The following is a 72089-nucleotide window of genomic DNA, read 5'->3' as shown; positions in this document are numbered from 1 at the left end:
ACAAGTTCCAGGAATTAGGATATGGACTTACCTTTTTGGAGACCACCATTCCACCCCACAGTCTGCGCACCTGTCCCCTCAAATTAACATCTGTCCCCCATGCAACAGACATTCACCTTAACCCCACATCACAAAAAGTCTCAACCCATTAAAATATGGACTCGAAGCCCAAAATCTTATGTAGACACCATCAGCTCAAAAGTCCCAGTTCTCATCATCTGCTCCGGTAAATCGGGAACGGGGGGAGGCTTTCAGTATAACCCGTGCCGGGCAAAATTCCCTCCATCTCTGCACGTGTCACACTAGAAAACAAGTCGTCTGCTTCCACGGTGCAAAGGTGGGGCAGCCCAGGATGGCAGTCAGACCGTCCTATCCCAAAAGAGACACTGGAAAGCAGGAGGAAGTCACCAGTCCCGGGGAACATCGAAATCCAGCAGGGAGAACTTCACTAGGCTTCACGGCCTGGGAATAACCAGTCTTCTGCTGCTTGATATCTATCTGTTCTCTTCACCCACAGCTCCATCACTGGTTCTCAGGGCCATCCGACCTTCTCTTGAAGAGAAGCACATGGTTGCCCCCAGGTAGCCCACCAGTAGAATCCCAGAAGTCTAACTGCCTTCCTTCATTTTGTCCCCCTCTGTCCCCTTCAACCTAAGCCGTCAGTGTTTCTGCTGATGTGACAGCATCAGGCACCTGGTGGGTCCCCATGTATGTCCCCATGTACATCACGGGGGCTCCACCCCATGGGACAAGAGTGTCTTCCATAGAGATTTCCTGAATGATGCAATCTCCATTCCTGGCTCTGCCGAGATGATCGAGTGGACCCGTGAGACGCGTCATCTCTTCCAGGAAAGGCTGTCCAGCTGGCTCCCTGGGACGTGTCTCCGCCGCGCGCTTTGTGAGCAGCGACCCTCCTCAGAGGAGCGGCTCCTGCGAGTTTCTCTTACCATCTGCTTTCTACCCCCTTCGGCCCACTGGTTCTCTGTTCAACGGATGCTTTTCCCCTTGCGTTCCCTTATAATCCGCGAAGAAAACCCAGACCACTCTGTCCATTGCCCGATTCCAAAATCAAGTCCACATTTTCAGATAGTTGTTACGGAAGCACGATGCTTCCTGATACAAAAAAAAATTTTTTTTCCTTAGATTCCCGTGGCTTCTGTAACAAATTACCGCACACTAGGCAGCTTCAAACAACAACACTTCATTCTCTTGCGGTTCTGGAGGCCAAATTATTATTATTATTATTATTTTTTATTCTTATGTTAATCCCCATACATTACATCATTAGTTTTAGATGTAGTGTTCCATGATTGTTTGTGCATAACACCCAGTGCTCCCTGCAGAATGTGCCCTCCTCAATACCCACCACCAGGCTGACCCATCCTCCCACCCCCCTCCCCTCTAGAACCCTCAGTTTGTTTTTCAGAGTCCATCGTCTCTCATGGGTCGTCTACCCCTCCGATTTCCCCCCCTTCATTCTTCCCCTCCTGCTACCTTCTTCTTTTTTTTTTCTTAACATATATTGCATTATATGTTTCAGAGGTACAGATCTGAGATTCAACAGTCTTGCACAATTCACAGCGCTTACCAGAGCACATACCCTCCCCAGTGTCTATCACCCAGTCACCCCATCCCTCCCACCCCACCCCCCACTCCAGCAACCCTCAGTTTGTTTCCTGCGATTAAGAATTCCTCATATCAGTGAGGTCATATGATACATGTCTTTCTCTGTTTGACTTATTTCGCTCAACATAATACCTGGAGGCCAAATTATTAAGTGAAGGAGTCATCAAGTCCATGTTGCTTCCAGAGATTCTGGGGGAGATGCGCTTCCTTGCCTTTTCCGGCATCTGTCGGTCCCCAGCTTCCGTGACCTGTGGCTACACCACAACTTCTACCCCTGGTTTTGCGTGGCCTTCAGCTCTGTTTCTGTGGCTCCCCTACCTCTGTTTCTTACAAGGACATTTGTCATTGGATTTAAGGCCTGCCCAATAATCTAGGATGATCTCTTCATCTCAGTATCCTCAATTTAATTCTCTTTTCAAAGACCTTTTCACAAATAAGGGACTAGGGTCCTGGGTTCCAGGGACTAGGATGTAGATTGGGAGGGGGTCATCATTCAGCCCCCTGTACCCAGACATTCTCTCACGTAGCTCATTCGGCAGGTGGACAGAGGCACTCTGGAATTCACTGTGTGGTGAGTGTGCTGACTGAGAGCTGCGTTCTGTCCACAGAACAGCCGGGAATGTTCCATGAAGTGCTTGCTCAAGTCCATTACGGAGCAGGGATGGTGGAGAGGCCTCGAAGTCCCATGCCACCCGTGGATTATTTTTCAGAAGCAACCTCATTCACACGCTCAGGGGGCCAAGTGTTGGCAAATGCTTACATTTTACAAACAGTATCAAAAACTTCCTCAATTACTTGAAACTCACAAAAAATCCCTAAATACTCATTTGCTTCTATTTTATTTTAGGATAGAAGAATTTTTAAAATAGACAAAGTTTATCATTACTTTAAGAAAAAAAAGAAAGAAAGAAAACAACAAGAGTATAGATAATCCCTGTGTAGTGAAGTAATTCCAGATCACAAAAATATTGAAAACTCAAATTTATTTTGTGGAGTTAGTCATAATCTTAATACCAAAAGCTCTAGATGATAATCTTGGTAAGTAGACACCACCTTTGACTTTTGAATGCAGGTGCCAGAATTCTAAGTTAAAGACAAGAATACAGAATTCAATGCTATGTTAAAATGATAATTCTCCATAAACAGACAGGCTTTATCCTGGTAATGTAAGATTGGCTAGCGCCATTGGCGAATTCAGAATTCAGTAGTTTTAATAAATAATGGATAGAATAAACAATCACAAGTGTTCAAGTTGTGAAGGGTAGTGCGACAACCCACAATGCACTCCCGTTGGTCAGTTCGGGAACAGATGATGGCCGTCACATTTGTGGGGTCCCCCAAGCACCCCTCTGACCCCACCCCATCTCAGACACATCTCTTCTCACTTCCCTTTCCTTCAGAGCTAACCACTATCCTGATTTTTTTTTTTTTTGCTTTTCACTTCCTTTTCTTTAAATGTTACTATGTACATGTGTATCCCTAAAAAAATCATACTGTCTGGTTTTGAATATTTTTGAATTTTATATAAATGCGATCCTACAGCAGGCATTTATGACTTACCTTCATACTCAATATTGTCTTTGTGGGAATCAACTGTGGTGTGGCTTTAACTAGACTTCACTTTCACTGCTGTGTAGAATCCCACAGCAAGCAGGTGAGCAGAAAAGTGAGCCCTGTCAGTTTCCTATGTGTCTTTTTAGACACTTTATTTGTTTTATTTATTTATTTATTATTCTTATGTTAATCCCCATACATTACATCATTAGTTTTAGATGAAGTGTTCCATGATTCATTGTTTGTGCATAACACCCAGTGCTCCATGCAGAATGTGCCCTCCTCAATACCCACCACCAGGCTAACCCATCCTCCCACCCCCCTCCCCTCAGTTTGTTTTTCAGAGTCCATCGTCTCTCATGCTTCGTCCACCCCTCCGATTTCCCCCACTTCATTCTTCCCCTCCCGCTACCTTCTTCTTCTTTTTTTTTTCTTAACATATATTGCATTATTTGTTTCAGAGGCACAGATCTGAGATTCAACAGTCTTGCACAATTCACAGCGCTTACCAGAGCACATACCCTCCCCAGTGTCTATCACCCAGTCACCCCATCCCTCCCACCCCACCCCCCACTCCAGCTACCCTCAGTTTGTTTCCTGAGATTAAGAATTCCTCATATCAGTGAGATCATATGATACATGTCTTTTTAGACATTTTAATACACATGAAAACAGAAGTTGCTCTATTATTTTATTTCTCATGCTTCCCTCCCTATTGTGGACATACTATATGAATGATCCCCAACCTTGCTCTTTTTTCACCTAACTATATATTTTGAAGCTTTACCCATTTTAACACATAACTTTAACAAAATTTTTATAATCATATTGTTCAGTCATTCCTTATTCTGTGTGTACACTAATTCATCTGATAAAGCCCCTTTAGACGGGTGTCTAGGTTGTTTAAAATTTCTGCCACTGTTAAAAAAGCTCAAGTAAAAAAATTTTGTACAAATAATGGAGGACTAAAATCCCAGAAATAGCAATGCTATGAGAGTTTTAGAGATGCAGCGAAATTCACTTTCTAACATGATTTGGCCAGACCGATTTATTTTCCTACCAGTCGTGAAAGCAGAGGCCCATTTCCTCCCAATCTTGCCATCTTGGTGAGATGTGAAATTTAGGATTTTTGCCAATCTAACAGGTGTAATTTTAATTTGCATTCTTTCATTATGAAATTATAATGTATTTTGAATGATCTAAGTTTTTTAGTTTAATGCAGAAACTTCAAATCTTTCCCTTTATGGGCTTGTGATATTTGAGTCTAGTTAAAAAAGCTCTCCCATACCCAGAATGATAAAGACAACTTTATTATTATTATTATTATTATTATTATTATTTTAAGACTTTATTTATTTATTTGAGAGAGAGAGAATGAGAGAGAGAGAACACATGAGAGGGGATAGGGTCAGAGGACGAAGCAGACTCCCTGCTGAGCAGGGAGCCCGATGTGGGACTCGATCCAGGGACTCCAGGATCATGACCTGAGCCGAAGGCAGTCGCTTAACCAACTGAGCCACCCAGGCGCCCTTATTATTATTATTATTATTTTTGAAGACAACTTCTTATATCATCATCTAATGGTTTATCATTTTGCCTTGTATAATTGTTTATAATAGTTCTATAATTTTGCCTTGCTTTTGTTTTTTTTATTAAGATCAATTAGCCAACATACAGTACCTCATCAATTTTTGATGTAGTGTTCAATGATTCATTAGTTGCCTATAACACCCAGTGCTCATCATGCCTTGCTTTTAAATTGACTATTGAGGTTTCTCTCAATGTCCTCAAATCTTTGAACAAGTGTTCTTGCTGAAACACTAATAGTCCTAGTAGGTTCATGTTTTCCGGACATATTTCTTCAACTGCTGCAAAGAAAACCAAAAAAACAAAACAAAACCCTGTAATTAAGTGAACATCAGAAAATGGCTTTTCTTGCTGAGTCAAATGAGCCACTTTGAAATTTAGATGGGTGGTAGCCATATCTCCATCTGTCTATCTGTCCAGCTGTCTATCGACGAGAGAGAGAGGATAATTTTTTTGAAAAATTCTGCGGACAGGTATTCCATTCTAAATGCTCTAGCTTTTCCGTGGTGGTTGGGAATATGGTGAGGAGGGCCTCATCTGGTAATGTTGGTGTGGAATGTCCGGTATGGTACTGCCGTAATGTGATCGACTCACAGATCATCCGCACGCCCCCGTGCCTGGAAGGCGTGGCATTTGGTGTCCACGTCTCCCCCCGCCCCTGGGCTGACATGCTGAAGCGCACTGACGTTAAATTAGCAAAACGTGGCAGTGTGGAGGGACAGGTGGCCCCGGGAAGGCCTCGGAGGTACAAGGGCATGGCTGCGATTGGACGTGGGCAACCGTGCGCGGCCAGGAGAGCCCACGGCTGGTGCAGAGCTGCTGGTGTAGTCCAGCTGTGAGCAGCCACAGACCGCACACGCCGGGGAGGGGGCAGAGCATGGCTGTCTGCAGCCAACTTGGTTTACGGACACAGAAATTTGAACATCGCAGAATTTTCACATGTTATGAAACGTTCAAATTTCGATTTTTAAAAACCCATTTGGAAATGTAAAGGCCATTCTTGGCTGGCGGGAATGCAAAGGCGGGCAGTGGGCTGTAGGCTGCCAAGTCTGCTGTCGTGGGAAAACCTCTCCTTCCAGAAATCTGTAGCATTACACTCATCCTACTGAATTGAAACTCACCGATTCATCGGCAAAAATCTGGCGAGTGTCCGTCATGTGTCAGGAGATGGCTCAATGAGTATGGCAGACAAGATAGCCGCCTTCGTGGGGCTCTCCGGCCACTGCTCAGAGGCACTTATGAGAGAACTTCCCAGAAACAGATGATCTATCTTTGGACTTCCACTAAAATGGCGGTCAAGATAGACAAGTAAATGGTCAATGACAAAATGATGTTAAGAAGTGGGATAGAAGGGGCGCCTGGGTGGCTCAGTTGTTAAGCGTCTGCCTTCGGCTCAGGTCATGATCCCAGGGTCCTGAGATCGAGTCCTGCATCGGGCTTCCTGCTCCACAGGAAGCCTGCTTCTCCTTCTGCCCCTCCCCCTGCTTGTGTTCTTCTCTCCCTGTCTCTTTCTCTCTGTCAAATTAAAAACAAAGCAAAACAAAACATGCATTTAAAAAAAAAAAAAGAAGTGGGATAGAAGTAAGTAAAGGTAAGGTAACTAAAGGAGCACACAAAGGAACTCTAACTTGGGAACTCTAACTCTAACTTATGGGGTAATTGGGTCATGGGCATTAAGGAGGGCTCTTGTTGTGATGAGTCCTGGGTGTTGTATGGGTGTTGTATGTAACTGATGAATCACTAAATTCTACATCTGAAACCATTTTACCATATATGTTAACTAACTAGAATTTAAATAAAAACTTGAAATAAAAAATACATAAAAATAAAAAATGAAATAACAAACAAACAAAAATGTTCCTAGAAATAAATACTGAACTGCTTCTTCAAGTCTAAGAAATAGTTGTTAAAAAGTGGAGGGAGTCACATGGTGAGAGGTGACATTTGTAAAGGGACATAAACAAAACGGTCAACAACCTAAACCTGAATGCTGGGTTTCAGCGGTTTTGTGGGTTGTTCTTTATGATCAAACGCAATTCCAGCCAGAACCCCCATGTCTCATTAGGCTACTTTCGGGAGAAGACAGGCGGTCCTGAGTTTAAAGTAGAATAATTTTAACCCACACATTAGAATAAATTTCTGAGATTTGCTAGGAAGAAAACATGATAGAATGATGTGAGTCTGTTGTTCTGGGGGAGGTTCTGATGACCTCGAACACCATCTTGCCCCACTGGTGTAGTTTAGAGTCTCGACAAGCCACCGCCCGTGGACGGACGCTAACATGGCAGTGCAGTTTCCCGAGCAAGTGACAGGTGAGGGCATTGTTGACCACGAGAGCAGTCGTAGCTGCCTTTAACCCACTTCTAGAATCGGTTTTGAGTGACTATATTGACTATCTATGTTGTTGTTTTGTGTCTAGGTTCCTTCTCGTTGCAGGAAAATGTTGATAAAATAAGTCATTTGTGGGCTGCCTGGGTGGCTCAGTCGGTTAAGCGTCTGCCTTTAGCTCAGGTCATGATCCCAGGGTCGTGGGATTGAGCCCCGCATCAGGGTCCTTGGTCACTGGGGAGCCTGCTTCTCCCTTTCCCTCTGCTCGTCCCCCTAGCTCATTCTCTCTCTCCCTCTCTCAAATAAATAAATAAAATCTTTTTTAAAAAAGTCATTTGCAAAGGTAGGCTGCCATATAGTTTTAGCTAACTCGGGATGTCCAAGGAGGCTATGGGATTTTCTGAGGGTACATATTAACATCCCTGAGAACAGCGTGATCAAGCTTTTCCATGATGCAGTTTGAGGCTTCGTCCAGAATGAATCTGTATGTTTGCCATTAACCAGGGTTGAACTATAAAAAGGCAATGATTTCTTGGTTTAATTTCTCTGAGTAAAGAATTGATAAAATAGCGTGTCTTGAAGGATTTGGGGGAAATGCCCTCTACTTCCCCTTTCAGAATGGTTAAAATATTGATGAAGGCTAGTGAGCCCCAATATGTGAGGTCTACATTAGAAATTCAAATGTCGGACACATTGGACAATGTCTAAGAAGGCTGCCGATATTTCAAAAGAGGCTCATGTGAGGTCTGAGCTCCAAATCCAGAAATTCTCCTCACTTTTTTACATAATTCCTGTTCCAGGCTGCAGCTGATTGGATCCTCTCTTGTCTTGTTAGAAGGGCCATAAGCCAATAGGAGTGTAGCCAACGCAAATGATTTGCAGGTGTTGGGGGCTGTGCAAAGCTGTCCCTGCGCATTTGGAAATGTCCTCGTGTCCCGTGCACTGCACTGCTGGACGGCCTTCCTGCCCCCTGGGGCCCAGGCCGGGGCTGTCCTGGGTCAGACGGGTAGTGCACAGTGCCTTTGGCTCCCTGTGGCTGAGATAAGAGACCTCATAGCAGGGCTGGGTGATCTGACCCTCCCAGTTTTGTTTCCAGTATCTCAAACAGTTTCTGCATGTGCTGTGTTTATTAGCTCCAAGTTTATTTTGCTCAGACATTTTTCCCTTTTAATCTTCTCAATCCCTCTGTGTTTTATGAGCAATTAAATCCAAGAGTGGTTTTGGTTTGTTTCTCCTTGCATTTGTCAAAATGTGCTTTTTCTGTCTGAGCCGTGTTTGATGTCAGAGAGCGTCCTTGAGCCCCTTGGTAAGAGCAAGAGTTCACATTGTGATGAAGGTAGCCCAGGTCATAAGAAAGTGTCTTTGGTTCTGCTGCTTTTTATCCAGCACCTCTCTCCGCTCAACAGCCAGGCTGGCCCCACCTTGCTTTCCCAGCTGGGTCCCTGTCCTTCACATCTGTTCACCCACGTAGGTCACCCCAGCCCATGTGGAGTTGGGTGGCAGCATGACCCAGCAGAACCTGGCTGCAAGGTGTGTCCCTCTGGAGCCCTGGTCATCAGGATGGGATGCAATGGTTACCAGAGCACAAAGCCTTCCACCGTGTGTCCTGGGAAGAGAGAGGTAGCTAATTTCCAAGTGAATTAATTACACAGATTTTCCTTTGTGGTCTGCTATAATGAGAGGACTGCTTTTTGTCTTGGAAAAGAAAGGGGGCCTCACTGATCATTCCGATTTGGACCCATATTCTTTGAAACCAGAGGGCCGGGCATTACTCAGGTGGTACGGTCAGACAAGCAGTCAGCTGGCCCATGGGGTCCAAATGCACACAACACATTCCCATTTATGAAAGAGATGGCTGTTGACATCATCTGGAGCCATTTTGTAAATGTTCGGTCAACATTCATCTTGGGCTCACTGAGAGCCTGTGCATGGAGAAGCCCCTACAGTAACCCCACCTCTGTTCTGTGTTTGTGTTGAGCTGGCTCAGGTAGCATGGTGGATGGACTTCATACGCTCAGGGGTCTTCCATTTCCCATTTTGTAGAGTCCTGTCGCTGGGACAACAAGATGAAAGTTCTAGAAGTTGTTATTGTTCAACCCCCCTGGTTAATAGGTTAGGAAATGGGACCTAGACAGAGTCAGGTGTTTATCGAGAGATATGGTTTGTAGTGAAGCTGGGGGAGAACCAGGTCTCCTGGTTACTGTCCAGGGCCCCTTCCACTATAGGCACTGATGTTAGGGTCTACAACTACATTCTACACACACACACACACACACACACACACACTCATGAATACATTAAAAATGTCTTTAGAAAGAAGAAAGGGGAAATCTTGCTGAGTCCTAGCATCATCAGTGGGTTTCTTGGAAGGTTGTAAAAGCCCTTTCCCCAACATACCTGCTGCCCCCTCCCTCCACAGTCTTCTCCAAAGTCGTGTCTATGTGAGATCTTTGTAGATAAAACTGATGGTCTGTCTTGAAAGTTATCATGCCAACCACATTGGAGTAAAGTAGCAGAAGTCCTCCGTTCTCCAACCTGATGGGCAAGAGCATCTCTACCAGCAGACAGTGTGCATCTGGGCATGCTCTTCACTGTGTGAAAGATCTCTCCAGCTCAAGTGTGGACACTGGGTCAGAGGGAAAGGCAAATAAAGATGCAAAGCTCAAATGGTGACCCAGTTGATCCCCAGCAGCAGTGTTAAGAATCCAGAACCAGCCAGTTAGGAACTGTGATCAGCTTGAGCTAGCAGGTGTCTCCATCTGAGCAGATTCTTCTCCAGACAAAGGAATAATCTATGCATTGTGTTCGGTCTATTGGAATTCACCAGTGGAAGAAGCTGTGATTCAGCCACCATTCAGCCTTGAGATATGAAACTCTGCTCCTCAACCTCCATTACTGTCCCCAATGCCCCAAAGGGATGGTGGTCAGCCTTTGTCACTAAGAGCCACCAAGTGGTGGTCAGGCTGGCCTCATATCACTGAGAGCCGCCCAGAATCAAGCCTTTGTGCTTTCCTACGTGGATGGTCTGGGCCTCATTAAGGCAATTGCCTGCTATGGTTAAACATGATGTCTGAGGGTGTAGAAGGCCAATGGTTTCTTTTGAAAATTTTAATTTAACTTTTTATTTTGAAATTATTTTAAATTTACAAAGCTGTTGCAAAGATGGTCCTAGGAGTTCCCGATCCTTCACCAAGCTTCCCCTAAAGTCAAGGTCTCACAAAAGCATAGTGCGTCTATCCCGGGTACATGCGGAGACCCACAGCATCACACTATTAACTAAAGCGCAGGCTCTTTAGATTTCACCACATTTCCCACTAGACACCGTATTGAATTAGGCATCATTCTCTTTAAAATCTCCAATCCATGACAGTTCCTCAGTGTTCATCATGACCTTGACCTTTTTGAATAACACCAGCCAAGTATTTTGGAGGATTTCCCCCAAACTGGGCATGTCAGGTGCTTTCTCATGATTACGTGGAAGTGATGAATTTGGGGAGAATGCCATGGAAGTGATGTGTGTGCGTCATCTCATCCTTTCAAGGAGTGTGTGATGTCATTGCCACTTGTCACCTGGGATGTTTACCTTGATCACCTGGCTCAGGTGGTCCGCCGGGTCTCTCCATTGTAAAGTCACCACTTTTTTCTTCCTCAGAGGAGGACAACGCAGCTTCGCTTCCTGGGGGGAGGGATGCCGAAGAACTTGTGGATGGATGGTAAAGCTAACACAGGGTCTAGGAGCTTTTTTGGAGGGTAGGGGCTTTGAGGCTCTGTCGATATCCTGCTTTCCCTCAAAACTCCCATCGTGCCCGCAGCTGTTACCCCTGGGGTGTTCCCAGTGATTCCGTGCTCTCGGTCCTGCATCTCGACTGGAATTACTTGACCTGTCCCATTTCATTCCCGTGTGCAATCATTTCTTCATGTCAGGATGGACTCGCACCTGTTCGTGTCATCCTTTGGGGTAGACTCCAACACAATCTCGGTTTATCTTTGTGGCTGAAATTGTTCCAGCTGGCACTGCTGGTAGCCCTTTGGGTTGGTTCCTGTCGACCAGCTTCCATCCCTCCCCTACCCCAACCCCCAGTTTTTAAAAAATCACTTCCTTCCTTTTTAGTCACAAGATGCCCCAAGCTCATCTTATGCTTTCCCTGTCCCAGTCCTGGAATCAACCATTTCTCCAAGGTGCCTTGTTTCCTCTTATTGGAGAAAGGAGTCAGAGAGCACTTTCTAGGTGCTGCACGTACTTATTGCTGGGCCCTCTTAGCAGGCAGGAATAGAAAAAAATGTGTGTGCATATTAACCCGTGTATGCACACATATTTATTTCTGTGTCTACTCATTTGTGCACAGATTAAAATAAGCAGGAGGTCATGCTGACATCTCCGATTCTAATCCAAAAGAACAAGGTTCATTCTAGCATCCGGCCCCTTGCTTATCTGTAACTTCTTTCTCTATGGCGAGAAACCCAGGTCTCATTATCTACAATGCATTTACTGATTTTTTAACCCTGGTATAAGGTAAAGTAGTTGCTGAGTGGCCAACCACTCCTCCAAATTGACAAATTACCTCTAGAACACAGTTCTCCTGTATCCAGTGAGCTAAGTTCTTTTAAAAATGGTAAACCAGGGCGCCTGGGTGGCTCAGTTGGTTAAGCGACTTGCCTTCGGCTCAGGTCATTATCCTGGAGTCCCAGGATCGAGTCCCGCATCGGGCTCCCTGCTCAGCGGGGAGTCTGCTTCTCCCTCTGACCCTCCCCCCTCTCATGCTCTCTCTATCTCATTCTCTCTCAAATGAATAAATAAAATCTTAAAAAAACAAACAAACAAACAAAAATGGTAAACCAACCCTTAAGCCACGCCCCTCCCACCCTCTTAACCCCCCCGACTGTGCTCAGTTTTTTCCATTGCAAACCCCACACATATAAAATAAATTTTGTATATTTAGTAAATTGTGTGTGTCTCTCTGACTAGGTTGGAAGATCCTCAAAGAGTGGAGACTTGGAAGGTTTTATTCAATGTCGTAGCCCCGCGCCTAGCAGAGTAGGGGGCCCATGATGGTATCAACACATACGCATTACGTAAAGCGAGCACCAGTAACTGAGCTTAGACAGCCCTGTGAGTTCAGATGTCCTTTGAATAGAAGCGGACCCCCGAGAGAACCTCAGTACTTCCGCACGCCACCTGGAGAAGCAATCAGAATTTCTCTATTTGCCATATTTTCAGGACACCAGCTTCTTCAAGACGAGCAATGGGCACTCTGTTGGAGGCTCGTGGCAAGCTGGGACATCTACAACAGAGCATCAGACTCGCCTGAACTCCAGCTCGGTCCCAGCTGTGCAGTGGACCCAGCGTCTGGGATCTGCTTCTAGGAATACTGACCACCTTGGTCTGAGATTGGGCCTCAAGGGATTTTTAAAAACTGTGCTCTAATATGCATAACGTAAAATTTACCATTTTAATCATGTGTAAGTGTAACGTCCAAAGGCATTAAATACGATCACATTCTTGTGCCACCACCAACACCATCCATCAACCACAACTTTTTCATCTTGACGAACTGGAACTGCATCCCCATTGAACACCTCCTCATCCCCTGCCCCAGCCCCTGTGCTCACCATCTACGTTCTCTGCGACTCTGCTCTAGGGGCCTCATGTAAGTGGGATCCTACAGTATTTGACGTGTGTGTGTGTGTGTGTGTGTGTGTTTGGCTTATTTCACTCAGCATAATGTCTTAAAGGTTTACCCACGTTGTAGCAGGTGTCAGAATTTCTTGCCTCTTGAAGGCCAAATAGCATCCCATTGGGTGTACATGCCATATTTTGTTTCTCCATTCATCTGTCAGTGGATGGGCATACAAGCAACTGGAAGACTCCCTGCTTCGTTATTCTGGGTCTACTCAGAAGTGGGATTGTCTGCATATTGACATGGCCGTGAGGTTTTCCATTTCAGATGCGCAGCCAAGGTTGTAAACCCACGTGCCTTAGGCCTCCTCGTCACACACCCTGCTCTGAGGAGAGGCCAGCTGGAATGCCAGTGGTCAGAGGCACCCCGTTCATATTTGCTGAATGGATGAATTCATGATAAAGAGCACTTGGATACCACCCACACAAAAATGTATGTTTCCGGAAAGATGGCGCTGGAATGAAAGCTGGAGGCGTTTCAACAGTGGGAGTTTCCAGAAATAGACAGAGTATCAATGGGCCACTTGCAGCCCTAACAGCAAAGCTTCCTTCCAGCTTTATCTTCTACCCCAAAGCCTAAATCTGCTTGCTGCCAATTTGGTTAACACACACTCTGATGGGGATGAGGAAAGAGGAAATGCCATTTGGAAACTGTGAATCTAACTCATTCAGATCATTTCTTCTTTCAGTTCCTTAGTGTAAATCTATCACATTTTGGTGGGTACCTCCCCCCAACCCCCCACCAAAAATATTTCTCAGAAAGCCTTTCCAAAAAATAAAATGTATTGAGTAAGCGCTTTGTCCTCAGACGAGCAGCAGTGTAGGTCTGCTGAAGCCCCACTGGCCAAAAACAATAAAACAAAAAGAGAGCCACATAGAGAGAGAAAGGAATAGTGTTTTTCCGCATCTGCAGAGACATCCCATCTCTCCTAGGTTCTGGTGGCAACCATGAGGGGGTGACACAAAGCCTCTGCAGTGCTCCCTGACCCCGGAGAGATGGGGGGTGCTTCTTAGTAGGATCCCCACCTTACTTTCCAGTCCTAAACCATGGCTTGCCCTGAGGTCAGAGGGCGCGCTCCTAAGCCCAGAGGCTCTTGCCCAGCTGCTCGCTCTCATCATTTCATCTCATCCCCTGGGCAGGAACCCAGCATGAGAGCTGGCAGCCTCCAGGAGGCATGCCTCCCTCTTAGCATCTCAGGCTGGAAACTTCCAGTTTTGGGGAAGGAGGCCTGGGGAAGTAGACCATGGACCAGCGGGGCGTGAGCAGGGAATGCACGTCTTGTCCTGTTGCTCTGAGCAGACGGTTCCAGCAGGAGAGGGGAATGTGTTTGAGGTGAAAGGAGCAGAGATAGCAGAGAGGCGAGGCTGGATGAGTGCCATGCCTGCACGGCGAGAGAGGGGTGGACCGCCTGGTAAATCTATGTGGTGGCTGCTCCTGGGGGAGTCAAGGTCATTGTTCAGGGGAATGATGGCCACTGTGTCGCAGCAGCTGGGTCTCCATCCCCACATGCGCATGTCCCCACAGCAGCCCAGCTGCACGGCGCAGGTGCCTTGGCCCAGGCAGGGGGAGCTCACTCACGCTTGCCTTCCCTTCAAACACCAGGGTAGGTGCGGCCTGGCGGGGACCTGCCCCTGCCCCACACACATGCACACGCCTCCGTCTCTGCATCTCTCTGTCTCTCTCTCTCCATCTCTGAGTTACCTCCTGCCGCTCTCTGAGTTTGGGGTTCTTCGTCTTGGTCTACCAGACCTGCCTGGTAGAAAACCATGACAAGAAGGGCAAGCAAGAAGGGTACTCTGTTCTCTCTTTATCCACAAGCCGCCCGCCAGCACCCTGATCTGTCCCTCCAGACCCCAGAGCCCCCTGAGTCCCACTGGCTCTTGGGGGCAGCTGGGTGCTTGCGGAGTCCTGCTCCCACGCAACACCTGCCGGCCCATGATTCCCCAGGGAGTGGAGTGGCCGTACGGTCTGCTGAAATACTGATCCGCACCCTGTCCCTCTGCCTCAACTGTGGCGGCCCTTCAGATTGATACTGTAATATTGTCATTCATCATAAGAACGATATATTTGGTCCTTGTCCCTACTTCTGCCACAGAGCTCCTAAAACGCTGGGTTTTCCAGAGTGAGGAGAGCAACGAAGGTGCCTTTTGTGATGTTGATGAGGCAAATCTAGCCACAGCTGGAATCTGGCGAATTCAGCCACCTGGCGGATCAACAAATCAACCCTGTGATTGATTAGGGGGTTGGAACTTCCAGTCACACCCCTGACCTCCAGGAGAGGAGAGGAGAGGAGAGGGGCTGGAGGTTGGATCAATCACCAAAGGCCAGTGGTTTAATCAATCATGCCCTATGCAATGAAGCCTCCATAACCTCCTGAAGGACAGGGTTTGGAGTGCTTCTGGGTCGGTGAACATCTGGAGACTCCGGGAGAGTGGTGCGGCCCTGTGCGTCTCTTCATCGGCTGCTCGGGAGCTGTGTCCCTTAATAATAAACCAATGATCTGGTAAGTAAAACATTCCCCTGAGTTCTGTGAGCCCCACTAGCAAATTACTCAAATCCAAACCTCTGATCTGGAGCCCAAGAGCTCAGGTGACAGCCCGATCTTGGGGACCGGTGTCTGAAGGGCGTGGGGGCGGTCATGTGGGACTGAGCCCATAACCTGGGGAATCTGACACTACCCTTGGGGAGAGACAGGGTCACAACTGAGTTGCTTGGCGATGCGGGAAACCCCCATGCCCCTGCTACCCGAATCGTCACTGGGTACAGAATCCTTTTAGATAGCCAGATGGATACAGGGGGCCACCCTGTTTTCCTGAGGGACAGATGAGGGAGAAACGAGCAGAGTGACTAGTGTCTATTGATCACCTAATGCAATGTTTTCCTTTTGTTTTTTTGTCTACAATTCTAAGAAATAGATGACGCTTTGCAAACCACTTCATGTGTATGATAAATACAAATGAAACAAAGGTTTTGTGAAAAAGCTTACTCATACTACATACGATAAGGAACAAAATGCAACAGTTAATATCAAGAAGATTCAAGTTGGAAGCCCCAATAAAGCATTTAGAATCCACAACAACCCGAATCATTTAGAATCATGGCTTACTATGAATTGATTTTCTTTCCCCATACTGGGTGGCAACCCACATTTCCAAACCACTGGCACCATCACGTACCAGATGCTGGGCGCTGGGCACGGCTCATTTAACATCCACAAAACATACTTGAGGAAGATATTAATAGCTCCATTTTGCCGACGGAGAAACTCAAAGCCCAGTCAGCCTAAGTGACTTGGAGAAATCCTTTGCTTCCTAAAAGCCCTTTCTTGCTCCCCAACTTCAGTGTCCATGGCAGGAGTGGACACCAGCCCTGCTGGGTGGTAGGAGCTTTCCAGAGCCGGGTCGATGCAGGGTCTCCAAGGGCCGTAGCTGCTCTTCCAAGGTCTGGCCACAGGAACGCCGCTCGGCTGCTCAGGGCAGCCCCTCCATGTCGCTGCCGCCGGGAGCGTGGCTCACAGAAGCACCACTCGCCCGAGCGGGAGCTTCTCGCCCGAGCGGGAGCTTCTCCCCCAGCCGCTCTGCTTTGCATTTTGCTCTCTTTGCCTCTTAACTGGCATGGTGCATAGGGCTCATCCTGTCACTTCAAACGGAGCCCTCCCGAATTCAAGATTGGGCTGGCAGCAGCTCCGCATCTTTCTATGAAATTTGCTTCTCTGGGCGCCCGGCAGGAGTGGGCACAGGTCCCACCACCGGATCTTGCTGCTGAGCAGCATGTGAAATAAACCCATAGAGAGAGGCGTGCTCTTCCTTGGGTTTCGGCTTTTCAGTCTGAAACCAAGTTGAAGGAGGGAAGCTGAGATTATATCCCTGTCCTTTCTCCACTTCCTTGGCTCCCTCCAAAACCATCTGTTTGGATCACATGCATGTCCAGCAATGTGCTGGGCCTCAGAAAGAAGGGTGGGAAGGAGCAAAGACTGTCATCCTGGTCCTTACCTCGGTGATGAGCTGGTTCAGTGGTTCGCAAACCTTAGCTTGCCTGGGGGCTCGCTGCCACACGGACTGCGAGTTTCCCCAGCAGGTGTGGGGTGGGCCAGAATTCTCCTTTCTAACAACCTCGCAGGGGCCACCACTGCGGCTGGTCCCGGGACCCCACTATGAGAACACAGATCCAGTTGTAGAGTTCCCTGCATGCAACATCTCCAGACCGAGCTGAAGCCTTGCTGGGGCTCTCTGGGCTTCTGGGGGCAGAAGGGCCCTTGTGGTTAAGGTTGGCCCACATTGAAATGGGTTCGATGCCGCTATCCAATACCTCTGTCCTTTTCTAAAGGCTCGCTCCCTCCCAGAAGCTAGATGCCAGTGATTGGCAGGTCCCCGGAGTGCACCCCAAACGGGCCGATGCAACTCCATCTGTTAGAGCATATGCTCTGAAAACCAGAGGCCTCCCTCCAGGAGCTCATTATTTACCAATCACTAAGCCGGCAGCCGCGAGCATTTTCCCTTGGCTGCTGCTCTGTCTGCGGACAATGCGAGTCTGACAGGTGCTGCCGAGCCCCCACCGAGGTCCTTCCCCCCCAGCTCCGCCCCACTACCTGTGGACCCTCACAGAGATTTCTGTGCAGAAACGCTCTCCCGGTCTTCATAAACGCTTGGCAAAATTTGCACTACACCTCCCCCTGTTTTTATGGCAACTGTCAGTTACAGTGAGGACCATGGCCCATGCAAAGTCAGCTTTCTCTGCGACGGTTGAACGTGGAACAGAAGCATCTTCCAATCAAGCCAAATCCACAAGTGCCTTCCGAGTACATTTGGATGCCTGCAGATCCCCATGGGGTCTGGCACAAGAAGCCCAGGATTCCTGATTCGGGAGGCACCAGGCGCATCCCTGCAGAATGAACAGGGTGCTTGGAGACTGCTGTGTTCGAGGCACACCTCGGCTGCCTTTTCTCACCTTTGCTTTGATTGGTTTGCTGGAGTTAGGTCACATGAACACTGGTATTGTTAACCCATTATTATTTGAACAAGCAGGAAAAACATTGAAGGGCTATTTCTTTTTTTCTTTAAGATTTATTTATTTATTTGAAAGAGAGAGAGAGAGTGTGTGTGAATGGAGGGGCAGATGGAGAGTCTCATGGAGGCTCAGCGCTGAGCACGGAGCCCAACGTGGGGCTCGATCTCAACGACCCTGAGATCACGACCTGAGCCAAAACCAAGAGCCGACGCTTGATTGACTGCACCAGCCAAGCACCCGAGAACAAATATAGAACAGGAAGGGGCAGAGTTTCTTTTTCTGTGCAGTTTTCCAACAAGACTGTGGTGTTTTGTCTGATAGAAAGAGAGCGCACACCGTTGGTAAGCGAGCCTGCGTGTTCTGGCCCGCGTGCACACACATGAGACATCTCAGAGCGATTGAAAACCCCGATCCTTATACTAGCTCTTACTCTGAAGTTGCACGGGTCCAAGGCCTGACCAGAGCTTTCCTCTGACGGAGTGGACACCACAGGACAGGCTCCGCTCAGTCATCTTACGGTTGAAGACGGCAGGACATGGGAATCCCTGAAGCACTGCGTGGCCAGCGGCTTGTGGGGAAGTGAATCCAGTGCTGGCCCCCGAGCCTGGAGCTCCCGCAGGCCTGCGGCCCTGGGCCCTGACCGGCGTGGAGAAGGAGCTTCATGGCCACAGCTGCTGCAGACGGATGTCTGTCTTTAAGAGGCCCCTCGTGCTGAGCTGGACCCATTGCTGCATACTTGGCAGCCCAGGGGGTGGGGGGCGCAAGAAGTCAGGGGCTGCCTTTTGAGAGAACGCACTCCCCTTCCCCCAGAAATCGTGTCTGGTGTCTCCAAGAATTCTTCAGTGGGTGTACCTGTGTCCCAAGTGGAGGATCTCGCCTGTAGCCTGAGCCCCGACAAAGAGAACAGGATAGGACAGACTGTGATGCAAGTAATTAAGGACCAAGGTCACGTCTGGCAGAGCAGCGTGGCCCATTTCAGAGCCACGGTGGCTCCGGGTCCAGTGGGGAGTGGAGCAAGCCGCGTCCCCGGGGCCGAGCCGCGGGCACCTCTCGCTGGGGAAGGCACGCCGGCTCCAGAAGGCCTGCTCCGAGGGAAAAGGGCAACGTGCGGGTATGGTGGGCCCCGGCCCAGGATGTGGCTGAGCGGGCCCAGCGCTCATCCCCCAGGCTCCGAAACAAATGAAGGCCGCGGGATGGTGGCAGAGACCGTCCCAGGGCAAGTCCTGGCGTCCCCAGCAGAGCACGGGGCTCACACGGGCTCTGCCCGCTGCCGGGTGCATGCCGTTCACTCCAGGGAGCGCGCCAGTCCGGCGCGGAGGCGGGCAGAGCCTTTGCTGCCTGCGGAGTGGCCACGGAGCTGCTGGGGGCGCGCAGAAGGGGGGCGGAAGTCAGACAGGATGGGGGCCTGGTGGGGCCGTGCCGAGTTGGCCCCGTCCGCAGGGACACGCTGTCCTAGCCCGTGCTAGTCGCCGGCACGTCCAGGAACGGTGTGTGTGCTGTGGGTCACCGAGCCTGGCCGCGCACACTGCCTCGTTCAAGCCCCCAGCGCTGGAGGGCGGTGGGGCAACGTGGCCCATTTCTCAGATAGGGAAAGTGGGGCTCAGAGCATCACGTAAGCAGTGGGTCACCTCGCTGCACACTCGGGGAGTGTGTCCACAGGCTTCCTTCCTTCCTGTTTCTTGGGTCTGCTAATCTGAAAGAACTGAATTAAAAGAAATCCCCCTCCCCAACCTTCTTATTACATGCCCCAGGCAAAACGACCAGGGCCAAAGCTTTCCCCTGTCAGTTCAATGCAGCGATGGCACCTGGCCGCTGGCTCAGGATGTGGGGAGCTGAGGGTGCCCACACAGGGGCTGGAAAGAATGGAAGCTTCCGCCATCCACAGCCCAGGGAGCAGGGCCGGCTGCAGGGGCGCGGCTCGCCGTCATCCGCAAAAGGTGCAGATCCAGACAAAGAGCCCCAAAGGCAGGACCTGTGGCCCCTGGGCCAGGGCTGAGGGCAGAAAGCAAAGGAGCTGGCCGAGAAGCAGACCGCCCTCCGCCCCCCAGGAAGCCTCCTCAGAAGACGGCACCTGCCCCCCACAGAGCCCCGAGTGCGGACACTTGAGCCAGTGGGGGTGGAGGTGGTTCTGGGTGTCTCCACAGTGTCCCTGGGCGCTGTGCTGGCCGACAGGCTCTGCCCGCCTCTTCCTCCCCTCCCGCGGGCGTCACAGAGCGGGGCACGCCTCCCCAAGCTGTCCCCTCTCTGGGGCACTCGCCACCTAAGGCAGGCATGCTTCACGCACACACACACTATGTAAACAGACACACACACCATACGTACACACTCACACACACCTGAGTCATGCGTATGCAGACACACTCATACATACCACACACACACCAACCCCCCCACCCCAGACATACACGCGGACAGACCCACAGATACGCCGCGAAGCGTGTCATCGGTGAGTTTCTGCTGCCACCTACAGGTTCAGCTGCGGCAGAAGTCGATCGAGGAACGAAACCACCTTGAGATATTAAAATAGGATCCCTGTGTCCAGGGGCAGCTGCTTCTTTTTCTTTTTCTTTTTTTTTTTTTAATTTTATTATGTCATGTTAGTCACCATACATCATTGGTTTTTGATGTGCTGACCCACGATCCATTGTTTTCGTATAACACCCAGTGCTCCGACCGCTTATTTTTCAAATTCGAGGGCCAGCGAGCTTTCTGTTAGGAAAAGGAGGTATGTGTTCCTTAAATAAGTGGCCTTGGTTCTTGGGAAAGCATTCCTGTGTGAGGAGTCCAGCTGGAGGAGAGCTCCAGGGTCATATGGGGGTTCAGGAGGAGGACAGCACTGTAATTGTGAATCCAGAACAAGCCAGTGCCCTCTGATAGCCCTTATAGCCATATAACCTCCGTTACAAGCACCCAGCTGTTCTCGTGTAGCCTGGAAAAGCCACCAGTGATCCACAAAGTCCACAGTGAATGAACACACTTGCACACGGAGTTCCAAGAAAATTTCATTAAAGCGCACTGAAATTTGAATTTCACATATTTTTCATCTGTCATGAAATAGTCTTCTTCCTCTAATATTGTTCATTCATTTAAAAATCCCAAATCTCTCTTTGCTCACCGGCCACACCCAAACGGGCTGCGATGGATTTGGCCCCGGGGACCGCCACTTACCAACCCCGGTGTCTGTCACTGACTCGGACCTGAAGCTCTATGTCTACTGCCAAGTTGCGCTGGGTTTTGAACCACTACGGGGTATCAGTGCCCTGCAATAGTCTCAACAAGGTCTTCCATCTTGTTCTCGATGGCAATTCTGATAGGCAGCTATTTCTTTCTCCATCACGGGGAATCGTGAAGCGAAGTCCCCGTTTCAGCTTTGGGGATGACCTCACCGGCAACCTGAAGCCGTAGACCATCTGGACGGCGGCATCCTCTAATCTCCAGCTCCGGGAAGGGATCAGAGCGACAACTTGGGGATGGCGATTTGTGGTCTTCTCTTTTCTGGAAATGTTGCTTTGAAGACTTGCAGAACAAGACCGTTGTAGGCATTTCCGTGCTGCTATACGCGTCCTGAATGAAGTCTGCAGGGAACGGGGAATAACGTTTACAGGTATCTACATGGGGGCCAATGTGTGAGGCTGCGAAGGGTGCAGAACCATGCCTAAGTTTGGGGTTGGAGAACCATGTTCCTTGAGACTTTCTCCAGGTACCATTAGACCTTTCTCTTTTGAGGATTCCAGTCAACTTCTAAATAACTTGTATAAACTTTTATACAAGCAACTCAAAAACATGGGAAAAAAGCAGATAGGTTCAAAAACATTTTCTTTATTTCTGATCAGTTCTTTTGTTTGTTCATTAGTTTGTTTAATTAAAGGCACACTTCTTGCCCTTTTGCTTTTAGTACGTTGCTTGGTCAATTTGTATGTCTTCATCAAACTTCGCTGTGCCCCAGTGTGTGGGACGAGGGGTAACAATTCCTTTTTCAGATGGAGCAGGAGAATTGTGAAGAGCGACCAAGCAGCAGGTGGGTCTGACGACGCCTTTATATCACAAGACCTCTGCGTTCCTTCCGTCCCTACGATTTTAAAATTTCACAATTCTCCGAATGTGATACCGAATTCTTTCAAAGAGAAGATAAATTGAAACTTGCCCCTTAGATGACTTCATCGTAACGGCGAGACATTGTCCCCTTCGTGCCCCTTTGCTTTTAATGGCACTAATTACAGCCGTGCAGGCCGCTATCATTTCGCACCAGAGGGAACCTCAGGGAGGGAGCCTTGGGGATTCTTCAACAGTGCAGTCCTGAAGGCATATCTCCATTCTGAAGGCTCTGTATCTGTTCCCAAGGGTCAAATCTTTGTTGCCCTCCTGTTTCTAGACTGAACAGTGCCCTCCGCTGTTTGTATATTTAAGCCTTAATGCCAGGGTGATTGCATTTGAACACAAAGCCTTTAAGGAGGTAAGTAGGGTGTAATGAGATCCTAAGAGTGGGGTCCTAATCCAGTAGGACTGGTGACATAAGAAGACACACCAGAGATCTCTGTCTCCACGCGCACATGAGGCCACATGTGGACACTGTGGGAAGGCAGTTGTCTGCAGCCCAGGGAGACAGGCTTCACCAGAAACCAGCCCTGCCCACACCTTGATCTCGGACTTCCCAGCCTCTGGAACTCAGAGAAAGTAACTTTCTGCTGTTTAAGACCCTCTCCCTCTTTCCCCACTGAGTGGTACATGTTATACCAGAGCAGGTGCCCCTCCAAACTGTTCTCTCCCACGTGTCTGAGTTTGGCTCTGAAAAACATCGCTTCCCTCGAGAGCTCAGTCCTAAGCAAAGCTCTTACACATGTCCTCTGTCTTCTTGGAACATTTGTCAGCCAGTTCTCCCCAGAAGTGGCTGCTCAGTCCGTCTCCAGGCCCCACTGGGCAATGGGATCATCCTGCCACGCACATCAGAATTACTTGTGAAGCTCTGTCCAAAAGACAAATGCCTGGGGGAGCCCGTGTATAATTCTGGCTGGACTCTTGGCCTCTGAATGCTCCAAGTGTCCCAGGAAACCTAGAGGAGCGTGCGGTACCTGGGGCTGTCAGAGGAGCACGTGAGACTCATGTGGGAGCTTGGAAAAGGGACAGGCTCATGCCCCACCTGTGGAAATCCTGATTCTGGAAATCTGTGCTTGAGCTTCCCTAGGGAGCTTTTCATTTCAGTATTGTACTTTTCAATTCCAGAATTTCCACTTGGCTCTTCTTAAATTATTTATCTTTATTGTTGTTCTCTGCTAGATGAGACAGCATTCTCATACTTTGCCTTTGTTCTTTCAACACAGTTTCCTTGAGTTCTTTCTACACATTGACAACAGATGACTTGAAGTTTCTGGCTAGTAAGTTCTGTGTCCGGGCTTCCCCATGGACCATCTCTATCAACAACTTCGTTTCCCCCTGTGTGTGAGCCCCATCTGCTTGTTTCCTATTCTGTCTTATAGTTTTGTTGTTGTGGTGGCTGAAAACTGAACATTCTAGGTAATAATATGCGGCAACTCTGGAAATCAGAGTCCCCCCTCTCCCCAGGATTTGCTGTTGTGCTGTTACTTGGCTGTTGTTTGTTTAGCTACCTTTCTGAACTAATTATGTCCCCTCTATTTGGTCACTGATGTCTCTGCTCAACTACCTTAGTGAGCAAGAAATGTTTGGACAGAGATTTCCTTAACTGCCTGGAAGCAGTAAGTCTCCCAACCTTTGCCAAGGGGCCCTGTGTGCAAGTTGGGTAATGCTTTCAAAACTCAGCCAGGCAGTTGGCAACCCTGCCTTAACCTGCACTTCTTACTGGCTTAGAGTCCCAAGGTCATCTAGAGGTAAGAGCTTCCAGATTTTTTAATTTGTTAATTTAAAAAATTTTTATAATATTTTTAAAGATTTTATTTATTTATTTGAGAAAGAGCAAGCGTGAGCGGGGGAGGGAGGAGAAGCAGAGGGAGAGCGAGAAACAGGCTCCCCACTGGGCAGGGAGCCCGATGCGGGGCTCGATCCCAGGACCCTGGGATCATGACCTGAGCTAAAGACAGATACTTAACTAACTGAGTCACCCAGGCGCCCCTACTTCCAGATTTTTTAAAAAGATTTATTTATTTATTTATTTATTTATTTATTTATTTATTTATTTATTTTAGGGGTAGGGGTAAAGGGAGAGGGAGAAGAGTCCTAGGCAGACTCCATGCTGGGCACAGAGCCCAATGAGGGACTCGATCTCATGACCCTGAGACCAGGACCTGAGCCAAAACCAAGAGTTAGAGGCCTAACTGACTGCACCACCTAGGTACCCCCAGAGCTTCCAGAGTTTTAAGGACTTTCCTGAGCCTGCACACAACCATATGTATGTGCATGACCTTCCAGAGCCCCAGAAATAGCTTAGAACTTTTTAAAGCATCCTATGGATGTGTCATTCTCCAGTTTTTATTTTATTCTATTGATTGTCCAACTTTTCCCCACTGCCTTAGGCAACTGCAATACTCAACAATTGCCTCTGATTGTTTTAGACAAACACCACTGGAGAAAAGGCTACTGGTGGGAATAGGCTCTAAATCAGTAAAACAAAGAGAGGCTTGTGAGTGGAGTCTCCCAGGGAACCCTGAACAGGCCTCCATTCTGCCTCCTCCTGGGCTGCTGATCTTCACCACAACCATGCTGATGGTGTTCAAAGGCACTGTGGAGCAGGGAAGAGAAGAGATGGGAGAATGCAAGTTAAAATGCTACAAAGCTTGTTGTTCTTACCAAGATGTGGCCATTTTTCTTGAAGTGGCTCCCTAGATTGTTGTACACCTTTAATTAATTTCCAGAGTACTGAAAAAGCTTGATTCTGACCAATTTGCTAGTGGTCCCATTACTTTTATGAAAGAGAGGGCTTTCAGAGTTCCTTACTTGTTCCTTGACACCACTAGGTAAAGTTAATTTTAGTACTGCATTTTATTTAACTCAATATATCCAAAATGTTTTTATTTGAACATATAATCAAGACAAAAATTGTTAATGATATATTTTATATTTTTATGTGATGTCTTCAAAATCCAGTGTATGTTTTATACTATGAAAGCATTTCAACTTGGACGAACCACATTTCAAACGTTCCGTAGCTCCATGTGGCTATGGCACCATATTGAACAAAACAGATTTTTGTCAGAGCCCTAAGTGTGTTCAATATGTTCCATTACGCTTGATCAATATTAAATAGATAATGTAGAGAATGACCAGTTAATTAGGTTACAGGTGGTCACGTTATGTAAGTGCTCAATGGCAGAAATCCTCTGAAGGCAGTCTGTATATAGGTTGTGAAGCATGTTTTTTAGTATAGTTTCTTTATCTGGAAACGGAAAGAGAAAGCAGAACATAAACAAACAACAACAACAAAATTACTCCCAGTAAAATATTAGGACTAATTAGTGCAGTAAATCAGATTGTCTTCAGAAATATTCAGTCCTTCCTCTTTACCTCAAGGTGACACCAAGGAGGAATTTACCTCCCTGGTCCACTGATGCTGGCTTGGTCATGTGAGTCAGGATGTTAGCATTCGTGACACAGAAGAAGCTTGAGGATTGCTTGCACAGTTGCGTTCTGGTGCCTAAGATAACCTGCTGGTCCAGGAATTGGATGTCAGACACACAGTGCAGAGCTACCCCAGGCAATTCACCCCAGTGAGGCCCAGCCTACGTTAGTTTAGTCCAGTGAATGCACAAATGCATAAGGTATCAACACGTATTGAATGCTATTGAAATTTGTGGTTGGTTGTTATGCAGCATTATTGTGGCAATAGCTAGCTGATGTAACTGCCAACTGAAGATCAGCAGAATAAAACTTGTACTCTGAAATGATATCGTAAGTCAATGAGCAAACAGGCAAGTCAGCTTTTGCTGTGGGCAACAAACAGTTCCCCTTTTCAGTGACTTAAAACAGCCAACATTTCACTATTTCCCACTGGGTCTGCAGGTAGGCTACAGTATTCTACTGCAGGCTGCAGGTCAGCACAGCTCTGATTATCACGCCTTTCCAGGTTGAAGGAAGAGCTGTAAACTGGGACACATGGTTCCCATGAAGACAGGAGTTGCATATAGAGTGAGCCAAAATAAGCAAGTGTGTCTAGGTCTTTGCTCAGGCAGATTACATCCCCTCCCACTGCAAAAAGCAAAAGTAAGTCCTTCAGCCTATGGCTTGTCAGGCCAGGCTGTACATCTTCCTGGGGAGGTGGGGGTGTGGCAAGGGGGATCCATATTTCCTGAGTGACAGGACAATACAGTCTCCCACTGAAAGTCACCCAGCTATTTATTTGGTAACTTTTCACTAACGGTTTGATTACTATAAATAATAGGTTATCATAAACATGGGGGCGCCTGGTTGGCTCCGTTGGTTAAGCGACTGCCTTTGGCTCAGGTCATGATCCTGGAGTCCCGGGATCGAGTCCCGCATCGGGCTCCCTGTTCAGCAGGGAGCCTGCTTCTCCCTCTGACCTTCCCCTCTCTCATGTGCTCTCTCTCTCTCTCTCTGTCATTCTCTCTCTCAAATAAATAAATAAATAAATAAATAAATAAATAAATAAATAAAATCTTTAAAAAAAAAAACATGACTTAAGAATAACAACGATATTCCCATCGAACTGACCCTGTTTTCTAGGAGCTTCACTAAGGTCCATGTATTCCCAGAAATTCTCTGTAGGGTGATGAGTGAAAGGAGAGCTGGGGACAAACAGGATGAGTCATCATGCTTTCCTACATCCTCTGTTGATCGGGGTAAACCCGTGTGCTGTCTGATTATAACAGGAACACGTGGTCAGGGCAAACCGCCTGTCCTCTTCGTCCCCAGGAGCTGCTCTCAGCTCCGGTGGCTCCTTCTGCAGGGTTCCTGGAAGGGTGCGATCTACTGGGCAGGCACTTCCTGGCCAGAGCCGTGGCCGCCGGCCTGGAGAGGGGAGTGGGTCCCACAGCCCGCCTGCCATGTGCCTGTGTGGGGGACCCCGGGAAAAGCAGGGTGGAGGGCGTGGGAAGCGGAGATCCGCAGGGCAGGCGGGACGGCGTGCAGAGCAGCGGGGCTGACGTCTGAGTGCGAGCCCCCCTGTGTACTTCCCGCAAACCTGCTTCAGTGCGTCATCCAGCCCGGCTCCTGCCCTGCAGCTGCCTCTATCTCGGCTTCACCGTCCTTCTAGCAGCCATTAAGAACAACTTCCCCAGCTTTTATAAAAGTAGCACTTTACTCAGAGTGCAAGGAGATCGAAAGCTCATGGGAACTGCAGAATCCACTTTAAAACAGTGTCCCAAATCAGAATGCACAGCCCTTATTCCTGCCACATGAGTGGCACTCATTAACGAAAAAAAATAATTTGATAAAGGATTCCAAATCTCAAGTGTCCTCGATATAGTCACGTTTGTCTGTTGCTTCCTTATGTCAGCGCTTCTGAGGTGCTTTTGACAAAACGGGTGTTCTGACCTGGAAGGCTGGTGTGAGCCATGTCTCCATGCACCAATGCCTTGTGGATGCAACAGGAGAGAAGAAAGTTCTCCGGGTCGATCGGATAGTCACCTACTGGTTTTATGTTATGGTAAAAGCAGCTAACATGAGGTCCGCCCTCCTCACAGACGTTCAAGGGCAGAGCAGAGTACCATTGGCCACAGGCACGGGGCCGGTGCAGCTCTCCGGACTCGTTCATCCTGCACAACTGAGGCTTTCTCCCTTGAACAGCTCCCGCCCCCCTCCTCTTCCCCCAGCCCTGGCTCCCACCTTCCGCTCTGCTTCCCTGCGCTGGACCACTCTAGGGCCCTCAGGGCAGGGGAACCATGCGCCGTTTGTCCTTCTGTGTCTGCCTCGTTCTACTTAGCACTGTGTCCTCTGGGTCCATCAATGCTGTTCCACCTGGTAAGATTTCTTTCCTTAAGGCGAAATAGTATTCCACTGTAAGTATCTCTCTCTCTTTCTGTCTCTTTTTTAATCCACAGCCAAGGTATGGAAATGACCTAAATGTGCATCCACAGATGAACAGATAAAAATCATATTCATCAACGCAGGAGTTTTCCTCCGAAGCCAGGGTGGTGCTACTGATTTTAACAGAAATGAAAAACAAGAATCCCCAAATTTCAGGTCAGTGCGGCCCTGGAAGCCTGGGCCTCCTCCCTCGCCTCCTCTCGTCCCACGAGGACCTCTGCAGCCCCGTCCCGGCTCAGCCGCCAGGGGCATGACTCACCCAGTGAACGCACCTGCTCTTTCTGGAGCTGAGTCAGGGAACACCGGACCCTCCCGTGGGGATCTGTATTTATAGGACGCCAAAGCCGTCCAAAGCAGAGCTGTTGTTTAGCAACCCAGCACGAGTCTCCTGGAAAACAAATGGAAAAACAGCGCCCTTCAGGCCCCTCTCTCTCCTGCAGTCCGAATGGCTTTGTCCCCAGTCAGCACAGTGCTTCTGTGACACAGACGAGTGCTGACTGACCACACGGCACTAGGTCTCGTTCTTCTCCAGTCAGCCCACCGAGCCGGGGCTGTGGCCGTCAGGAGGCCCCTGGCTGCCTTTTCTCATTTCAGCTTCTGTGACTTTGACGATTTTATGTATTTGGTTATTTGAGAAAGAGGGAGCATGGGCGGGGGGCGGGGCAGGCAGACTCCGCAATGAGTGCAGAGCCCAGTCTGGGGCTTGAGCCCATGACTCTGAGATCATGACCGGAGCCGAAACCAAGAGTCAGACCGTCAGGGGCCCCGCAGATCCTGTGACTTTGTACAAGCTTGCACTGTCCTGGGATGTTTCCAGCTAAAAATCCAGCCCAAATCTGATCTTCAGGAGATTTTCATCATCCAAGTGGCTGACTAGCCATGGCCGTTCCGTTTGGCCACAGGTGCCTAAGTCCAAAACTCAACTTAGCCTCTGTGTCCTGGACCCAGCTCCTTGCTCGGCAGCTCGGGGATCCCAACACTGCCTACTTGAGCTGGATTTTCATAACTGTCCCTCTGTCTGTCCCACACTCACACTCACACCTGGTGCACTCTCTCCAGACCACCAGCCCAGGGCTTAGAACCTGTTGCTCACGCCCACTTTGTGGCAGACGCATCTTGGACCCCAGTTGCCCCCACATCTCTTGGGCCTCATCTTTGGGATGCTCCTCTAGCCTCCCCTGCCAGGCCCGTATGTTTCCTTCTGTGGGGATTCTCCTGAGCCCAACCAACGGCTCTTCTGCCCTCCCAGTGGGAGCCCGGGCTCCAGCTTACACCAGGGCAGCCTGCGGCTGGGAGGACTCGTCCCCGCAAGTGTGTGCTCTCCCTCGTACCCTGTATCCAGGCTCCCTGCAGGGTTCACTCCAGGTGCTCCTGTGGGCAACAGCTTTAGGATGCGCCCCTCCCCCAGCCTCCTTCCTTCTTCAGCCCCTGCCCTGTGTTCTCGGCACTGCCCCCTTCCCCCAGCCTCAGGAAATGCTAGGGACTCCATATGCTGCCTCTGCACACCCACAGGTTCAGGAAGCCTCACCCACCATTCAGCACTGAGCTTCTATCTCCTTCATCTGTGCTCTCGTGCGTTCACCTCCACTTAATTCATCCTGACTTCAGAGATGCATTCTCCTCCCTTCCTAGACCCGAAGCTCTGTGAGGGCCAGCACTTTGAGGATTCTCCTTTGCACCAGTGGAAACTGTCACACGATAAATGACATAGAAATCCTGGATAAATGACCACATCTCTAAAACCAAATACCCCTTGAATATTTTTTGAACTTTGCAGAAATTCACCTCTGTCTTAGGATCTGCAAATATTTGTCATCTCCTGTCTCTTTCCCTGACCCTGGTTATTTTTATTTTGATAAGATATAAATTTGGACAGCAAAAGAGGGGACCACCTAATTTATACATTTCCTTAATATCGTCCCTTTATTTCTTACAGATGCAATTTTGCTAAATGATATGTGGATGTTACAGCCCTTGGCAGCGGTGAGGGTCTTCGGTCCTCCAGCGGCCCGAGCTGGCCCCTTATCCACTAGGGGGGTGGATGAGAGTCTCCTCGAGCAACTGCACACCCCAGCTGTGCTCGGGACCCTCAGACGTGGCTTTACAGGAATACCTAAAGCAAGCAAACAAGCATAATTTCGAATGAAATCAGGCTTTCTAGTGAAGGATTCAAAAACAGTCCATGTTTTGGCCTCTGCTGCCTGTGTGGTCCCCAGACTCAATCCCAAGAGAGGACAGGCAGCCTTTCGCTCCTCTACAGAAAATGTCCACAAGGGCTTCCAAGAACGAAAGGCTCTGGGCTTTAGGCAAGCGTATCCTGAAGATATTTTCATCACATTTTACTACCAACTTCCAGATCCTCATAAACAATGAAAATGGAAGCTCTCTCTAAATTTTCCATTTTTCTAAAATTAAGAATGTAATGCAGTGTCCTTCACTTGCCCCTTGCACCTGGGTGGTCCACAGGTGTGTGAGCCCATGAGGCGGGAACCCGGTGGTGGTGCAGTGCCCGAGCTCACGAGGGCCCCTGCTGGGGGCCACCTGGTTTGGCGGGGGCGCGGGGCTCCCGCTGTTGAAGGAGAAGCATGACACTCCAGTCTGAGGATCCTTCCTTCGGGAGCAGGTGCGGGGGTCCCAGCTACGCCTGGGAATCACCCGCCCAGAGCCACGCGCGGCTCCTGTGGGCACAAGGGTGCTTCCGACACCTCAGAGGCCGACGTGCATTTGTTTTAGAATGGAGCTATTTTGTTGCCAATATTTTATTTATTTATTTCTCCAGATTTTGTTTATTTATTTGACAGAGACACAGCGAGAGAGGGAACACAAGCAGGGGGAGCGGGAGAGGGAGAAGCAGGCTCCTGGCTGAGCAGGGAGCCTGATGCGGGGCTCGATCCCAGGACCCTGGGACCATGACCTGAGCAGAAGGAAGATGTTTAACTGACTGAGCCACCCAGGTGCCCCAGAAGGTTCTTCATTTCTTCATCGTGCCCCCGAGACTGTCCTCTGGGGCTTTGGCTAGTTTGATCCAGAGTGAGATGTCTCATGTCTTAAAAGCAAATACATTTGGGCGCCTGGGTGGCTCAGTTGGTTAAGCGACTGCCTTCGGCTCAGGTCATGATCCCGGAGTCCCGGGATCGAGTCCCACATCGGGCTCCCTGCTCGGCAGGGAGCCTGCTTCTCCCCTGACCCTCCCCACTCTCATGCTTTCTCTATCTCATTCTCTCTCTCAAATAAATAAATAAAATCTTAAAAAAAAAAAAAAAAGCAAATACATTTATTGGCAGGAGAGTAAAATGGTGAACAAACAAGTCAACCAGGCTTGTATCTATCATGTCTTAACATGTGCCAGGCACGTTACAGGCTGTCTGTGTCCCACTCCTGAAGGCCGGGAGCCGGTCAGGCAGGGTGCTCCAGACAGACAACCATGCCCGCTGGGATACCTGGGTACCTGCTGGTTTCAACTACTCCCCCTTGCTGCCTCTTGAGGATGGAGCTGCCATACCCAGGGCACCCACTCTTCCATGTTGCTGAAAGCACTTTAGGAAACCTTCCTTAATGGCTGTTTGAGAATATCAATCCTTTCCTGCCTAGACTCTAATGGACACAAATAGTAAACACCTTTTCTCTGACCCTCTCTCAATTATTTCCTGGCCACTTGGTGCAGAGGCTTGCAGAGTTTCTAGGGTAACCATCTGTCATCAAGAGCATGCCCGTGCCTCTCTGAGTTTGGAGGCATGCGTGCATCATGTGTGTATGTGAGAGAGAGAGAGAGAAGGGGGCAAGGAGAGACAGAGACAGAGAGAAGTTTTTGTGTACATGTGCATCGTATATCCCCCAACTGCAGCTCTTGTCAAAATAGGTAGAGAGCTGTTGACAGATCGAGGAGAAAATGTAACACATCACCAGCTCTGCATCACACAAGATAATTACCAGCATCTCAACCAAGTAAGCGACACCTCCCTCAATCCAGTGAAGCGCTCGACAAGAAGGTGTAAGGCAGCGACACGAGAGCTCAGAATGAAAAAGTGACTCTCGTCTCTTTGGATAAAGACGTCAGTGTAGGAAGAGCAAGTCCAGCAACTCTTAAGCATCTCCCTTGAGTTGATAAACATTTATAGTCTCTCTGGAGAATGAGCAAAAGGATGCACAGGAAGTCACTGAGCATGTCTTTGCTTCCTGTTGAGAGAATCCCGAGCTCTGCCTCGAGCCTGGCGGACACACTGCAGTGTTTGGGAGGTCAGGGTGTGCACACTACAGCAAGCAGGACGCAGGGAGCTTGGGGTCTAAATCCTCTTTCCCATCACTCAGTGAGCACAGAGAAAATAAGAAAATACTGGAGACGGTCCCCGTTATCTGACCCGACTAGAAGTGGGGAAAGAGGCTTTTACCATGGACTCTTCACATCGGTTTCCTGTCTGCGGCCAACCAGTCCTGGACATTAGCACCTGTTTCTGTACATTGCTGCAAAGCCTCCAGCCTACGCTCTCTGCCATACTGCAAAGATCAGACAACTGGTCCCCTACTTGACTACGGAAGCTCCTTGAAGTCATGACCCATGTGTGTCGCATTCTTGTACTTACCAGTTTCCTGGGACTGAATATGCATGCGTTGTTTCTTGCACCAGGGTAGCTCAAATCAGTGGTTCAAGATGTGGCCTGAGGTATAATAGTAGTCTGGAGTATTCTAGAAACAAGTTCCTCACAGCTTGGATGATTGAAGCATGGTGAAATCGACCCCCTCTTCATGCCATGAATTGGCCATTTGTTGGCCTTGGGATACTGCCTGCCCATTGGCTCAGCCAGGGCTCTCCTGGGGCTCCCATTCATTCTGTCCATCCGTCATATCCCAGCTGTGACTGAGAGGAGGTGATGGGCCAGAGCTTGAGTGAGAGCCACTGGGGTAAAGGGGACTTTTGTGCTGGGCATGACTCGTACGCTGGTGATGCACTTCAAAGAACTGGGGACAGAAGACAGGGCTAGCTATGCCTCCCAGTGGAAAGAAAGATTGCTACACCAAACATTTGACCTAACATTTAACACGGCACTGGATTCTGAGGAATTTACATCACAGAGAATACACCAGGAAAGGGCATGCCTTGCAGCACGAACAGATCATCTCTGCTCACCCGGTCAGCAGGGCCGGCGTTCCTGGGGACCTCGGGGCCTCCGATGGAGGAGCTGAGGACCCAGTCTGGAAGCGCTACCATGAACCATGCCTTGGCCTCCCATGTGGGCTCCACCCAAGTTCCCACTTACTCATTCAAGTCCCTCCTCTGGCCACAATACAGCTTGGTTTCTAAAAAGAAGCCATCATCAGAATGCTGACCCACCTACTCCTAACAGGTTATTGGTGTGCATTCCAGGTGCTCTGCAGCCTGGTGACCCCAGGCATCACCCAGTCCTAACTTCTGATGGTTGGAGGCCACACCAACTCCGCAAACTCCCAACTGTGCCTGGAGACACCACGGTCAGGGTCACATCCTCAACCTCTCCTGTCAGTGGGTCTTGTACTTTAGTCCAACTGAAACCAGCTTCTTCGTTAAGGACGCTGCTTTCCCTTTGGCCATCTTAAGTGGTGGCCATTTTCTCCATTCCCCTTTACCCCAGGCCTAGATGCGGACAATGTGTCTTCTCGTTCTTCATTATGACTTCATGACCACCACCCCTCCTTCCTCACTAAGCCCCCATTTTGAAGCCCATGGCTAAGACTGCAGCCCCTTCCAGCTCTTCTTGATGTAATTATCTAGCGTGTTCCCCATTATTGCTTCAAGTTGTGCCTTTGGCTTTCTGTCTTCTGTCCATCCCTCTGTCACCAGATGTGGTGACTTCAGCACTCATGCAGACCATAGCTTCGTGTGCCTGGTCCCCACCTTTCCTCCTCCCCTGACAATACTCTTCCCTACCATGTCACCTCGGAAACCTGCTGCCCCCGTTAAATTCTAGACCTGATCCTTAGCAACAGCAGCGTTTCCTCCAAAATCTCGACTGTGAGCTTCTTATTCTCTTAACATAAACCGTTGGTGTTCCAAGCCACTTCCTCTAGTTCAGCAACTGTAAAATGTCTTACTCCAAGGAGCCCTCCAAGCCATTCGCTGTCATGCCTCCATTTTCCAGATCATATATATGCACCTCCCTCCTTTCTGATCCCCATAGTAAGCACCCCCTTGTAGATAATCTCAATGTTCTTGCCCCTTTCTCCCTGTGGGATACTTGTCCTTGAAACCCCCAGCTTTGGTCAAACAATCTGCTCATTCTGCAACAGGACCCAAGCACACAAAACACACAGCCGTGACATTCAGCCATCCTCTACCTGTACCTTCTCCAGGATCAGGGGGACACCGCTTGCCTGGCCAGGCTGCTAGCAACCCTTCATCAACTTTTACTCTCTCTCTGAGACAACTTATTCTTCTTGCTCCCCAAATACCCCAAACTTCCCCCCCCCAAGCTTGCTTCTTTTACCTCTAAAAAATTAAGTGCAATCATATCTCATTTTGAGCACAAGAACATGCTGTAATAGATCCCATCACATTAATTAATAACATAGACCCCAATGCTCTTTCTACTCTTCTAGCTACTTCCCCATTTACCAACATATGATTATGGAAAAATAAAGTTGAAAAAGTTTATTCACTATAACACCTTTTTTTAAAAAAAATCACCATGCAATAAGAATTGTTCTTAAGTTCACAAACAAACCAACCCCACACTATGAACCCCTGAACAAAACAAGGAATGTTCAGTGCTTTTGCTACTTTCTAAATCTCCTGTTCCTTGTTATTGTAGAGTATTTTAATTTTACCTTTTCATTAAAACAAACAAAATGTTAGTTTCTTAACTGTAATGAGCTAATTAGATTTTATAAACAGGTTTACAAATACTTTGCTTTCTAGTATTTTTTACATTCTACCCACCACATTTGAAGGAAAGGTTTTTCAATGGTAAACCACTTTGCCTTTGTACGTTGGGAAACATCTGTGCTTCACCTGCATTACTGAGTGATATTTTAGCTGGGTACAGGGTCGACACTTTGTGCTGCATTTCTGGGTGATCCCGGTCCCTGGGAGAGAAATCCTGCACAGAGCTCCCAGAGAGGGAGGAGGATTTTCCATGGCTTGAGCCCTGAGAGTTTCTTCCAGTCATGGAGCAGGTAAGCAAGTCTGCCTTTTGCAAACACTGGAAATCAAATTAACCTCTTTGTGACATAAATCATGTCATTTCTTTCTGTTTCCATTCTGAGTCTAGGCTATAAAATTCTTCCAATTTTCACTCTAGACCTTCTCCAGAGTGGAGCTAACTCCTAACTATTTCTGGCTCATTTGCATGTGAATTTGCTTACTATAATGCCTTTACAACAGGTGGGGCATCCAATTACCCGGTCAATGTCAACACGGAGGAGTGGGTATGTAAGGAAGCTCTGTCATGTACTGTTCTGTTGGGGGCCAGGGGCATCACTGTTGTGCTTTAAAGAATTCAGACTCCTCCCCGGTTCTGCCGTCTTTCTCCTTGTCTTCTCACTGCTTTCCAAGATTAATTTCTTCCTCTAGTGTGTGTATGGCAGCCACCAGTTTCTCCTGTCTTTTCTTGATGTGTTGTCTTTTCTCTGACTCAATGGTTCCCTTCTGGTTATGCTCCTACCCAGAATCCTGGGCTGGAAGTTGTGATTTTCAGACTGTCATTATTTCATTATCTGCTGCTTCTAATGAGAAATCTGCCACCAAATGATCAGCCCTTTGTGGGTCTGTCTTCTCTGTTAGCTTTTACAATTTTCTTTTCACGTTTGATGTTCTTCGGTTTCAACCCAGTATGACGAGGTTGATTTTGGCTTCTTCTATTATTCAGTTCTTCCTACAATGTGGAAACGGTGTAGTGGATTTTTTAACTGCAAGCAATATCTTCTCTGAACTCTGTCCTAGGCAGGGATCACCCAGTTTTCTCTTCTGATTTACCCCATTTTCTTTCTTTCAAAGACAGAAAGGGCAAGATAAGGTTTATCTTATCCTTCAAGAGCTTTTTAAAATTCCAACGGCTGTATTTGCTATTTCTCCTATTTCAAAGTGGTTATCTTTTATGTACCTGTGTTCCTAGTGCTTTCGTTCATAATTATTTAGTTTTAGTGCAGACCTGTCCTTCCTTTCTCTCTCCAGAGATATAAGCATATTTATATTATAGCCATTCCTGCATGTTGTCCTACTTCATCTGTCAGGAAAAAACACTTTATGGCTGGTTCTCTTGGTTAGTCTTTGTTTCTACTGTGGGCTCAGGATTCTAGATTGCAAATGCATCTTGAATAGCAAGTTTTCGTTTTTTCTCTCTCATGGCCATTTTCACGGTTTTGCTGTCCCTCTCGCTCCCCGACCCCCACGGCTTCACAAGGGCCACCATTCTGCCAGCCCGGTTTGGGGTTCCTTCCCTGCAGTGACATCATCCCTTCATCTAACATTGAGTTCTTGAGGCTGCATGCCGGGCTAAGCCCTGGAAGATTGCATGTGATTTCAGAGCCGGCTGCCATCCAGGGTGGGTAATGGTCCCTCTATTCTGCTTGAATGAGAAGCCCCACTAATGAAAGGAGGGGCTCAGGGGGTTCCTTGGGTTATCAATGCCAAGGGTTTGGGTTTGATAAACAGTATAATCTGGCCAGTGCCTCAGGTACAGGGCAGGGACAGTGTCTCACAAACAGAGCTGAGTAGAGTGACAGGATGCACCCAGGTCAGTGTGACTTGTCCCCACAAATTGAGAAACAGTTCCAATCACTGTCCTGCCCCACAGGTGGAGACGGAAGTGGGACGTGTAGGTCTTTTCTGCCTGCGACAAGGTGCTTTGACCCTGGTGTGGACCACAGTTCTCATCGTCCACAGAACTAGTAAGCTGAGATCTATAAAAAAACAATTTGCGTAAAAAGCGGCTGCTTTGCTTGTTGAATCTGGAAGGCTCCTGCTGGTTGACATGAGAGCTTTTTCCGGTTGCAGAAAGATGTAGGGATTCAAAAATAGAACGCATTCAGTTCAAATTGTTCCGAATATTCTAAAAACATCCCCTTTAACATGTCTTCAGGTGTGCATTCTGGGGGCAAACAATAAACAACACATGAAAAGGACAATATCTCCCAGGAAATCAAAGTTGACATCATTCATCAGTTATCAGCTGCTATTTCTGTCAGGTTAGAAGTCTGCTCCTCTTTGTTCCTGACTGTTGACCACCCACAATCTAGCTGCTCTCACAACGACTTAATTCCAGACGTCGGCCTCACAGACTCCCATCCTCTGTGACCACCACAGAGCCTTGACCCGTGGCTTTGTCCAGCAGCCAGTGCCCCCCACCCCGCCCCGCCAGGCCCTGGGGAGCCTGCATTTGCTCATTCCTCTGGATGGATCACCTGGAAATATCAAGGCCTTTCAAACCTGCACTCCCAAGCTGGATAGGACCCGTGCTGAGTTCTTTCTGCAGTTATAAGGGTCTATCGTGCAGAAATGCACTGGATGCACATCAGTGTGATCTTTACACAGGTGCCTTGCAAACTCAGAGCACAGAACACAGGCCACTGCTCTCTGGGCCGGTGTTTAACCTGGACCTGGAAAGACAGGGAGAACTCTGAGCTGGGGAAAGGGACGCTGTCTGCAGGCTTCCAAAGCTCAAGGGAAGATGGAGCGAGTTCAGGAAGCCGAGGAGGGACGGTCACGTTTGGGAAGAACAGGGAGGTCAGCGTTGCTGTCCCCCACTTCACACACCCGCGGGGACCACGGGAGGATGGGGGAGAGGCCAGCCCAGATGATGAAGGCAGCAGGAGAGGCCTGGCCAGTGGTGTTCAGGGGAAACCCTAGGCCTGGTGAAGTTTTGGCAGATTCCATTTATGAGGATATTCCGAAGAGGCTCCCAAAGCAAAGAGGAATGAGGTCGGGGCAGCAAGAAGGCTGGAGGAGGAGGTGGACCAGGAAGCACAGAGGGACAGAGGGCTCTCCCTCCCTGCACAACCCCGGGCACCATCCCTCACAGCCCCAGCAGCCCCAGTAGCCTCGGGGGCATGGCCGCGCGACAGGGGTGCAGTGCCTCTCCTCTTAGCAACTGGTTGGCTGTCCCGTGGTTCCAAATCTGCATCCAATTCCCTGGGCGGGTGAGGGAAACCGAATCACCCCTGCATTCTTGCCTGCCTCTTCCAGGGCGTGTGCAGTCTACCAGGAGCCCGGAGCTCCGTGCGCTTGCTCTCTGCAGTCCCGCACAGCGCTGCACATGGCTCCTTCCGCCTCCTCATCCCGGGCTCACAGCCTTCCTACCTCCTGGCTGCAGTGGCAGATGAGCCCCTGGTCCCTCCGAAGGCACCTCCCTTCTGGTTGCTCTGGGCCCTCGTGCTTTGGGTGCTCTAAACCCTCAGCCCCCTCGCAAGGGACTTTGCTGGAGCAATTGTCTCCTCCTTCCCCACATCATCGACTCCCCATCATCTTCTGGTTAAATACCACTCATCTCAAGGACCAGTTCTCTCCACCTTCCTTCTCTGCAGTGGCAGCCCCCTGCCTGCCTGCCTGGTGTCTTTCCGTCCTCGCCTGGGGGCGTCTGCAAATGGCGGAGCTCTGTTCTTCACCTGCCCCACTGTTTTCCTCCCAACCTTGCTGTCTGCACCACCCGGCAGCTCCTGGACCCCGCCAGAAACCCGACGCTGACGCCACCCTTGGATCCTAGGTTTGCCTCACCTCCCCACACCCCTCCATTCCGCTCATCCGCAGGTGTTCTCAGCTCCACTCCCACAGGCCCCTCTCTACTCCGGTGTTCACAGCCAGCCACATGCCTCCTGCCTGGACTGTCTCAGCTACTGTCCCCACTTGTCTCCCTGCTGTCTCTGTTGCTTTTTACCATTTCATTCCAAGCGCTACACAGCGAGGGGTGGGGATGTCCGGGGACAGATGGTGGGTGCAGACAGGGCGTGCAGAGCAGTTGCACATAAGCCAGGTGGATACAAACAGGTAGAAAAGGAAACATGGAGCACTGGAGCCTCTGGCTTTTCTGAGCTGCCTTTCCCTGCTGGAAAGGTTAGGGAGGAGAGGAGGGAGGAGGGCTGCCCAGGATCATTGTCGCTCTGGGTTGAAACTATCCTTGTCAGCTGAAACATTCTAACTCAAGTCTTTGTTTCTTGTCTGCTCCATCAATCTATCAGAAAGGTAACTCCAGTGGCCTTTGCCCTCTGCTTTCACTGATGGTTGGCTCTCTGGAAGTGGATTATATAAAGCATAAGAGTGTTGAAACTGTAAGGAATAGACCCAAATCTCAGCTCCTCCGTTATAAACCCGTTCGTTAAAACGAACCTGTTTTAACCCGTGTTCACTTCTTAGCCCTTGGCCTCTGTGTCTTATCTGTAACCTGTTATGGTAACACTGACCCTGCAGGGTGGGGAAGAGGGAGAACCAAGCTCTTGGTTATAATCCCACCAACGCCCTGGCCAAAGCTCTAGCCCTGTCCTTTGGAGTTTTATATTTAACAAGTGAAGGTACTTCCTCTCCCAGCCATACCACATTAAGAAAAAAAAAAAAAAAAAGAGCTTCTTGGGAATTCAATTCCGGAACTCAGAGCTATTCTGACTTTATACCCTGGAGCTTATGGGTTTTTTCGAGAAATACTAGGGGAGTGAATGTCTGGCACACAGAATCCTGAGTTCTCACCCCCTTTTCCAACAGAGAATCTCTGCTTTTTTCTAGATTAAACATTGGGGTTCTGCTTAATTTCTTAAAAAAAACCCAAATCTGTGTTTCTTTCAAACCACTGCTTGGTGCTTTGAAAACTACTCCTTTAAGGTCAAAATAATAAATTTCAGGAGTAGAAATTGTAGGCATGTTGACAAACTTCTAGAGGAAGCATTTTAAGAAGGAAGGGTAGTAACTTGAGAGGTGACTGCTATTTCCTCCATGCATGATGAGTAATGGTCCTGACATCACTAATTTTAGGTAATGCGCAGTGATTTAAAATCCTTCCCATGGCCATCTAGGGAGCTGGCCACTCTCTTTTTATAAGGGTGTCTTCTTGGGTTGGGCTCCTGCACACACGTGGAGAGATCCCCAGTGCAAGTGGTTTCTTTGGAAGGCCACCCCAGGTAGGTGCACAAGGGGGGTGGAAAGTGGGGTGGGGATGGGTGGGAAGAAGGAAGCCAGGGCTCAGTCCTGGTGGGGACTTCCCGGTGACGATGTGGAACATCCGCCCGGCGATCCACCTCCGACATGGAAAAGGGGACAGTTCTCTGACTTCCATTGTCCATGGCTGCAGGCCGCTCACAAATCATCCCCTCCTTAGCACCGCCGGTCTGCTCCACCCGAAGGCCAAGAGACAGCCCTCCCTGTGCAGCCACAGGCGTCTCGGGACAGATGACATGGGTGCGGGACCATAGCCCTGTGACGTGTCGTGTGTTAGGACGGCAACAACAAACAGAGTGAGAGCAGTGTGTGCTCTCCTGGGACTTGGATGCTGAGTGGATTTCAGCTGAAATCTCCCCTTGTTGCTACTAACAGTGTGACTTTAAGCTAGCCGGCTCTTTCATTGTTCCATAAACGGGAAAAATGATACCTACATGGTTCTTAGGAAGTATTAAGGCGTTAAGATTTCTCCAACTCCCGGCAGAGTGTCTGACAGACGACAGGCATCAGTCAGCGTTAGGGCCTGTCGCGGGGAGTGAGACTGGCTGTGTCTACGGAGTGTCCCTCTTACGGACGCGGTAATTCCGATGGTTTTCCAGTGGTTGAACTGATTCGCATTACCACCTGGGCGATGAGCACACCCGTCTAAACTGCCCAAATGAACACAAGACACAGAAAGACTCGGACCAGTCCTGTATCTATGAAATACACTGAAATCAGTCATTTAAAATTTTCCCGCAAGAACCATAATGCTTCAGACCTAGGTAGTCGTACTTGTGAATTGCACTAAAAAGTCAAGGAATAAACGATGCCAAATTTCTGAGATCGTGTGCAGCACTAATTAGAAAAGAGCTTTCCAAAAATACCTATGGATGCACACTCTCAGAGGTCAAGCTTCCAATCCTTTCTCTTGGTTTCCATATCTTATCTCTAGACTGAGGTGGATGTTTAGATCGAGATCGAGATCTTTATCTACATACAGATATGCATATATATTTGCCCAAGTAACAGTCATTGGAAAGATCATATCTGAAGGTTCCATCACGATAAGGAAAAAAATCTGCATTTCTCTAGATGCCTGGTTTTCACAGAGGAGGAGGCTGTGCCTAGGATTTTTCCAGGTGGATAAGGTGGAAAGGTATTCCAGGTAAAGGGCATGGCCAGTGGCCAGCCACAGAAGCCAGGGAGAGCGCAGTGGTGTGGGTGTAGGGAGGGAAGGGGGCCGCTCAGCAACACGAGGGAAAGGCTCAGTCCTGACGTGACCCCTACACCTTGGTAAGGAATGTGTTACTTGAATGGTTAAGAAAACAAGATCCAACAATGTACTGCCTATAAGAGACTCCCTTTAGCTCTAAAGACACACGTAGACTGGGAGGGAAAAGATATTTTAAGCAAATGGTAACCAACCAACCAAACAAACAAATAAACAAAACAAGCAAACGGGGGTAGCTCTAGGTACGTCAGGCAAAATAGACTTTGAACTAAAAAAACGGTAAAAAGAGACAAAGAAGGTCATCATATAATGATAAAGGGGTCAATCCACCAAGACCTAACAATTATAAACAGCTGGGCACCTGACATAGGAGCACATTATGCATAAAGTAAAAACAGAACTGAAAGAGATACGGGCTTTATTTCCAACGACACAGAGCATGTGATCCTCCAGGATCAGCTAATCTTGCTGAGGTCGGGGCAGACCGGGGCAGCCAGTGGGGAGCATGGGCTACAGATGCTGGGAAGTGGGGAGCAGGGGGTCCTGGAAGAGAAAGTAGAGGGAATCCAGGGTCAAATCAGAGAAGCATGTAGAGTTTAGCTTTTTGAACAGATTGTGTAGTATGCATAAATACTTAGCAGTACAATTCTACTTAAAATGACAATTTGAGGCTTGGTGTGTTTGAGTTCAGCTGCTGCCCACATAGTGTTCAGTCCTGGTGTCTTTTCCTCCCCTTTGCTCTACCACCCCCTTCCTGGTTTTGCTTTGAAGTGGTTTACCTTTTATGAAAAAGTTAGCTTCTAAGTGCAATTTCTCCCATGTCCACTAGGAGGAAGCAAAGTATGCAATTTTATTTTTCCATCTGCAACATTGGTTTTCAGTAAAAACACATGCTTCCACTAAATACCTACGTTACCTGATGACAGGAGTGAAAGATATATGTTTTTGGAAATATGAAAACATCATAACAAGAAACTATAATTTAACTGCAATCCTTTTACCATATACATAGCTTCTTTTAAATTGTTTCTTTTAAGTTGATGTATAAATCTGTTTTGCTCTTAGTTGGGATTATACTGCAAATTCTGTTTAGGTTCTGCATTTGTTTCACCTACCATCGTCTCATACACGTTTTCCCACATCATTCTTGACTTTTTAAATTTTAATTGAAAACCATAAGGCTTGCATATTGTGTGTGTTTACCTCTCTGCGGGTATAGGAAAGAGCATTACAAATAAGCCAGTGTAAGCAGCCACTCCCGTGGGTATTTGCCCACATCTCTGGTCCTTCCATGGGTGTATTTTGGTTAGAAGGAACGGACATTTTTGAGCTCTTAATCTACAGGCACATAGTTACCTGCGTCTGTGCTTACCTCCTTACCTAGGTGCTGCTCACACCTGTGTCTGAGCAGGTGCGTCGCATTGTCCCCTTGCCGAATTGAGATGGGTGTTCTTTTCAGGTTAAAAACACTATTATTCTCATGACTTTACTTCCAAAGGTGTCATGGTAAGTCAGCTTGGCCAAATCTTGGGATGGAAGCTGATGTGCATAATCCAAATAATTTTTCTTGATTATGAATTCACTTAATATAATCAACGGGAATGGTAAAAAAAAAAAAAAAAAAAAAAAAGAGTCAGAAGTGTATGGTCAGCAGATGGCGCCCTGCAGTTAAAATACAGCAAACAAAAACCATGGGATATTTTTCTTTCTTGCCATGATTTCTCTCTGAGCCATGACTGGTTTTGAGGCAAATATCCTGTAAGGAAAGGTTGTTCAGGATGAACCAAACACATCCTTGAGGTTAAAATGCAACATTCAGGGGCTTAGCAGGAATCCCCATGAGTCTAGAAAGTTAATAATGTCCAAATTCTAATACTGGGCTGTGCTGTATTTGTTTGCCAGTTTACTAAGGAATTTCAATAATTTTAGTGAAGACCCCCAAGAACAGTAATGAAAGGAAGGCTTCGCTTCTTCCTTTTTCTCTCTTTTGTGAAGCACCGCCTTTTCCTACCCTGACTCCTCGGTTTGCATGCATCCTAGGTAGAAAATCAGACTTGTGCCTAGGACACGTGTCCTCCGTAGCATTTTAGAAATCCTGACATTGGGCGCCTGGGTGGCTCAGTCGTTAAGCGTCTGCCTTCGGCTCAGGTCATGATTTCAGGTCCTGGGATCGAGGCCTGCATCGGGCTCCCTGCTCAGCGGGAAGCCTGCTTCTCCCTCTTCCACTCCCCCTGCTTGTGTTCCTGCTCTCGCTGTCTCTGTCTCTGTCAAGTAAATAAATAAAATCTTAAAAAAAAAAAAAAAGAAAGAAAAGAAATTCTGACATTGCTCCAAATGGTTGGTTTGGAAAGTTTTTAGAAATTCTGACATTACTCCGAATGGATGGCAGTGCCGCGGAGAGAAGCCACCCTCCAAGCAAGGGCTCGCTTAGCTGGAGGGCTTCATCCTGCCGTCACTAACCCTCGAGGTGATGGGCTCCGAGGCGGAATCTGACGCATGTCCCTTAGGTGGTGCAGGAGGTGAATGGGACTAGCACCCTTATAAAAGGGGACCCCACAGAGCTCCCTCGCCCCTTCCAACCCGTGCAGTGATGGCAAAATATCCCATTTCCCCAGAAGCCCATCGGGATCATGCAGACACCTGATCACAGATGTTCAGTCTCCAGAAACTCTTGTTGATACCCCGGCCAGACTGTGGGATTTCCTGAGAGTGGCCGGAACAGACTAAGACCAGTATTGTATTGGCATTTCAACGTCTTTACGGGGCATACACAGTAACAGAGACTCTCCCCGGATGTTCAGTGCTGTGAGATGTGATACATTGTGGAGAATCCGGAAACCGCATCCACGCTCAGCCAGCGTTGTATCCTGCACGCTTTGCGTCTCCTGTTCCGAAGCTGTGTCTGGTGGATGCTCTCTCTGGAATGCTGCCGTGTTCCCTCCAGTGGATGGTCCACCTCCTTGGATTCAGGCTTCGGGTTCCTACCAGCCTGTGTGCGTGTTGGCTCCCATGTCGGTTCAGTTCGGAAAGGCTCTGCATTGCTATCCAGACAGTCTGGGACCCGTGTGCTGGTCAGTCCTTTGATTTACTCTCAAAGTCTTTGTTTTCCTATTAGGATTGAGTCCACACGTGTGCGACCTCTGGTGTGAGGCTGATCAAAAGTTCATAAACAGCTCTGTGGGGGTCTTGTTCGTGTGCTCCCTCCCTTCCCCAGTCCCCCTGGTACTATCTGGCTTTGCATCGCTCCCCTCTGTGTCCCGTGGCCAGAAAGCGGGGGCCGTGGTGACAACACCCTGTCCTGCATGGCCTAGGTCTGCTTCTGTGCCCAAGTGCCCACGTCTGGGCATCGGGATGCCTTGACTTCAAGCTGGGGATGTTAGAGGAGAAATGGAAACTCCCATTTGCTCCTCCCACGGGCTCAGTGGTACTCTGAATTTTGGTCTTCTCCAATCTGCCAACTACCTTTACTTATTTAGTTAGTTATATTTTTTTACGATGGTAAAAATACACAACATTAAATTAACCATCTCAGCCTTCAGTTCATTATGAGGGTCAGGCGTGTTCAGTATGTTTCACATTTGGGGCAGCTGACTTCAGAACTCTTTCCATCTCGCAAAACTTAAACTCTTCCCCGTTAAACATGAACCCTCCCTTCCCAGCCCCAGCCCCTGGCAGCCACTGTTCCACTTTCTGCCTCTGTGAGCCTGACTTTACGAGCTTTAGATGCTTTATGTAAGTGGAATCCTGTAGTATCTGTCTTTCTGTGACATACGTACTGTAATGTTCTTAAGGTTCATCCATGTTGAAGCCTGTGTTGGGATTTCCTGCTCTTTAAAGGCTCCATGATATTCTATGTTATGTATGTATCATATTTTGTCTATAGGCTAATCAATAAATAGATGTTTGGGTTGCTTCCACCTCTTGGTTATTGTGGAATAATGCTGCGACGAACATGAATGAACAAATAATTTTTTGAGATCCTGCTTTGCATTCTTTCAATATGTACCCAGAAGTGGCATTGCTGAATGAGAGGGTTTTTTAAGGAATCTCCATGCTGTTTTCCATAACGACGGTACCATCTTACCTTTCCAGCAATGGTGCAGGAGGGGCCCAAGTTCTCCACGTCCTCGCCAACGCTTCTCGTCTCCCATTCCTTCAATAGTGGCCATCCTAAATGGTGTGAGGTGACACCATTCACTATTAAGTGTCCTCAAAAAGCTGCAGCACGGATTTTGTTTTGGTTTCATAGCCACATTCCACAAAAAAACAAAAAACAAAACAAAAACCGGAGTGGAGTGCGCTCGTCCCATCCAAGCCAGGACGGGAACAGCGTTGGGTTCTAGTGATTACAACTCATGAAAGAAAAGTAGAATTTCCGTTTATTGATCAAAACCACATTGTCCTTGGAACTGAAAATGCTTACAGGTTTGTGAGCAGATAATACAGATGCCCAAACCAGCCAAACGTAGCTTCCTGTTATGCCCTTTGTTTATGCCTCCCTGGAAATGTATTCTTACAACAATAAAAATTAATGGTGCTAGGCTATCGTAAAATTTATATATTTGGGATGTTATGCTTTAAGTCCTCCAGATTGAGGCAAGAATATATTTTTATGACTGTGCTAAGTGAATGGAGAAAGTTTCAATCTGACTAAGTTATTCATAACGTACAACTTCTGACTGGCAATCCTCTTTAAGATACTACTTTTTGGGGGGTAAATCAATCCGGAAAGAATTTGTTCTTCCCTCTGTGTGACACTTAATAACACGATTAGCAATAAAACCCTCCACAAGTCTTTTGGGTGTAATTCACAAAGCCAAGCATAGATAGTAAAATTCAAGTTCATTAGAGGAAACTTCTATTTTATTGAGTATACTCTGTGTTGGGAACTGGTCGACGGCCCGCAACTGACCACAACGGTGTCTCCTGCAGCAAGTTTATGCAGAGTTATCTTCTCTTCTGCCATTTTTAAGGAACAGGTGTAATTTGGAATTTATGAGCAAAGGCATTTTATTTTCCCGGGAAGGATTTGCCTTTTTTCTAAATACTCCCTATGGCTCCTATAAGTTGCTTTATTGTGCCCACATGCTCACATCTGCTTATTTCTGTGAGGGTCCTCCAGCTACAGAGGTGCTTCCAGAAGGAAGACCCCTTTCCCTGAGAAGGAAGTAGCATCCACGAGAGGAAGAGTAGATCTCTGGTGAAAAGGGAACCACGTATCTGAAACTAGTCCTGTTCTAGAATATCCAGGACATTTGTTTTCCCTCAGGATTAAGTTTGTAAACCAGATTATTTCCCTTACTATTCAAAATGGCATAGTTTTTAACATTTAGGGTACATTTGTATTTTTATCAAATTAATATGTGGAAATGGTTTAAAAAGTTTAACAAGTGCATTGCGTTTTAGAATAAGGAACCATAATCTCCTTCCCTAGTCCTGACTGTCTCTCCCCACAGAAAACTGCTTTTAACTATTTCACTGTTTACCTGCGTTCTGCGCCCCACCTAACCCCACACCACAGCCCCAGCCATGTTCTCTCAGCCTGCCATACCTGCTGTTGAGTTAAATCAATGTCTAGTGTTTACTTGGTTATTAGGACCTGAATATTGCTCTCCACCATGCAATTATTTTTACATACACCTTCTCACCCAACACGACGTTTTTCTTGCGTTACTTCGTTGGGTTGATGTGGGAGCTCACATACAAAGATGGCGCCCAATGAACTAAACCTTTCAGCTTTCATGACTTCTCTTGGTTTTCTCCTCTTGAATTGGGGCTAGGCTGACCAAGAATGTGGTAGAAGCGATACTCTGGGTCTTCTGAGGCTATGTTGTAAGGAGTCTTGTGCTTTAACCCTCCAACACCTGCTCTGGGGGAAGATGTTGGTCTGGTGTGAGGATGTGCAAGTCAGCATGTGGGGCTGCTGTGTGGACAGAAAACGATGCCTGGCCATTCTCAGGCCATTCCACTAGCAGCCAGGCACAGATGTGCCAGAGAAATGGCTTCTTGTGTGTCCATCCACTGAGGCTTCCAGTGACTCCAGTCTCTGCCAACGTCCGACAGTAACCACGTGGGAGTCCCCCAGGCGAGTCCTGATGAGCCAGGTAAGCCCACGGGACCAGATCCTGGCTCCTGACCCATGTCTTTGTCTTCCTTTCTTCAAGAATATGACATCTTTGGGGCACCTGGGTGGCTCAGATGGTTAAGTGTCTGCCTTCGGCTCAGGTCATGATCCCGGGGTCCTGGGATCGAGTCCCGCATCGGGCTCCCTGCTCCTTGGGAGCCTGCTTCTCCCTCTGCCTCTGCCTCTCTCTCTCTCTCTCTCTGACTCTCATGAATAAATAAATAAAACATTAAAAAAAAAAGAATATGACATCTTCTTCTGTCTTCCTTCAAAGTGTTACTTATGGTTCATTTGAAGTTTTCTTTTGCCCCCTCCCATCTCTCCCTTCTTGTGAGTTCTGTAATTTTTCCTTTTCTTGTTTGTCTTTGTTCCCATAGGTTTTGCTCTGTGCTCTGTTAGAGGTTCCCCAGAAGTCTGGTGACTCTTAGGTATCGGTTTTTATTTAAGAGGAAGGCACTAAAAGATCGACTGTTAATTCCGTGGGTGTTTATTGGTTTGTCAACGACCAAAGTCCAGGGCATGGTGGGGCAGGCTGGATGTTTTCATCTGCAGGGTTTGTGTTTGAGCTGTGATGTCACTTTTCTGGGTGTGGGTGTGTTGGGGCCGGGAATGAAGGCGATGATAAGCCTGTCTGCCAGAATCTTAGATATGAAGGGCAGAAGAAGCTAAGGTTGATACAATGCTTCCAACTAAAATTCTAAGAAACAAATGATAGAAACATTCTGATTCCAAAGCTGTGAAAATGAACATGTTAGTGTTGACAGAACACGGTAACTTCTGTCTCCGGTGTTTGCCTTGTCCATATCCTCAGAAGTTCCGTGACCAGGGCTCCGCAAGCTCAGTTTCTTTTGAGGATAAATAGCTCCTTTCAACCAATCATCCTGTGTCTCATCACACTTCTCAGCTTTTTGTTTGGACATAGCAGCGACCCCGATTTCTGAGCTCTTCTGGGTCTGGCTTGCTCCTGCTGGTTCCCTCTGTGGGCTGCATCAGCCTGCACCCTCCTCAGCTCACTGTCTGTCTCCCAAAGTCTTCTAGTTTGCCACCAAATTCCCGCCTTGGCTTTGTGTCCTCACAGTTTTATGCTCTGCATTCATTATGGTCAGTTTAGAGCATTTCTCGGGAACAGAGATAAGATGTGCATCACACACCTTACATTCAGCCAGAAGATTCAGCTGGATTCAAAGCCCTGCACACTTCTAAAATCACCAAGAGCAAAGTCCGAAGACAAATGAAAAACTAGGAATACACCTTAACTCATTTAACAAAACTGATTGCCTTCATGGATAAAGAGCTCCTGCAAATAAATGACAAAGAAAATAATTGAATTTTAAATATCAGAAAAGATACTCAGCCTAATTCATAGTAAGAAGAGAATGCAATTAACCTACCTGGTTTGGAAAGACAGAGAAGTTATATCACACACAGGGTTGATGACGTGTGGAGGAAAGATGCTGTTCAGCTTTCCTTGAGAGAGGGAAGCTGGAATGGCATCCAGGAAGGACATTAGGGAAACACTGTCAAGTTCAAATTATACACAGACTTTGACTCAACATTTCCATTTTGAGGAATTCGTCCTACTTCTCTACTTGAATATGTGCAAAATAGTTGAGATTTGAAAAGGCCACGTTCTTTGCATTAGCAAAAATTGGTGACACCAACGAGGAACTGGTTTAGTAAACAATAGTATGTCCACAAAGTAGACTATTAAGCCAGCCTAGCAATGATGTGAATGGAACTGGAGAGTATTATGCTAAGTGAAATAAGTCAATCAGAGAAAGACAAATACCATATGATTTCACTCACATGTGGAAATTAAGAAACAAAATAGATGAACATATGGGAGGAGGGGGGGAAAAAGAGAGAGGGAAACAAACCATAAGAGTTTCTTAATGATGGAGAACAAACTGAGGGTGGATGGAAGGGTGTGGGTGGGGGAGGGCTAGATGGGGAATGGGCATTAAGGAGTGCACCTGTTGTGATGAGCACTGGGTGTTGTATGTAAGTGATGAATCACTAAATTTTACTCTTGAAGTCAAAATCGCACTGTATGTTAACTAACTAGAATTTAAATAAAAATTTGAAGGAAAAAAAAGAATATTAAGCCAGCAAAAAAATGAGGAATCTGTTTATTTAATGATATGTGAATATTCAAAACATATTTCTGAGAGAGAAAAGCAAGGTACCAGACTGTGTCTATTGTGTTACTGTTCATGTAAAAAGGCAAAAAGAAACTCGCAGGAAACGAGAAAAGCCTGCCTGGCTGGTCCTGATACCCAAAGCTGCAGATTTCCAGGACTCATTCTGCTCCCACACCTGACTTAAGGCCATAAGAACATGGCAAAGAAAAGGCTCTCGTTGTTAGGAAGATGTCTTTCTCAGTCCTTTGGAGGGCTGGAGGAAGAACGGGGCCATGGCAAACCCTGTGACACTTTCCTATACTGGGAAGGACAGTGAGCCATGGATGCTGATCACCTTAGTGACAACATACAGAACTCAGGGAATACTGGGGACTGTCTTTATCTTGCTCTGGTGCAAATAAAAAATATTAAGATACTCTTCAAATATAATGGCAGGGTCTTAAAAACATAGCGGTTAGTTCTTAAATGAAAAATTTTAAAAAGCAATAGCACTTGGAAAGTAATTACTTCGATGAATCAGTAAAGTGGTATGATGTACCCACACGAGCAATACACAGGGATGCTGACCCAACGATGGATAGGGCATCCTGGACCCTGAAAGGGTCTCTAGCCTACTGGGCTGGGTCACAGGACCATTAAATTAAACCTTCAGCAGAGGGGAGGGTGATTCCTGCTGCAGGCCTTGCTCCGGGTTACCTGACAGCAAGCCGCAGGATGGGGCTGTGGACCCTTCACCAGTCAGACGACAGATGTCCCGGGCACCCTCTGTGCCCAGCACTGGGCAATGCACCCTGATGACATTGCTAATCAAAATACACACAGCACCACTTTTAGCCTGACCCTGGGATTTTAGACAAAGGCAAAATAGTAGCCTGATTAAAACATATCTAGTCTAGCGACCCAGATATATTTTAATTATGTTATTCTTAGATCATGAATCTTTAGTCTTAATTTTTCTTCTCCATGTGAGAAAAGCGAAAATTTAGCTAAGAAGGAATGTTTAGTCCAGATTTCTTGACCCAATGTTATACAGTCCCATACTGGATTACAATTCCAGTCTAGAAGATGTGGACTTTACAAGAGACATTGGGCTTTGGAAGCAGCCTGGTGCGCCCAGGCCCGTGCAGCGTGTGTGAGCGGAGGTCCCGCATGAAGTGCATGCCAGCTGGCCTCTGAAAGGCTCGCCTAGACATTCCAGAAGGTTGAGAAATCACCCAGGTGTGTTGGTTAATTGGAAAGGTTCGATCGTGGCTAATTGCCTGTAAGACGTTCATAGAGAAATGCTTCCAAAAGCGAAGGCAAGCATCTAACACCTGATCCTAAGAGGCAAATCTTCAAAACAGAGAGATTTTTATAAAACCATCCATATTGGATCCAGATAACAAAAAAGTCGACCACTTCCGCAAAATGGCTTTCTTTGCTATTTGCTTCCCCATTCCCTGATGGATGCCAGAATTCCCTTAGAAACTTGTCCTACACAGACCTTGAGAGGCTCGTGTCTATTATGACGTAGAATATGGGATGAGGACAAGTCAGGGTACACTCGTCTACGCTCAGGGGATTCAGTGCAGGCTGAATGGGGCTGGCCTCAGTTGTCCTTCCAGGGTCCCTGGCTCCACAGGGAGGGGACGCGTGAGGGTGGGTTGGTGGCCTTCTGATGTCTGTTCTATGTAACTCTTTTTTTTTTTTTAAAGATTTTATTTATTTATTTGAGAGAGAGGATGAGAGGAGAGAGAGAGCACATGAGAGGGGGGAGGGTCAGAGGGAGAACCAGACTCCCTGCTGAGCAGGGAGCCTGATGCAGGACTCGATCCCGGGACTCCAGGATCATGACCTGAGCCGAAGACAGTCACTTAACCAACTGAGCCACCCAGGCGCCCCTGTTCTATGTAACTCTTAACCACGTACCTCTAAGTGCAGTCTTGCAAAGGTGGTCATTTAATCCCTAGAAGAAATTAGATAGCATTTATGCAGATCATTTTGTACTTTTTCCAACTAGAACATTTGCCTGGAGGTGAATTCCTAGGACCAGTGCAAGCATATGGATGCAGTTGGCAACCCGGTCTCATATTTCTTCCAGGGAGGCTCAACAAGCAAAACCAAGCGAACAGAGCCTGCATGCAGCATCATCAGATCCAAATCCCATGAGCCTAGTGGCACGGTAGACCATGTTTACAACTCCAGGTTTGCGGTGACTCTCCTTCCACACTGGCCAGATGTAGGGGCGCTGTATGGATGGCTGGGGCGGGGGGCAACCGAAATATGCTACTGTTGTAAACTCACTTCGTTAGGTCCATCACCTCCTCCTCCTTTATTTTCCTGTCCCCTGCCCTTGTTGACCAGAGGCTCAAAGCTAATGCTGTTTTTATTGAAGCTAAGGCTTCATTAGAACCCCTCTCTTTGGGTGCTCGGTATGGGGCTTTCCCCTTGAGCACTAAGGCTCACCTTCATCAGGAAGCCTCGGGTGGCCATGCCTGCATTTGGAGATGTCATTTTCTCCAAACTCCAAGCCCCCACACAGGATTCAGTCTGAACGGCTAGTTTTGAATGCCCAACGTTGAGTTCAGTTGTAGCTCCGAAGAGAGTTCCAAGACCCAGTGACTGAGGACTGAATATAACTCTCTTTCTGCTACAAATGCTCTTACACATCATTATGTGAGTGTGTCCAGTGGTCCGTCCTTGAACCCTCAGCCAATATTTTCTCTGTTAATCCTCTCAGCTCCCAGATAATGCTCTGCACCTAACGCTTGTCTATTTATTTATTTATTTATTTTAACAAACTATTCCTTCTGGTGTATTTCCCCTTTTCTAATATGTCAACCTTTTCATAAGTTGAGCGTGATTGCTAAGAAAACAATATGCTCTAGAAGTTACTTAGCAAAATATTTTATTTTAGCCAAACTCACTGATAAGAAGTATGCTTGAAATCCCCCTGCTACATGATGATCATCTCGGCTGCTGAGATTGTGTTCCTGGTCATTAGTTAATGGAAGGTACTTATCATAGAGTAGGAAATGGCCTTGCTCAGGAAGAGGGAAATCGAATTACATTATGGAGAATGCTCCCAGAGTGCCGTCGACGGTTCCAGCCAAGTCATTTCCTGTGCTAAGGAGGTATTGTCTGGACCAGGGCGCAGCTGGAAGGTGGCCCAAGCTTGAAGGCAAATGACAATGGTGTCATTTCCATGACATAAAAAAACTGCTAAAAATAAAAAGTAAACACCACAAATCAATAGAAGAATACATAAAGTAGGTGAGCAGATATTTAAAACAAAGACCTTAAAATGGTCAATCGGCACAAGAAAGGGTACTTGACTATGCTCCTACTTCATGAAATACAAATTAAATCAGGTATGAGACACCACCTTTCATTCACACATTTGGCCAAGATTGAAAAGTCTGCTCATGGGCTGATGTGGGCCACGTGAAACATGCCATCGATGGTGGACGGAAAATGACGCCCCCATCACCTAGGACAGCTAGACAGCATGCGTGCACTTTGAAATGGATGTAGCTGGCCTCCGCATGTCCATTTATAATCACGTGATGCACTCAGCACAAGTGTGCAAGCGTGTGTATCCTGGTCAACGGGAATAAGAACTGGAGAGGAGCTACCTATGGATCAATAAACGATTTGTTAAGTGATGGTAAGTCCCCTAGTGGGGATGTAATTCTCAATCTACCTGCACAACACATCACGGGCCCGGACCCTGCTGCCCCCCTCCCACCACCTCGTACCCAAGTCTGATCCACAGGATCGCCCAGGTGGTCTTCCTGGTTCCTTTTGGGTGACCTTGAATTGTATCGCCTGATCCCGAATCAACAATCCTCGCTGGCCGGGCTGGCAAGGTTTAGGCTCACTGCTATGTGTCGGTTCTAGACAGAAGTACCTTTACGAAGGTTAAGATGTCGCCTGGACAGAGTGCTTTGCTGCCCAGGTAACCAGCTCCTCTTACCGACGCCTAGACCTGTCCACGCCATTTCAATCGCAACAAAAACTCACCCTTCTTCTCTGGGATGCGGGTGCTTCACACGACCATATCCTTCTAGCCTTTCCCACCACCCTGTAGAAAGGCTTCTGCTGAGGATGAGGTCGTTTTTGTTCAGGACACACCCTCATCCCGAGGGTTTCCTGACTTTGTTTCCTGACGTTCTCAGCCACAGAGTCTAATGAGGTCCCGTTGGGCAGGCCCCGCGATGTCTCCCACACCAGAAGGTGGCTGCCCGCCGACCCTGACAGCACCCACAAGCTCCCATGCCTCCCACAGCTGCTGTTCTCCTCAGGTCCAGTCACGATTATGGGACAGCACAGCATCGCGGCTGAACTAAACCTACACTAATTGTCCCGAATGTTCCCGCAGCTGTCTGCCCTCAGGGTGGGGTGCGGGGCGTGGGTGGGGGTACAAGCCCAGAGTCTGGCCTCAGATGCCCAGGCCGGGGCGGGCACATTTCTGGAGTGGGGGAAATACTCTCCTAGGATTCATCTGGCTTTTTGTCAGAAGCTGTTCTGCACTCACTGGCAGGAGCCCGGGCCCTCCCTCTCTCTCTTGACATTTCCTCTACGGACCTTCTACCTCCTTCTTTCCTCTCCCTTCCCTTCCCAGGGTCTTAAGGGCACACAAAACACCTGTTACACGAAACCTGAGATTAATTCCCCAATGAGTTGTTTTAGACACTATTTTCAAAGTGGGTGAAGTCAATTGTATGCTGCCTAGGATCGTTCTCTAGGAAAAATAAGACCATGAACCCTGAGTGTAGACTTGACTCCTATTTTTGGAAAAACTTCCCTTAAATTCTAAGTCCTGAAACCGACATGTGGCTGGGGGCAGGTGGAAGGAGATCCACTGCTGTTGGACTTCTCTGTTTGTGTGAAGATGGGCATCTGTCACAGTGGAGGTGGGGTGGGGGGTGGAGAGGCGGTCCCGGCTGGGGTTGCCGTGGTCCCAGGGCAGCCATGAGTTCTGGTCTGCTTTGCCACGGCCGCCTGCTCGTTCCCCGGCACAGTTGCGTGTCCTGTGCACTGAGCATGGAGACGGGGTTGGGTGCAGGAAGGCGGGGGGGGGATATCAAGGAAACTGCCAGGAAGGTGGTTGCTCCCGTGTGCAGAACCCACGCCACGGATAACTTCTCTGAATATCTATACACACAAGAAGGATCTGACATCTCTTCTGTGCTTAAGTTTTTTGACTTATTTTATTTTGGCTTAGCAAACAAAGCCACTATTTAATGCAAAACATTTTGGGATCGTAAAAGTATACGGTGTGCTCGTCTTCTGTTAAATAAATGTTATTAAGAAAGATAAACTTCCTGTTTTTTTAGGTGTGGAAAAAAAATCTGGCCCTAGACCTCGCCCTGTCTCTCCTGTCCTCCTCCCGCCGGGTCTCGTGGGCCTGCGGGTCCCTCCCACTGGCCAGCCCCACGGAGGTGACAGAAAGGCCCGGCCCATCCTGCTACCTTGTGGAGCCTCCCCGACCACCTTTGTCAGAAGGGAGCTTTCCTTGTATGGCCTCATCCTGAGCCGATCTTATGTCAATGCACATGCCCTGTTTCTTGCAATACGTGATGTGTGTTCTCCATGCACTTGGCGAGTCTGGAGAAGCACGTTTGGCTCAACACATTCCCTCTGCAAGCACCTAACACGAGAACACGGGTGTGGACCACGGCTGGCCGCTGGGGGAGTGCTCACCTTGGTAACCTCTGGGTTCGACTTCTGAATGCAAAAAGGAACTGTCTCTTATTTTATCCAATAGCCAGATACTGAACGGTCATCCTTGTTGGGTTGCTGAGCACCTGCAGCCCAAGGTCAATAGTGAGGTGGAAGTCAAGCCCAGAGCGGCAAGAGCGGCACCTACCCGTAGCTCAGAGGTTCGAAAACTTAAGTGAGGCTGGAACCCGCCCCTCCTGCAGGCCCCTGGAGGGTCTGGGGCAGGTCTGGGATAGAATCCCGGGAGTTGGGAATTTGCATGGGAATGAGTTTCTCAGTGGAGTCCGATGCCAGTCAAAGCTGACACAGCTCTGAGACACTCGGCCTTGGCCTCGATGGCTCTTTCCAGTTGGAAGGGCCGCTGTCCTATTGGGGGGGCCTCTGCCCAGGACCAGGTCAGTTCTTTGTGGTGAGCAATGCGTCCCTCTTGCCGCAGGCTGGAGCACTCAGGCTCCCCCCACAAAGGGCCACCTACAGGCCACTGGCATGCAGGGCATCCTGAGACAAGGGGCTGACCCACGTTTGGAGCTTACCTTTCCAGTTTCCCTGTGTCCATGCTCTTTCTTCTGTCTGACTTAGTCAGGTCGAGAGCTGGTCCGCCTCTCTATCTAGATCCACTGCATCCGCCCGCCCTCACACGCCTCCCCAGGCCCCCAGAACCAGAACTCGTGGATTTGCCCTCAGAGCCACCCCCCTGGCCCCACTCAGGCACAGCCTCGGACAGCACGAGCAACTTGGGGGTCTCAGTCGGCAACCCCCTCCATCCTCGCTGCCACCACCACGAGGCCTGCTTCGGACTCGGGTTGTCCTGACTGCGTTCCAGGAACTTTAGGATAGCAAAGTCGATATGCAAATAAACTGGACTTAAACAGCACTCGCTGAGCCTCTGGGGAAACGCTCATTGCATAAATGACCGAGATCTTGTCTCCACCAGAGATGCTGGTCTCCGGGGGTCCCGTGGGATGCTCCTTAGTGGAAACTGAGCTCTCAGGAAGCCCGAAAGCAAATGCATGCCCCGGGGCATAATCAGACATCCAGAGAGAGGCCTGAGAAATCTGTCTTCCTCAGTGGTTGGTTTCATCTAATGAACAGATGAAGAGTCGCAGGTTTCCAAGGGCAGGACATGCAGGAAGGGAGCAGTTCTATGGGTATTTATCTATTTCTCCCCCATTGTAGAACCAGCTGTGCTTTGCTTCTTTTTCGGCACTTCTAGACTTTTCCTCAAAGCTTCTGGCTGACAACACAGCTGTGCTGTGGGCCGTGTCGACACGGGGTGCTGGGGGCTCAGCGCATCTACAGCCGGTCCAGGAAACTCCCTCGGACCCATCCCGGGAGCTCTTCCCTTACTCTTGTGCCCACGTGGATGCCGTGTCATCTGCCTGTTGGATCAGCGAAGGAACGAGACAACCCCAGGCACTCGTGCAAAGGGGTTGGTGTATGATGGTGAACTGCTTCCTTTAGCCAAGACTCCCCCTGACATATACACCACTATCTAATATATTGAAATTCAGTTATCAATAAAATAGTGCATTCTGACGATCTGGAACGGGCAGCGCACACCAGGTTCTCCTAACAGCCCGTACAGGACAATAACGAGCCACGGTTTCCTGTTTGGCTCAGAGAACGCCTCCTTCTAGAAATGCCCATGCCAACTTCCCCTGCTTTCTCCTATTCGACGGCACCCTCCTTGCTCCTTTTATTAAAACGCCTTTCTGTCTAACTAAACGTTCTCCTTTGTTTGCTGTTCCTTTTCTTCCACTGCAGCTGGCATGCCTACAAATCTACCACTTCTTGCCACGCGCCACGTAATTTAAATGCGCAGTTCGTAAACGGATGCTTTATGAAATCCAGAGGCCTAATTGGCAATGGGAACTGCTGGAAATCAAAGGAGAAAAGAATGACTGGGTGTGCTGTGCTGTTACTGGAATTGGAGGCAAGTGTTTTCAATCTTTACGGAAATGAAGGGCCTGTCCTTTGTGTGATACCCCTGAGCTCGCAGGGGCTCTCTCCGCTGTACGGAGGTGCAGAAACTGACGGAGGGGTGTAGCTGCAGTGGAGACCTCACTCTTTCCGGATCAAAGCTGATATACGTTATATACATTGTCCTACAATTTTGGTTTATCTCCTGCTAGTTTTCAAATGACACGCTATAGAAATGATACATCAGCATTCCAAGGAAACTCACTTAATTGCTAATTATTTCATTTCGATTTTCTAACAGTGGGAGCAAAAGTTGCATGTTTATGCTGCTGGTGAATAAAGTGGAATGAGCATGGCTAGAAAGCTTTTTATGATAAACTCTGCAGAATAATTTGTAAACCAAAAAAGGCATTTTAATTAGGAAATACTTGTACACTCAGGAAACAGGGGGTAGTTGTGAAGTGTTAACTCAAAGTCTCCCTTCCCTTGACTCCGTTTTGCTCAAGACCCTCCCGGACTCGAGCACCTGAGCAGAAGGGGACAAGGCCCTACAAGGAAGTTGTCTCCGCAGAATCAGACAAACATATGGAATCAATAGCTTTTCAGTTAAAATAAAACCTGTTTGGTTTTCTTTAAGATTTAATTTATTTAAGATTTAATTTAATTTTATTTAATTTTGAGACTTAATTTAATTTAATTTAAGATTTAATAAACGTGATTTAAGATTCACACGTTTTTCGTACACCCGAGAACATCAGGTGTGTTCCTAATGTGGACACCAGCCCACCACCACCGAGGTGAGGGTGGGTGTCGCCCCACCGCCCTCAGCCGGTGTGCTGGCAGGTGCCCCATCCTGAGCCAGGGCTCCGTGCCCAGCTCCTGACACTCGGCCCTACCCGGGAGCAGACCAGAAACAAGATCAGAGGGTTCTGTGAGGTGTTTCAAAAGAACTCCCCCTTTCAAGAATGGAAAGTGACAAATAAAAAATTAAGCGGTAAAGAAAAAGTGGCAAAAAAATAATTCTAAGACTGAAAATCTGTTTACAAATGGTGCACATTGCAGGACAGAAAAGAGCAGGTAGCACAATGTAGGAGACAGACGTGTGAAACGGAGACCAGACCTGTCCTCCACGTTAGCTCTCGACACCTGTTCACGAAATGCACATCACGTGCTCTCCGAGGTGCTCGGCTCACAGAGCCACGTGCCCTGGGCCAGGGATGCAGACAGGTGAGGGCTGTGCTTCCTCTGGCCTCCCCTCGTCCTCTCCCACCTGCTGGGAGGGGGGCGGGCAGCCGTCAGCCGTGGCGCCGAGCATCATGTCCCGGAGCTTTGTCTGAGCCACCGGAGTGCAGTGGCTTTCTCCTTCCACCATACCTAGCTTTCCTTTTCCTCTAGATCACTTTTTCTGCAAAAGCTAATGCGCTCTTGTGTAGGGACCCTGCCTTCCACGCTCACCTCCAGTTGCTGAGTGGTGATCTACTCACGCTCCCGACTCTTCAAGCCCAGCTTCCAGTCCTGCTCACACGGAGACCCTCACAATGGAATGAGCCCACCCACCCCTAAGTGCGGAGAGGGCGCTTTAGTCATTTGCCGTAGAAACTAGGCTAGCAGATGCAATCCCATCGGGAAGACGCCGGGAGAGTTTGAACATGCCACAAGCACGTTTTAGCATTAAAAGTCTTGGAAGACTTAAAGCCGCTTCTCAGCATATTAGTTGTGGATACTACCATTTTATGACATTTGTGGCAATCTTCTGAAGGTAGACAAGCAGTGCATCTGGATCAGAGTTCTCCTGGCTGTGTTCTGGGCGGGTTGGGGTCCACCTCCCCATCCCCCAATGAGTTTTTGGACTGCGTTACCATTTTACTAATCTAACTGAAATTCCCCTCTAAAGTTTCCCCTTGAAGATGAGGAAGGAACGGCAAGGTGGAGTTAGATAATAAAAGTCCTCTTATTGTCCTTTTAATAACTGTGTCTTGTTCTCAAGGTGACATCCATGTGTTTGTAGCAGCTGGGTCCTGGTCAGAAAGCCCCTGCAGGCCACCCGGCAGCAGATCCTACTCATTCTTCCCAGCTCCTCTCCGCTGGGCAACTTCTGAGAACTTCAGAACAAACACCTGTCCCCAGCTGCTCACCCCGCACCTGCTTCCTGGTCTAGGAGAATCACATCGCCGTCCACACTGCTGTCCACGGGATAAGCCCAAGGGTCACCCTTGACACCACACGGGCCTCCGTCTTAGACGGGCAGCCTCGCTGGTAGCTTCCTTTGTGCAGGGTGCATCCTGCCTTCCCTGAGCCTGGGGCACTGCCGCCTTTTCGAGCTCCGTGAGAAACAAAGACCGAAAACGCACTTGGAAGTCATGACTATGTCAGTATAAAGACAGATATTCTCTGGTTACATTTATTATATATGTATCATTATCTTCGCTTTCCTTGTATTTTCAGAGAAATTAAAATTAAAACATATTCCTGGGGCCCTGAAATTATTATGGAGCCCAGACCCTGTGCCGCCCGGGTCTCAGGGGTCAGACGCCCACTTTCCATTCTCCTCACACCTGCTTCCTCTCTGCCTGGTGCCGTCCCTCATCACCTTCCTTCTTGTTCAGATGTCTTGCTCTTTAATGTACAAGGTGTTTGGTCTAGGCAGAGGCACAAGTGCTTACATTCAAGGTGTCCCTGTTTTCCTAGGGCGCGCAAACACACATCGCGCGTTGTGTTGCTCACATAGACCTCTGCAGTGTCCAACGGTGCTGACCCATTGACCACAGCCAGTCTGTTCTCCTTGCTACTCCCGCTTTCACCTTCCCTATGGCAGTCCGTCCCCAGTCAAGCTCCCTCTTCCAGATACCCGAGGCTGGAGCCATTCCCGGCTGCCTACAAATGCCCGATTGCCCCATGCACTTGGTACGCCGGGGAGAGCTCTCATACTCCCCCATATTCATGGCCCCTCTTTCCACTGGTGACATTGATCGAATTCCGCATAGCTCGGTCATGGTCACGTTCCTGTCTCCTGGATTTCTCTCCCATCTCCTACCACTTTATAGCTGGGGGCCCTACCTCTGAGGAGTACGTCAAGCGCTCCTATCAACAATGCCAAATTGACAGCTCTTTGTTCTTTTTGTTTTTTTGAATAGAGGAATATTCTCTATTTATGAAAGGAATGAGCCATAAAGCATTCCAGTTGATCTGTTACATCAATTTCAGATATTTGGTGTAATTAGTGTTTTTATTAACTTCTCACACTCAAAAGTCACTGATTTCTCTTAAAGAAGTTAGCATCATTCAAATTAGGAAAAGCTCATTTTACAAAGTAAATTTGCAAAGAGCCCTTGCGTAAAATCCCAAAGCCATTTCAGGACACAGATTTTGCCACTTCGGATGTTTTTACCCTATTCTCTTATTTCTGAAGTAGTAAAAATCCGGTTCACTGTATCTCATGTTCCTGAAACAGGAAGTTTGCTTCCTAATTTGAGCTTACCCCTGGATGTTTGGGACTAGGAAAGGGGATTTCCATTATGAGGACTTCACAAGTTACATTTTCTAATACTTTATTTGACAGCTATGTTGGTGGACAATAAGGTGTACATATTTGAAGAGTTTAATTTGATGAGCTTTGATGTATGCATGCACCTGTGAAAACATTATCACAATCAAGATAACAAAGACATCCAACACCCCCAAAATTCCCTGATGCTTCTTCATAATCCCTCCATCCTGTGGCCACCACCCAGCCCCCGGCCACCACTCACCTGCTTCTGTGCATTCACTGGGATTTCAGGTACGTGGAACCCTGGGCTACATATTATTGTTTATCCTCTGCCTTCCCTCTGCACATTTTGAGATTCATTTATGTTGAAATTCGGTAACGTTAGCCCTCTAGCTTTGTCTTTTTCAAAGTTGTTTTGTTATTCTCTGCCTTTTCCATTTTCCCATGGATTTTAGAATGAAGAGGTCAATTTCTACGGAAAGCTCCCTGGGATTTTGATAGGGATTGTGTTGGATGTGGGGTTATGATTGGAGAGAATGAACATACAAACAACGCTGGCTCTTCTCACCTGTGAGCATGCGTATCTCCCCATTCATTCACTTAATGTCCCTCACCAATGATCTGCATCTACAGTGTGTTACAGGCCTTTTCCTTCTGTCAAATGTATCCCTAGGTATTTTGTTTTTTGTTTTTGTTTTTTTTTAATGCCACTGGAGGTGGTGGTGTCTTTTTTGTTTGTTTGTTTGTTTTTACATTTCAGTTTCCAATTCTTATTTGTCAGTTTATAGAAATAAAATTTTTTCTGTATATTGATCTGGTATCCTACAACCTTGCTAAAATAAGTCATTAATTCTAGAAGCTTGATTGTTGATTCCATCAGATTGTGTGGATGTCAGTGATCACACGTCCTTACTCATAATAACTAAAAGGTGAAATAATCCAGATGTCTTTCAGTGGGTGAGCGGTGCACCTGTGATAGATACCTGCCATGCAATATTAATCAGCAATCAGAAGGAACGAATTATTGACAGACACAACAACCTGGGTGAATCACTAGTAAATTACACTAAGTGGAAAAAGCCATCCCAAAAGGTTGCATATTGTGTGATTCTGCTTCTAGAACATTCTGAAATGAGAAAAATGCAGAAATGGAGAACAGATTAGTGGTTGCCAAAGGTTGATGGGGGGCAGGGGTAAGAGGTAAGTGGGTGTGGCTATAAAATGGCAACATGGAGGATCCTTCTGGTCATGGAAATATTCTGTATCTTGACTGTATCAATGCCAATAATCTGGTTTGATACGGTACTGTAGTTTTGGAAGATGTTATCATAACTTCCTGTATAAACAAGAGTTTATTTCTGAACTCTCTATTCTGTTCTGTTGGTCTCCATGTCTTTCTTTATGCCAGAAACACACTATCCTGATTACTGCAATTGGGAATATGTTTTGGATTCAAGAACCATGAGGTTTCCAACTTGGTTCTTCTTTTTCAAGATTGTTTGGTTATTCAGGATCCCTTAAAATTCTTCATAAATTATAGGATGTTTATTTTTATTTCAACTTTGCCGAATCCACTTGTTAGTTCTAACAGATTTTTTTTGAAACTTTAGAGTTTTCCATATATGAGACTGTGTCATCATAAACAGAGATAATTTTGCTTTTTACTTTCCAACTTGGATGCTTTTTATTTCTTTTTCTTGATGAATTGCTGTGGCCAGGACTTCCAATCCTATGTTGAATAGAAGTGGTGAGAGGGAGCATCCTTGACTCATTCCTGATCTTAGAGGAAAAGCTCTCAGGCTTTCATCATTGAGTAAGATGATAGCCGTGGGCTTTTCAAATAAGTTTTTTTTTCTTTTTATGTGTTGTTTCTATTCCTAGTTCTTGAGTGTTTTTATGATGAAAAGATGTTGAGATTTTTCCAGTGCTTTCCCCTGTATCAGTTGAGATAATCCTATGGTTTTTGTCCTCCATTCTATTGATGTGGTATATTACATTAATTGGTTTTTATATTTTGGACCATCTTTGGATTACAAGAATAGACCCTATTGGTTCTAGTCTGTCATCCCTTTTATCTGCTGTTGAATTCAGTTTGCTAAGATTTTGTTGAGGATTTGTGCATCATAAATTATCAGGGAGACTGGTCTGTAATTTTCTTTTCTTTTAGTATCTTTTTCTGGCTTTGGTGCAGGATAATGCTGGCCTGAGTTTATTTTAGTTGGAGTTTGTTGAATTTCTTGAATTCGTCTGTGCATTTCATTCCTTGAATTTCAGAAACTGTTGGCCATTATTTATTCAAACAGGCTTTCTTCATTTTTTCCTCTCTCTTCTCCTTTTGGGACTCCCATAATACACACTGTGGTTCTTTTGTGAATGTCCCATAAAACCCTTCACTTTCTTTTTTTTTTTTATTCCTTAGATTTTATTATTTCAAATGACCTGTCTTCAAGTTCTCTGATTCTTCCATCTTCCTCTTCTTCTTCTTCTTTTTCTTCGTTTTTTTAAGATTTTATTTGTTTGAAAGAGAGAGAGAGAGAGAGCATGAGCAGCGGCAGAGGGAGGGAGAAGCAGACTCCCCACTGAGCAGAGAGCCCGATGGTGGGCTTGATCCCAGGACCTTGAGATTATGACCTGAGCTCAAGGCAGATGCTTAATCGACTGAGCCACCCAGGTGCCCCTGATTCTTCCTTCTGATTAAATTTGCTGATGAATCTCCTAGTGAATTTTCTAATTCAGTTACTGTATTCTCAGTTCCTGAATTTCTGTTTGGTTCTTTTTAATAGTCTTTGAATCTTTGTTGGTATCTTCATTTTGTTCATGAATCATTTGCCTGATTTCATTTAGTTGTCTGTGTTGTCTTAGCTCATTGATCATCTTTAAGACAGATATTTTGAATTCCTTATCAGGTAATTGGTATATCTCCATTTCTTTAAAATCAGTTTCTGGAGATTTATTTTGTCCTTTATTTGGACCAGGATTTTTTCTTTGTGTGTCTTGTGATCCTCTGTTGAGATTTGAGCATTTGAAAAAAACAGCCACCTTCCTCTGTCCTTACAGACTGGCTTCATACAGGGGGAGACCTCCATCCATCAGCATGGCTAGAGATTCTGGGGCCCTCTGTAACCTTTTTGGGGACTTGCCCTATCTTGGCTAATGCATATAAACCCGTTAAAGAGGTTGGCCCTGTTCTCAAGATCCCGTAATCTCTTGCTCCACCTGGTGTCTATCTGTGGTACTGCAGTGTCTCTGGTGCTTCGACAAGTTGTGGGACTACATTTGTCCTCAGAGGCCCCCCACCTGGCATCCGAATTCTACCTCTGTTCCCTTTGGCTCTGCAAGTCAAGTGAGATGGACACCAGTTCCTATGCCAGGGCCCAAATATCCCAAACACTGGTGCACATTCTATTCTATTTTCATCTTGAGAGAGAGCCAGGCGTTAAGGGTTTTCTCCCAATTGTGCTGCATGATTTTGGGAAGTAAGAGAGACCAGGGCAGGAAAATGAGTGGACTTTCCCACCTGCTTCTTTGTTTTGTGCTCCCCTCGGTTCTCAGCCACCTGTCTGGTGCCGGAAGCTCTCACCAAGGACATTTAGTCTGTATATTGTCTTTAAGTTGCTATCTCTACAGAAGAATGAGGGTTAGGGGCTTCCTACTCTGCCATCTTGCTGATGTCAACCCACAGTCTTATTGTATTAATGTTTGTATTACTTTATATTTTTTTATGACTGCTCATAATGAGACTTGTGTTTGCTATCTTATCTTATGAATTCGGATACATTTATTTTTTTCTTTTTTAAATTGCACTGCGTGTATTTTATTTTCCACATTTAGGAAAGCTATACATTATATTTTTATTCTTCTGACAAATATCTCTAACTTACTCAGATACATTGTTGTTTTTTCTAATAACTTCAAAAGCTTATAAATATCTAAAGTTTCACCCTGAACGAAAGGATTCCTTCATTATGCTCATCCGTCTCTCTTTTTTCCCTTACTACTCATCAGACTATGATTTTGCTCTTTTTCAACATTTTAGTTCTGGGTGTATTTTTTATTTTAAGGTGACCTTGCCATTTTAGAATTGTCACCTACAAACTTGTTTGATTATAAATACTTATCAATTAAAAAATCACATTCATTAATATTTATGTTAATGCTTTTTATAAACACATTATATAGAAATAAACCACTCTCAAAATAGTAGAAATAAAAATCAGTTTATAACTATGAATTAAATGTTTTTCTTTCTAAATTCAGTGGTTTCTTTCCTGCCACCCTAGGATGCATAGACACCACTTGGCAAAGCCGAGTAAACTTCCCCAGGTTTCTTATGTATCATTTTCTTAAATACGTGATTCTTATCTCATTTCTTCGAGAATGTATTCATCTTTTTCCTGAAATATTTCCCTTCAAGGGAGTCTTCAATGACCGTTTCAAATGCATTTTCCCACACCTTTCAGTCTGCACGACTGAAAATGTTTTATTCTATGTCTACATTTAGCTGATAGCTTAACTAGATAATAAACTATATAATAAATTATATGTCATATTGCTGGTGAGAATTCTGATGTCAACCTGAATTTTCTATTTTTTTTCTTTTCCCTTATCTCAGGAAGCTTTCTGGATTCTTTCCATAGTTGTGCTTTTAAAATTTCCAGGGCTATGTATTATTTTTGTAAATCATTGTGTTTTTTTTTAAAAGAAGTTTTATAAAAAGAGAAAAGATAAGCCAGTGAAAGGACAAAATAATAATTTTCTGATAGAAAAGTGAGTAAGAATATTAATAGACAATTTTCAGAAAAGTAACAGCAAACATCTAAAGCAGTTGAAAATATATTTTGACTCATCTGTAATTAGCAAAATGCAAATCAAAATAGATAAACTTTCTCCATCATAATGGCAAGAATCTTTAAAGTGAAAAGTTCTGCCATTGTCTAGGATGTGGTAAACCTTTTCTTGTATGCTTATTTTTTGTGAGGATAAATTGATGAAATTGTACAGGAAGATTACTTAGCAGTATAAAGTGAAGATAATCCATACAGCCTCTGAATTAGCAATTACCCTTTAATATCCATCTTACAAAAATAAAATTACACTCAGTATATATATATGTATATACACACACACACACACACACACACACATATATATATACACACATATTCCCCAAAAAACTCAGATGAATTACAGATCTAAAACTATAAAACTCAGAAAAAATACAGGAGTAAATCTATGTGACCTTTGTTTAGGCAAAGCTTCTCAGATATGACACCAAAAACACACACAATAAAAGAAAAAATAAATCGAACTTCATCAAAAATATATTTTGAAAAAATGGAATGCTGTGAAGGATGCACCTTGAAAATATGGTAAGTAAAAGAATCCAGACCAAAAAAAAAGCCACATACTGTATAATTCCATTTATACAAAATGTCTGGAAAAAGAAAGCCTATAGAGATAGAAAGTGGACCGATGTTTGCTTGGGTCTAAAGGGCTTGGAGGGCAGAATAAGGAGAGATGGCTGATCAATTACCAGGTTTATTTTTGGTTTGATGAAAATGTTCTAAGATTGATAGCCGTGATGGTGTACAACTCTGAATATACTAAAAATCATTGAGTTGAACACTTCAAATGGCAAAATTATATGTTATGTGAACTAAATATCAATAAAACATGTAAGAATATCTTTTATTCTGTTGATATGTGTGTTTTTTTCCAGATATTAGGGAACTCTGAGAATAGGTGCACTTGTATTTATACTTGTTATACCATTCTGGTGATCTGACTCTTTGATCATTATAACGTCCTTCCTTGTGTCTTGTGACAATTTTTTACTTAAAGTCTATTTGGTCTGATGCAAACCTGGCTGTCCCTGTTCTTGTTTGGTTTCTGTTTGCAAAGAATACCTTTTTTTTCTTCTTTCCCTTAAGCCCATCGGTGTCCTTAGATCTAAAGTGAGGTTGCTGTGCACATGTGTACTTGAATCTTTTCTTCTTTTTTTAATCCATTCACCTAAGTTGATGAATGGATTAAAAAAGACATAGGTCTGTCTTTCCACTAGGGAATTTAATCCATTTACATTTGAAGTAATTCATGATAGGAAAGGGCTTACTATTGCCATTTGGTGGTTTTCTATTTCTTGTCACTATTTTTGTCCCTGTTTTCCTCTCTTCCTAGCTTCCTTTGTGTTTCACCAGATTTTTTTACGGTGTCATGCTTGGATTCCCTTCTCATTTCCTTTGTCTATCTTCTATAGATATTTTCTTGGTAGTTATGGTGGGGATTACATCAAACATCTTAAAGTCCTAACACTTAATTTTAAACTGATGACAATTTCAATCATGTCCAAAAATTAAACTCATTTACATATCTGCCTCTTTCCACTTTATGTTGTTAGTATCAGAAATGACATGGGTTTATAATGTATATCTCCTAACACAGATTTACAGTTACTTTTTTGTGCCTTTCTCTTTTCAATTCTATACCAGAACTAAGAGTGATCTGTATATCAACATAACAATGCTACCGGATTCTATATTTGTCTATGTACTACCTTTACCAGAAAACTTTATATTTTTAAACCTGCCTAGCATCCTTTCATTTTAACTGGCAGAGCACCTTTAGCATTTCTTGTAGGCAAGTCTCATTGAGAACTACTTCAGTGCTTATTTATCTGGAAATCTCTTAATTTCTCGTTCAGTTTTGAAGGATAATTTTGCCAGATACTGTATTCATTTTTGGCAGTTTTTCTTTTCTTCAGCACTTTGAATATATTATCCCACTCCTTCTGGTCTGCAAAATTTCTGCTGCAAAATCCACTGATAATTTTCTAGGAGCTCAGTTATATGTGATGAATCATTTTTCTCTGGCTTGAAAAGATTTTCCCTGTGTCGGTGACTTTTGACAGTTTGATTATAATGCATCTCAGTGTGGATATCTGGGTTTATCCTCCTTGGATTTCACTTTGATTCTGAAGTTTGTATGTCTGTTTCATTCCTCAAACTTGGAAAGTTTTTGGCCATTATTTCTTAAAATAAGCTTCTGCCCTTTCCCTGTCTCTTGTTCTGTGACTCCCATAACACACATATTGGTCTTATTAATGATGCACCATTAGGCTCTCTTCCTGCTCTTCATTTTTTTTTTTTTCTTTTTTCATTTGGCTTCTCTGACTCAATAATTTCAGATGACCTGTCTTTAAGATTGCTGACTCTTTAATGCTTCTGCCTGATCCAGAATCTCTCTAGCTTATTTTTCAATTCTCATATTCTTCAGCTCTAGATTATCTGCTTGGTTCTTTTTTATAGCTTTTATCTCCTTGTTGGTATTCTCATCTTGTTCATGTGTCACTTTCCCAATTTCCTTTAGTAGTCTGCGTTCTTTTTCACCTCATTCAGAATATTTAAATTGTTATTTTGAATTCTTTGTCAGGTAATTCATAAATCTCTGTTTCTTTAGAGTTGGTTTCTAGAAATGTATCTTGTTCCTTTGATTGGAACAATTCAAATAGTTCTTCATATGTCTTCCGATTGTTGTTGAGATTTGAGCATTGGTAAGACAGCCACCTCTTCCCTCCTTATAGCCTAGCTTCATTTATGGGAAAACCTTCACTAGTCGGCCGGGGTACAGTTTCTGAGGGACTCTCAAGCCTTTTCTGAGGTGTGTTTCCTCTGGGTTTATGGTGTGATTTCCCAGTTAAAGAGGTTTACCCGTGCTTCCTTTCAGGATCTCCTATCTCTTGCTTCCCTTGTGACCGTCTGCTGGGCTGCAGTCTCTTCAGTGCTGTAACCAGCTCTGGTACTCAGCAATTGTTACCAGTGGCCCCCAGCCTGGCATCCAAACCATGCTGGTTCCCAAAAGCACTCCAAGTCGGGTAAGACACAACCTGGTCCCCCGGGAGCCCCCTTCCAAATCCAGAATGTTGGATACACGTTCCACTGTCCTATGTCCCTCCTGAGGGAGAAACCAAGAGTTGGGGTTTTTTTCTCAATGAAGCTGCACTATACTGGGAAGCAAGAGAGGCTGGAGTGGACAAAATGCAAAGCTTTTTCTGACCTGCTTCATTGAGGCTCCTCTGGGCTTTACACTCGCCTGGGTGCTGCAGCCTCTGAAGTGAACTTCGGAGATCTCACAAGGGCAATTTGGTCCACACATTGTTATGAAGTCTGTGTCTGTATAGGAGAAATAACCCTGGGGCTTCCTGTCATATCACCTTGATGACATCCTTCTTTAACATTGACTTTTGAGAGTTCTTTATGTGTCCTGGAAACTAGTACTTTGTCAGATATGTAGGTTACACATAATTTCTTCCAGTCCATAGCTTGTCTTTCCATCTTCTTAACAGGATATTTCACAGTAAAAATGTTACAAATTTGGGGGACATTTGACATCAATTTTTACTTTCATGGATCGTGCCTTTGGTGTTGGGTCTAAGGCAGTCTTTGACCAGCTCTAGGTCCTACAGATTTTCTTCTATCTTTTCTCTGAAAGTTCTATAGCTTTATATTTTATATTTCAATTCATGATCCATTTTCAAGTTGTTTTGTTTTTTTTTTTTTTGTATAAAATGTGAGAATAAGGTTGAGTGTCTTTTCTTTTTTTCTTTTTCTTTTTTTTCTTTTTTTTTGCCTCTAAGATATCTAATTACTGCAGCACCGTTTGTTGAAAGGTTATCTTTCTTTCAAATTGTTTTTGTACTTTTTCCAAAAATTGCTTGGGCATATTTGTGTGAGAATATTTATAGGTTCTATATTATGTTCTATTGAACTATGTGTTTATCATCATCTGTTCATCCATACCACACAGTCTTGATCACTGCAGCTACATTTTACACCTTGAAATTGCATAGACCAATTTGTCCTACTTCATTCTTCTTTTTCAAAATTCTTTTAGTGATTCTAGTTCCTTTAACTGTTAATAAAATTCCTTTAGCTATTCTAGTTTCTGTATACATTTTAGAATAATATTGTCTGTGTCTGCAAAAAATCCTTGCTGAGATTTTAATAAGTCTTGCATGAAACCTGTATATCAATTTGGGGGAGAATTGGCATCTTTACTATGTTGCATCTTCCAAAATAGAAACATGTTATGTGTTCCCATTTATCTAGATCTTATTGATTTCTTTGATCAGCATTGTGTCATTTTTTTATTTAGATTTTTTTTGTTTTAGATTTTTTTTTATAGATTTATCCCTGAGTAATTTGATTGTTTAATGATGGTAAATAATATTGTGTTTCTAACTTCAGCGTCTGTGTGTTCACTGCTAGTACATAGAAATCTGTTGATTTTTGTGTTCACTTGAATCCTGAGATCTTTACGGCCTTGCAGTACATGGGATTTATTCCCTAGGATTTTCTTGTGGATGATTGTATCATTGCAAATAAGGACAGTTCTGTTCTTCCCTTCTAGATGTGTGTGCCTTTTTTGTTTTCTGGTATCTTCGACAGGAGTAGAGTGATTGTTGGCTCAAGGTGATCTCTCTTGTCAGGGTGCCCTCTTCACATTCCTCTGGCTGCAGAGAGCAGGCCTTTGCTGGGGCTTGTCTCCCCTACACCTGCCCACATTTCCAGGTTGTTGGCTTTACCTTATGTGGTGTAAGACAAGGAGGCAAAGGGAAAGCCCAGGGAATTCGCCCCTGTATTTTCTTGGATCCCTTCATCCTTAACTGGTCTGCCTTCTATGGATGCACTTTCAGAGTATGCTTATGTTTATTTTATTTTTTAATTTAATTTTATTATGTTATGTTAGTCACCATACAGTATATCATTAGTTTTTGATGCTTATGTTTATTTTACATATAATCTTGAGATTTTTTATTTGTATCTAATGGGAAGAATAGGGGAAAATACACATGTTTCATAATCCGGGCAGCACCATTTTATTTTTTAAAATATTATGAAAATCTTACTCTTAGCTATATATCTCACGGGCCCAGTTAAGTTAGGATAAAAGTTTTTTTTTTTGTTGTGTTTTTTTTTAAGTTAAAACAACCACAACTGAAAGAAATTATTTAATTTCCTAATTGTTTAAGAAATGACACCTCAGAATTGTCTACCATAGATTAGGGCTCGGCGAGGTTGGCCTGCCCCACATTTCCTTACTTGAAGGACAGACCCTTTCTCAAAGAGGGAAACCGTCTTGCAGGAAGAGCCACATGCTCAGCTCTTTTATGAACCTTAGGCGGCTGGAGGAGATGAGACACTGTTTACAACACAGAATTTACTTCCAGGAGGACTGGTTTCCCATCAAGCTCCTGGGACCCTGCCTGAGAATTTCAGAGAGGCTGCAGGGGAACCTGGAAAGAACCCGGTTCTAGCTGCGTAGACACGCGGCCAAAGCCTCTGTGCTCTGCTTCTTCCCTCGCGGAGGGTGGCTCGAAGTTGGGAAGAGGCTTTCCTCTCAACATGGTCACAAGACATCAAACTATTTGGAGGAAAAGAGGTTTTGCCCTTTGGCATTGCCCTTCCTCCCTCCTGCGTGGGTTTGGAAGGACTGTCTGGAGCAGTTGCGGATCCTCTGCGACCGTCGGGGCAGGACCGCGTGATGACCCAGAACATGGGAGGAAGGGCCTGGTGGATTTGCATCGGCAGACGGCGTACTCTCTATTCTGGGAAAGCTTATTTTGATTTCCCTAAATCCTTGACAACATCCTTAGCATCAGTTGAGCCTATGATTGCCTCCGGGTAGATTTTTAACTGGGTTTTTGCACCTTTCACTGGCCCATGTTGTTGGTTTTCTCCCCTATGTCCCATATCATACTAGCCTGTTCCAACTGATGGTTTGGGGCTTCAGTTTTTTAGACGTTGCTTTCTTGAATATATTAACATATTTCTAAAAGTGTCTTCCAATTTCTATAGCTAATAGTTCTCCACGTTTTAATTCGCGCCATTTCTTCGTGTGCCTCGACTCCTTCTGCTTTTCTTTTCAAAAGAGCTGCTGTCCCCCAGACAGGACTTCTGCCAGCTGATAATGTCGGCCCCCATGTCTATTCACCTCCGCTGCATACCGTGGGCCCGGCATACACTCCAGCCCACCTTCTGGTGTCTGGCAGGTGTCCACTTACAGATGCTTTTCAGGGAAAAAAAATAGGAATTTTGCTACTCCCCAGGCTGCTCCTGATGCTCTGAGGGCGAGATTGCATCTCTCAAGCCTCTTCCGTGCTCGTTCTATGCCTAAGGAGCTTCATGGTGGTGTCTGCAGTTTCTAGGGCACAATTCACCACGATGAGTTCTTCACGTCCTCTCTGTTCTGTGTGGTGCAGATTCCATGACTAGAAAGTGCTTGGTTGGAAATGGTTGGAATGTAGCTCTGGGCCAACAGCAGTTCAGCTTCCTGAAGGAGTAAGTATTTGGGAGTGTGGAACTCACATTTCTGTACCACATGCTGGGCTTCGCTACAAGGAGCAGGAGATGTCAGGCCTCGCTTTGGGCTGGAGACGTGCTGTTTTAATTTCCACATCAACCACAGCCTCCTGGTTGTATTCCTCAGTTCGTGGCCGCCCACTTTGGTCTGTGTGTCCCACCCGGCTGCAAATGACAACCACATCCAAGAGACCCTGCCTAAAATCTCTCCGTGAGACTCCCAATTTACTTCCAGGCTGAGAAATACATCTCAGTTCATGGAAATGCTTGCCAGATTCTGGCAAAGTCTTCCCCGCCCAGCTTA

The 72089-nt window shown here is 46.5% G+C and overlaps 2 long non-coding RNA genes across 2 annotated transcripts; one reads left to right on the top strand and one right to left on the bottom strand.

Annotated features, from left to right (window-relative positions):
- The first annotated feature begins 15011 nt into the window (after positions 1-15011).
- Positions 15012-30157, top strand: LOC118026372. Its single transcript, XR_004683548.1, has 3 exons — positions 15012-15276; positions 27746-27887; positions 29668-30157. It is a non-coding gene; the product is annotated as an uncharacterized LOC118026372 (long non-coding RNA).
- Positions 30158-47480: 17323 nt separating this feature from the next.
- LOC118026371 lies at positions 47481-53375 on the bottom strand. Its single transcript, XR_004683547.1, has 4 exons — positions 53321-53375; positions 51227-51263; positions 48569-48659; positions 47481-48474 (listed from the first exon to the last, which is right to left on the bottom strand). It is a non-coding gene; the product is annotated as an uncharacterized LOC118026371 (long non-coding RNA).
- Positions 53376-72089: the final 18714 nt, after the last annotated feature.

Source organism: Mirounga leonina, unplaced genomic scaffold (assembly GCF_011800145.1).
Source record: "Mirounga leonina isolate KUSES-001 unplaced genomic scaffold, KU_Mleo_1.0 Mir_224, whole genome shotgun sequence".
NCBI classification, from domain to species: domain Eukaryota; kingdom Metazoa; phylum Chordata; class Mammalia; order Carnivora; family Phocidae; genus Mirounga; species Mirounga leonina.
This window is presented reverse-complemented; position numbering and strand designations above follow the sequence as displayed.